At 39.7% G+C, this 72,089-nt stretch overlaps 1 protein-coding gene across 1 annotated transcript; it reads left to right on the top strand.

Moving 5' to 3' along the window:
* The first annotated feature begins 18,825 nt into the window (after window positions 1-18,825).
* Window positions 18,826-68,407, top strand: DSG2 (desmoglein 2). Its single transcript, XM_012447289.2, has 15 exons — window positions 18,826-18,890; window positions 38,308-38,343; window positions 39,867-40,001; window positions 43,092-43,253; window positions 43,395-43,539; window positions 44,664-44,830; window positions 47,343-47,480; window positions 47,594-47,779; window positions 52,040-52,305; window positions 56,475-56,617; window positions 57,135-57,362; window positions 59,713-59,940; window positions 62,147-62,268; window positions 63,483-63,815; window positions 66,660-68,407. Exons 1-15 carry the CDS (start codon window positions 18,846-18,848, stop codon window positions 67,677-67,679), a joined length of 3,354 nt encoding a protein of 1,117 aa, XP_012302712.2. The 5' UTR covers window positions 18,826-18,845; the 3' UTR covers window positions 67,680-68,407.
* Window positions 68,408-72,089: the final 3,682 nt, after the last annotated feature.

Here is a 72,089-nt window from a genome sequence, read left to right as displayed (position 1 = left end):
TCTCAAGATTTGGAGTGACTTCAGGTGGACAGATTGCGGGAGAGAGTGCTGGATGAGGTCAGGGCAGAAAGACTTTACTAACTGGATGCTTTAAGTCATTTACTGTCTATTTTATAAGTTGCAGCTGTCTCTCAAGTAACTGAGAAATAATTGTGACATTCCAAAGTTGTGACATTCTAAGATAACTTGGAGAGAAACGTTGGAGTAAACAGAAGATAATGTTTACAATCTAGCCTGATGAAAAACGTGTACCATGTCACTGGTGGAAGCTATCGGCCCTAGACATGGAACTGTTTCTCTGTAAATGCTGAAGTCCTTATGCCTTCTTTTAAAAGATGCCACAAAATAAGTACCTCCAACCCTTCAGAACTATCTTCTGGCTAAACTTCCTCCTTCTTAAATCTGGACGATGAGGCTTAGAGATGGAGTATGGGAAGAAAAAAACTGGATTAAAGCAAATACTGAGTGAAGACTGGTAGTTGGCTTAACTCAAATGTTTCGAATCAATTCCAGGAAAACGACAGTCATGTAGATAAAACCCCAAAGTTCAAGGAACACAAATGACAAAATTGGTTTAGTTTAACTTGAGGACCTTCATACATGAGGTAAGAGTGTGAAGGGAACACATTCAACTGACTATTTTCAATGCAACTAACAATTCAGAAACGAGTAAAAGTTAAGATTCCTTCTTATTCTTGCATTTCCAGGTTGTCTCATTTCTTTTTCTGGGTCTACAAAGAGGAATACTGGATTAGAGATTAGATGGTTTAGCAGCCTTCAATAACATAGTATGAGATGGTTTTACCTAAAAGGGATAATTGATAAGATGAGAGGACAAACAATCATTTAAATCCCAGGGACCAGAAGCCACACATGTTTTCCATGATGAACATTGAGACTCCTCCTGCTTTGCTGTCCAGAGTGTGCTGAGATTCCCTCCGTGGCCAAATACATCAGCCATTCTCTGGTGATGTCTTTACTTTCTTTTTCTTCCACAATTAGATTCATTTTTGTAAACACACACACACAAAAAAAAAAATAGACCCAATAGAGATCTAGTTAAAACTTGAGGATAATGTCTGAAGAACAAGTACAAATGGATGCAGTTATCAGAAGAAGAAAAGAGACGTTGGTGAGGGTTGCCAGGTGGCCAAGAGAGCTACATACTCTAATTCAATTCTAGAGTAATCCTTAGATTACAGGCATGGAAACAGAGACTCAGAGAAGCAAAGTACTTTCTCAAGGTTGCACAGTGCATGACACAAATGTAAAAGTTTATCTATAGTTACCTGGAAATAATAACTATTACTCTCAGAAAAATCTGTTCACTTGCAGCTCTAAGATTTGAGTAGAACATTAAAAATTAGAAATAATACAAAGAAAATGAAAAATATAAAAAGAATTAGAAGTCTAGATGTAATTTTAAAGATTAAGGAAGTAATATAATGTAGGCGTATGTGTGTGTGGGAGGAAGAGAGAGAGTGACAAAGTAAGAGAGAATGCTAATACATGATTTGCTGCTATTTTGAAGTACATGTGGAGGTTCTTCTTTCAGGGGTCAGTGACCAGGTCTCTTCCATAATCAATAACCAATAAGAATGAGCCAAAAGCCTAAATTGCTGAAACAAGTATTTAGCTGAATTTAAATTACAATTTTTGTATTTTAATACAAAATTAAAACGCAGTTTTGTACAATTACAACTGATGTCATAAATACTAAAGAAAACTACTTGGAATCTCTTTTTCAGTAAACTCCCTAAGAGTTGCTTTGATAAAACACTATTTAGAAGAGGTTGTATGAAATGTATCTAGAGCTAAAATGATTACCTTAAACAAGTCCTTCCAGCTCAGTGTTTCCATGACCTGTGGAAAAGAACATATTTTAACAACTACAAATTGTTTACTCCTTGAAATTAGCTCCATTTCTACTTTTATTCTCTTGAAGAACATGGTACCACTACAATTTCACTTTTATGCCTCAGAACATCTCTGATGTTTTCTGTGTGCAGAATTCATCATTAAGTTAGCAAACAGTGAATTTCACAGAGAATCAAATGGTGATAACATAAGCAAAATGTTGATATTGAAATAATGTGTGTGTCCTCATTTTCCCAGAAGGCAGAAGTATTTATGTTCTTTCTTAATCAAAAGAAGGATTGCAAAGAACTTTCTTGATTATAAAGCAGTAAAGAATCAGGTAATCCTGTACTTATTTAAATGGCATAATGACATGATTTTCAATCCTGCAAGGAGACATTGTTACTAAGTCAAAAATGAGTATTTAAACATAAAATATGAGATTAACTTCAGTCATGTCTTCTCATGTTCAACTGACTTCTATTGGCAATAAGATTTATACGGTTCTAACTTAAACAAAACACACACACCCCCACACTCTTACCTCAGGTAAGCTCATGGCTTGGCATAGCTAAAGCAGAGTCTTTCCATTATCAAATCTATGGACCAGACATTAATGCATAGTGCTCTCGTTGCAGACACAAACTTTCTGCATTTAAAAATTCTGCTATCTAGCTTTATTATTTTAGAAAATAACAATAATAATCACCTAGATTTTTCACCTAAATTTCTTTAGGTAAGGTATAGTGAAAAAACCTTATTTGACCTGACTTTAATTATTTTCAACCAGGCCTGACATCCCCAACGTTTAATTAGTAAAAAGCGTGCAATAAATAAATCCTTAGTCTAGTAACTTCTGACAACAGCCACCTTCATCTTTTTCTCAGCTGTTATAAATTGCTATGAATTTTTCCTCAGAACATATTTTGTGGCTGCTAACTATCTGATATCTAAGTGGATTTTCTAACTTGCCATTCTTTCTACATACATTCTCTTGGATCCTGGAAATGTACTCTTTGAGCTGGTCTTTGAATATTCTTTCAAAGAGGCAAACTTATAATGAAGGCATATGCTACCAAGACAACAGCGGACCTTCTACTTTATGCAACAAAGGCTCACCCAGGGCCTCTCAAACAAGCCAATGCATGCAATTGCCTTGTTTTGCCAGCTCTGGCTAGAAAAGGGTATCTCCACTGAAGGAACAAGTCAGGAAATGTTCATGAATATAGAGAATGAGTTGTCAAGCTAAAAAAACCTATTAAAGATTCCAAAAAATAGAAAAAAAAACACCGCAACTGAAGGAGCTAAGAGAAATTTTTAAAATCTCATTCCATCTATTAATCAATCAAAAATAATTCTATGTTATATTTTAATGATTAACAAAAGTTAAACTTTAAAATGTTTCTGTTTTGTCTTTTTTGTGCATTTAAGTTAATGGTTAAGAGTTCAGGCTTTGGAGATAAACTACATACTTGAGTTCAAATCCCCGTTTCCTGACTTACTAGCTTTATGGTTTGGGGCAAGTTACTTAATCTCTCTGAACCTCTCTGGACTATTATTATGAAGATAATAACAGCTTCTACTTCACAGAGTTTCTGTAAAATTACAAGAATGCACTTTGAACATAGTAAACGCTCGTAAAGATTTGTTTTCATTTTTTTACTGTATTTTAAATCCTCAAAATGAATTCAATCATCTCAAAATTAAGAGTACTAACGTACAAACCACTGAAACCACAGAAGCTCAAAATATCCCTATTGTATGATCCAAAGCCCTCCTTTTCCATAGATGCTTAAACTGAGGCTGAGAAGTAATTCATCGATCAATGGCAGAGTTAAAAATTGGCTAGTCTGGTTCTCTTTCTGCTAGTCTACACTGCCACCATAATATGTCTTTTGTACTAATCTCTTGCCTTAGCCACAAGAATTGACCTAGCTAGTCTTCTTAGCACTGGGAATTCCAATGAATACACAGTCCAATGGAAATGTGCTAGTTCATATCAAATTGTTATCTTGTGTACCCAAACTGATCAGAATCACCTGATGATTGCCATTTTTCAGTTGAGCTTCCTTGGAAAAGTAAATTTAGGCTTCTAAATGAAGACTTGAATTCCCTCACTCAGGTGTATATCAAGCGTGACAGGGACTCATAGGTTGTTTCTATCATGTTGCAAAAGGGTCACGGGCAGGATGAATGGCTTCTTTCTTCCCCAAAGAATACTAACTATGTCATTTCCACCAGCTAGATGGGACAGCCAGATGGCTTTGGGAAAAAAAAAAAAAAAAAACAGTTACTTGAAAATTAGCATGAAAAGAATGACGCTAATTGACCCCACTTCCATTGGAGATATAGTTTAATGTTACTAGAATAGTGACAAATTACGTGAAAAAAGACTACACTTTTATGTTCAGTTTCCATATGATTTATGGTGCCAAGTTGTTGGGCAAGTTAAAATGAGCTTATTTCCAAATGCCAGCTGACCCATCATAAAATGGAAGGAAGCTAAATTTGTCTTTACCTTTGCATGTTTTTTTTATTCCTAGCATATAACACGCCTAATGTCTTCATATTCACTGCTACCTGCTTCCTCTAAAAACTGGCTCTAACTAGTTGATTCGTTTTTTTAATTGTTTAAGGAATTAATTCATAGTAAGGCATAAATCACAAAAAGCACTTTGTTACTCCTCCCTGAAGTGTGTGTGCCTTTAATGCTTACAATATTTGTTTACTGCATAAACAAAGGGAATTTTCATTATCATTGAGCTAGGAGGTAAAGCAACTTGAGAACACATGCCGTCCAGCATTCCTCCAATCACACATTTCACATACGTCCATGTAGACCACCTCTGTGCACATGAACACACCTCAGACTCAGGCCTCACATTCTGACCCATCAAGCATATCCTGTAGACTTAAGATTTAAATAATTGAAAATTCTGAGTCATAGAGTAGACTCATTTTCCCACAGCGTCAAACAATGAAAACTTGCCATGGCAAATTTATGAACTATAGAGCAATTCTTCACATGAGTTTTTACATGGATTTGACTTTATCTAGCTCTGAATCTTTCCTGCAATACTGCTCTGCTTAACTTGTTGTCATCAACTTTACTATTTACTTCAGATTAATGTTCTAATCCCACAGTTAAGAAAGAAGTACACTTTCTTCCTCTCTCATACCCATAAGAGAATTAATCACAAGCAGCCTTTGTTGACTGACTTAACTTTATTGTAGTTGATTCTGCATAAAATGGATGTGACTCTCTCCAAACTATAATGTCATTCACATATTGTTGCAGCTGAAGAGAAGGGCACTGGGAGGAGGAAGATGTTACAGTAAATGATGTGGACAATTGCCTAGCTAAGTAAGAGGTCAGCTTCGAAGACATACAGTAATGTTCATAATGAATACAGTGATTTCAGAAAATTTTTTAAACCGCAATTGTCCTCAGACAAACTGAAAAGGGTCATTGTGAGCATTACACCTAAACTATCCAGAGCAATTTTCTCCCGTTGCCTTCTTTGTATGAAACTTTTTGTTTAATCAGTTTGTTTAATGTTTAAACATATCTGTTTCATAAAACCTCCACTTGGAGTGAGAATCAGAAGAGGTAGTGTAACTCAATCTAGGCTTACTAAAAAAAAAAAAAAAAAACTATATAATTTGAACAAAATAGGTTTAAAAACAAACATTTTTGACTGGGTACGGTGGCTCACGCCTGTAATCTCAGCACTTTGAGAGGCCATGGAAGGGATATCACAAGGTCAGGAGTTTGAGACCAGCCTGATCACATGGTGAAACGCGTCTCTACTAGAAATACAAAAATTAGCTGGGCATGGTGGCGTGCACCTGTAATTCTAGCTACTGAGGAGGTTGAGGTAGGAGAATCACTTGAACCTGAGAGGCGGAGTTTGCAGTGAGCAGAGATTGCGCCATTGCACTTCAGCCTGGGCTACAGAGCAAGACTCTGTCTCAAAAAAAAAAAAAAAAAAAAAAAAAAAAAAAAAAATTCCTGAAATGCTAGACACCAGAGACAATGTTTTGGTTCCCTTCTCTTATAATATCTAAAAGACTGCTTTGATTCTCCAGTTCCCTGGGTGTGCATAGATGACTGAGTTAATTAAATTATTATTTATCATGTTGTGGGGTTTTCAATTACTTTGGCTACAGAGGTAAAGTTACCAAATAGAAATAATTTTCCATTCACAGTGTCTAACCTCGAATTCAAGCATAACAATATTATAATTGTAGTCAGCACAGCTCATGAAGTGTGTCCTCCAAAGTAGGTGACATTCACAAGCTCACGCCCTCAGATGGAGAAGCCCTGAGCTCAAGAGTAAGGCTCCCATCTCCTTCCCTGATGGAACCCATGTTCTTTCTCAACCTGAGGAGAACAGCAGAACACAAGTGGGTAATTTCCTTATTGAATAGCCTTAAATGTGTTCCAATCATTTTAACTAAGTGAATCATTTACAAATTTCAGAATGTTATTATTAACAAATTAGTACACTGACTGAAATTTCCAAGCCACCACCAAAAAGACTAATTTGTAAAGTAAATTAAAATAAATAATTTAATTTCTTTAAATTCTTGTTTTTTCTTTAGAATTAAAATCATGTACTTTTGAAATTCTGCATCTCTCAACCAAAGTACTTACCAGTAATCATTCTAGGTCATTCGGAAATATTTTTAAACCCACTATTTTACTTCCAGGTTTGCTCTCCAAAGCTACTGCATTGCTTCTATTTCACATTTTTGTTGCACATAAAAATGTCATTGTCTGTCTATGAATGAGTGGGATAATTGCCAAAAACCAGTTTTGTTTGTTTTTTCTGTCTTCTGAGGGCTTTTTGTTTTTTTCTGTGTATCTCCCTAAGCTCATTAGCCACAATGAGTCAGTGTAATGGTTTCTGTCTGACACTCAGTAAATACTGCTGTGCCTACCCTAAAACCCTGCAAGCTCTGTCATGCTGGTGATGGATTCCACAGTTGCTAACTGCTATTAGCAATCAAGGACTCCTCTGCTCTCTTCCCTTGCTATTTCCCTTATCTTTCCCAGAACTCCCATAAACAAAACCTAGGGTGAAACCAAAATGGTAGATATTCATCCTGAGTAGATAAAAACAACTTTCCTCTGTGTTGCACTCCTGTAGTGAAGGCCCACTTTGTTCATTTCCAGGGGGAAAGAGGATTTTTCACGTTGTTGATGCTTTCTTTTTTGGTTCCCCCACAAGGAAGGGAGCCATAAAAAAGAACACAGCAATCTTCTCCACTGGCCTCTGAACCTCTCCACTTCACCTGTCCAGGCAGTCTGAGCAATGCCTACCGTTGACAAAATTGAAGGTAGACAATTTTGTCCACAGTAAGCCAGGCCTCTTATCACACTCTCGCCCCAGTTTGGTTGACAGTCACTCATGTCCTTCCAGAAATCCAATGTTCTCTTCCCCTTTTCCCCTTTACCCTCCTTTTACACAAACACACACACACTTCCAAAATAACCTTAAAAATGTCCTCACTTATTCATTCATTTACACATTCCGCTGTGATTTACTGTAGGCCTACATTGGGCCAGGCACTGATTTATTTGCAGGATACATGATAGGTCATAGGAAAAATCCCAACCCTCATAAAGTTTACATCCTAGAGAATGGCAACAGATTAGAAATAAGCAAAAAACACAGTCTTTTAGGTACCAAGAAGAAAAATAAAGAAGAGAAAAAGAGGATGGAGAGCTCTGGGCATGGGCGAGGGCAAGGGGGCGCAGTAATTGCAATTTTAAAATCATTGGTCAGAGAATGTCCTTACTGAGAAGGTAACATTTGAGGGGAAAAAAGTGAAGAGTGATAGAAAAGACCTTGTACATTTCTGCAGCAGAAACTTCCAGGGAAAAGGAACTGCGAATGTAAGGCTCTGAGGTGAGGCATGCCTGGTGAACCGGTGGCATTAGCTAAGATGTAAATAACTGATAATGGATCAACACGCTGTCCTTTCCCAGTAATACGCACTCCATGGAAGCCTTCCGTTGAAGGAATGCCGGCATTGATCAGTGAGAGGGAGAGGCCTTCTGTTGGGGCATCCAGGCCTTGCTGGGGTTTCCCAGGCAGTCATCTGTTTCATAATTGTCTCAACCTGGCATTATTATATTCTGATCATATTTTTAAACCAGTGTGACTTAGTTTAAAAAAGATTACATGAGATGTGTTGAACACCCTACTGATTCCTAAGAAGAGACCATGTTGTTTCCTCTACTACAGAGAATCCTATTTTGCAACTGTCATTGTCTTTCCCTAATTCTCCTCCACCTCATAAACAATGTTAACAATTTCCTTAAAACAGCTTGGCTCAGAGACTGCATCCAAAGCAGTCAGTCCATGTATACTAACTCACAAGGAAGAGCATGTGGGGAAAGCTCAGTGAGACACTGTGACTCACAGCTCTGGGACTTTCTCACTCTTTTGGGATGTTGATGTCTGTGGCTATGATCTCAGGGCTGCCTATTTTTGCTCCCCCAGAATGTGGGGCCTGTTCATTAAGAACGCGCTGGCTTCTTTGTGCTAGACAATGGGGCTTGGAGTCTGCTGGGCTTTATTATCCGGTAAGTTCTAACTGGGCGAGGAAACATACATAACTTTTCCTACTCTCTTATTAGAGGCTGCCTCCACCTCCAAATTGGCCAAGGCTCCTCTCTCACCACCTAAGGCAGAAGCAGCTCTCGGTCCATCTAACTGGAGAGTCCATAAGAATTTCAAGATCCTGACTCCAAATGTTGGTGCTGTCATCCATGCTTTGACTTTCATGAAAGAGGACCATGGGTCTTTCTCCAGGATTGAGGGGAAGGACGATCCTCTCCCATTTCTCCACGGCCAACATAATGAACTGTCTATTCTTAGCTGGCCCCTGAACTCCTCCAGCTTCACCCTGTCCATCCTCCTCCTGACCACACTCAATTCCGGGAGTATCCTGGATATAGGAACATATTTCTCACAGAAATGATTTTTAGGACTTTTACATTCTTTTTCTGATACTGTCACTTTATTCTTTCTTTCTTTTTTTTTTTTTTTTAGACAGAGCTTTCTTGTTGCCCAGGCTGGAATGCAGTGGTGCAATCTTGGCTCACTGCAACCTCTACCTCTGGGGTTCAAGTGATTCTCCTGCCTCAGCCTCCCAAGTAGCTGGGATTACAGGCATGTGCCACCACGCCCAGCTAATTTTTCATACTTAGTAGAGATGGGGTTTCACCCTATTTGTTGGGCTGGTCTTGAACTCCCGACCTCAGATGATCCACCTACCTTGGCCTCCCAAAGTGCTGGGATTACAGGCTTGAGCCACCATGCCTGACCACTTTATTCTTTATTAGGTTAAATATTCCCAGCACCTTCAGCCTTTTGTTATAGATCTTGTTTATCATCTTCGTATGTGTGATATTGTCCTCAGTGCCTAATTTAGTTCTTTTTACAGATGTTTTACATAGATATTTACATATAAGATGTCTTCAATCTGGACCTAGAAAAACATCAAAATAATAGTTGATCTTTCCTGGATACTTACACCTCTTAACTGTCAGCCAGGTCAGTCTACCACCCTGACTTACACCTACAAGCTGCCATCCTTGTTCTGCTCTGGGTTGCAGTGTTGTTAGCAAAAACACACGTACACAAACTAACAGGTGCGTGTGTGTGTGCAAATGTATGAACACACATATATCACAGACCAACATCTTCTTACCAGAATGTCTGCTAATTCACCCACAGTAGATATTCCAAACACGTTTTCTTCAATACTTTTCACTTAAAATTAATCCCTTCCAGTGTGTGGGCTTATTTCACCAAATCTTAATTGATCATCTGATATGTGCTGGAATGCTGAGGGTTGGGCCCACTGTGACTATCTTATGGCCTCTGCTCTCAAGGAAGCAACAGTTTTGAGAAAGAAAAATGGGTGGAGTAGTAGACGTGGATGAAATAACCATAAACTACAATGTGATTGCTGCTGTGCAGGTTGTGTGAGTCATCTGGGATACAGCCACAGAGTACTGAAGGAGCAGTAAGTAACTGGATATGGAGAGTATGGAAAAAGAGGAATTGAGGATGGCACTCAGGTCCTGGCGCGAGTGACCAAGTTTGCAAGGCTTCCATTGACTGAGTTGGGCATATGAAGAAGTAGCAAGCTTGCACTGAAGAAAGAGTAAAGAGAGGGTGTATTAGTCTGTTTGCATGCTGCTAATAAAGACATACCTGAGACTGGATCATTTATAAAGAAAAGAGGTTTAATGGACTCACAGTTCTACATGGCTGGGGAGGCCTCACAATCATGGCAGAAGGCAAAAGAGAAGCAAAGGTACATCTTACATGGAGGGAGACAAGCGAGAATGAGAGCCAAGCAAATGAAGAAACCCCTTATAAAACCATCAGATATGGTGAGACTTTTTCACTACCATGAGAACAGTATGGGGGAAACTGCCCCCATGATTCAGTGATCTCCCACCAGTTTCTTCCCACAAACAGTAGGAATTATGGGAGGTAAAATTCAAGGTGAGATTTGGGTGGGGACACAGTCAAACCATACCAATATACTGAGTTTGATATCCCTGTAAAATTATTATGGAAATGTGAGGTTCCCATGAAATATCCAAATAGTGATGTCCCGTGATTCAAGCTTGGGAAAGAAAGCCAAGTTTACATAATGGAAGTGACCAGAGAATCATATCAGCTACTAAGTAAGAACAAAAGAAGGGAAGTACAGAACTCAGAAGACACACACATTTTACAAGTAGCAGAGGGTAAGAAATGGATTGAAAAGGAACAGCCAGTGAGATAGGAACAAAATAAGGTGACTATTTCTGCTATCTAAATCTATTTGAAATGCAACTGTCCTTTCTCATTTCAAATGACTTGCTAGGCTTTTCTATTTTGATTTTGTTCTAATGTCTCCAATTCAACATGTTTTTACCAAAATAAAAGTTTTTACTTCTGATTTCCCTGTTTGTGTCAACACAATGAAAGGAAAGCTTTTTTCACAGTTAAAGCGGAAGCCCCTGACTCTTCATCAACAGCATCCATGCTTTGAGTTACTCTGCCCTGGCAGGTTCAATACCTGGTTCACAATTACTCATCCTTAAAGAATCACTTCACCAAACTTCCTCCAAGAAGCCTTTTCTAATCCCATAGTCCAAAGTGTGAGTCTGGAAACTTCTTCATTGTTCATATTATACTGCATGTGTAGTTCTACCACAGTGCTTATATTATTTTATTTTATAGGTAATTAATTATTTTATAAGCACCTATTCTTGTTTCTTTGGATACAGGAAAAAAACATTAATTTTGCATATCCAGTAAAATGCAAATTAAATGTTTGTTGAACAGGGACTAACTATTGAGCAAACTAGTAGAACTAAACCAAAAAACAGATTCCTCTTTGTATTTCCCTTCTCAGATTATCTGGGAGTATCTCATACTCTGTCCTGTGTTCATATGCCCTTTACTAATCAACATTCTATGAGTAATCCTCGTGACCATGATAACCTTTTTTTATAACAGCTACACAACTCTGATTTGTTTACAAGGCATTTTAAAAGGATAGCAACCAGATTAACTCTCACCATTGAAACATTAATTCTAATATGCATACTCACCAGGATTTTCACTGGAATTAAGTGGTCAGCCACTTATCATACCTTTAGCCAAGAACTGTTCATTTCAAGAAGTAATATTTAATGCTAGGATGTGTTGGGATTGAGGAGGCGGTGTTAGGAGAAAAGAGATACATTAATTTTCATTGGTCTTTCTGAAAACCTTTAAGATTTTTTTTGTTTTAGATCATATTAAAGAGGTGATTTTAATGAGCTAATTACTTGAAGATTACTCTCACCTGTGTATGTGTGCGAAGCAAAGTATTCTGGAAAACATAAATTCAGGTAGATATTTTGAATGTATCTAGATGTTAAAGGTAATTATTATTTGCACAAAATATGTTTTGAACTAATCCATTCTAAATGTCTTAAGAAAAGTACATTTACCATAATGTTCAACTAATTTGCAGAAGGAAAACCTGAAAGTTAAAATTTTCACATCCTTTAACACTTCAATTTATTTTAAACAAATCTTCAGTCCTTTGTTGGTAATGGCTACATTTATTTTTGTGCACAGAAATGTATGAAACAGATTTACTCTAATCCTAGCATAAAGAAGTTAAGAGCCAGAGAGTTAGCTGTGAATTGTATGCTTTTCAAGAAGTCTCTTCACCTCCCTGAGTCACAAGTTTCAGAATTTTTAAAGTAGAACTGATTCAGGAGTGACATTCTATGGCATTGGATGATATATTGGCACCTTCTCTCAAAGCCCTGGGAAAAATGTCTTACAGAAGGAATACTACCTTGAAACTAACTTTGACAGCCTTCAGGGGAGGTTAAATAATACGACAGAAATAAAGTTTACGTTGGCTATTTCTCATTCTGGAAGCTACGACGATCTTCATTACTGAATAGAAACCAAAGTCTTAATGAGGTATAAATATTTCTCTATAGGACTCAATTGCAAGGGCACAAATTTAAGGCAGGACTGACATATAGTTTCCTGCAATGATCTGTGCAAGTGATTTGGTAAAGCCTTACTTCTTAAATCAGGAGTGCTCCCAGCATGATGGCAAATGAGAAGTATCACCAAGGTGTGCTACCTACATCTAGCTTAAGAGAAAGCAGTGGAAATTAAGACATATTTCCTCCAGATTCAATTATGTAAAAAAGTTTGCTGAGAGTCTTCCATAGTACAGAGCACAGTTTGGGACACTTCTGAGCAGAATGATGAGCTAAGTCCTCAACTAATTCAACCACCATCACTTAAGTAACTACATGAGAAAATCCACTCAGCAGCTAAGCCTCAAACATATGGAGAATTTGCTTCTTTTGGCTCAAATAGACAGTGTTCCTTGGGGACCTGGGAAGAACAAGTGTAATGAGGAATGAGGTGGTGACTATACTGGACCTTGAAGATTGGCACTTGGGAGAAAAAGGTGGGAGATCCTGCCAGAGGGAGAGGGAGCGCTTTGGACCACAGAAGGAACTCTACTATTTAAGCCAAGCCTTTATACTTACATAGGTGTGGGAAAAAAGTTAAATATTAAATTTGGACTCAATTGAACATGGATATAAACAATGGTCACCAAGTCCCGAACAGGTCGTGTGAGCCCCTGGAGGAATTCATCCAGCACTGTTTCGAAGAAACCTCTATTTCAATCTGTTCCTATACATTAGTTATTGAAAAACAACAGACAATCCCCAAAACAAATTGACCTTTTGTGTTACTTGAGCCCAGTCACAAAGGGCCCTTGTGACCGGGCCTCATGCCTAACAACTTTTTACAAAAAGAGCTAGGGTCCCAGACCGCACCAACGCTTCCTGAGACCTCTCCTCGTCTGTGCATGAATGAGTGGCTGACTCTGGAGCCCAGGCTGTGGCTTCTCAGTCTGGTGGTGAATCCTCCATAGTCTGGTGACTGTAAATATATATATACATATGTTTATCTTTTCCCTTCTCCCCTTCCCATTGCAATTTGCTTATTATATCAATTTGCTTATTATATTATTTGCTTATTGTATCTGCATTGCCATTTATGTGGGATAAATGTTGTTTACTCTTAAAAGTATTGTGCGTGCCTTCTCCCCTTGTGGGTCTCCCACACAGAACATTTTTGGCGTCCCGAACAGGATCCGAAAGCGAAAGCATGCCATTTTTTGGCCGCGAGGGCCTCGCTGGGAGCTCCAGGAGTTCCTATATCCCAGGATGGAAACTTCCCCAGCTACCCTTGGTCACTGAGTAGTCCAAGGGAACTGGCCTTTGTGAAAATTCGGAATCTAAATTAGTGCATTTTGAACCATTGGCTGTGTGTGAGGCACTGCAGGGAATCCCAGTTGGTAAAGGAGACACTGAGAAGATTTCCTGGCGTGGATGGTGCTTGCTTACTGCTTATAAGTTAATGTATCAAGATAGGGACTGCTTGCTACAAGAGAGATGTAAGCTGGAAAAAGAAAATGTTAATCTGACTTCCAGACTCGCCTGGGCCCAAAGCCAGGCCTATGTCTTGACTGATCAGGCTCAAAGCTATCAGCCTATTGCTAAAAAAAGCAGCTGACCAAGTGGCCCACTCAGGGTAAAACTGAAGAACTAATCAGCCAGGGATTGAAGCAGGTAAAAACCCAGCTCCTATCTCAAGGATGAGAAATTAATCCTAGTAAATTCAAGGACCTGCACAAACTGTAAAATTCCTTGGCATCCTTTGGAATGCAGGGAAATAGTCCATTTTACCAAAGGCTGAGGCTAAAATACTAGAATTTGCAACCCCTACCACTAAAAAGGGGGCCCAGAAATGTACTGGCTTGTTTGAATTCTGGAGACATCATATTCCCCACTTGGGCAACATTTTACAACGTCTGCATGCAGTCACTAGAAAATGCTAAGGCTTTCACTGCAGAGAGGAAGACCATGGCTTTTGAACAAGCTAACAAGTGGTGCAACTGGTCCTGGATCTGTGGCCCATATAGGATGGGCACATAGAACTGCAAGTAACTGTCCTAGATCAACATGCTAATTGGAGCCTGTAAGGTCAGTTGCCTCGCCAGGAGCTCAGATGCACACCACCCCCCACTTTTCTCTTTTTTCCAAAAGCTCGGACAAGCCCGGACGAGCTTGGGCAAGCTCAGACATGCTCAGGCATGTTCCCTTCTCCCATGCTGGCACAGCCTGGCCTTCCCTTAGCAGTCAAGTCTTATTGACCAATAGCAGTTAAGTCTTAACAGCCAATAGCAGTCGAGTCTTACTGGCCAATAGCAGCCAAGTCCTGTATGCAAACAAAGCCCTGTAACCATACCCAATGGTAGTTCTGCTTTGGCCACACCCTGCTCTCCCAAACCAATCGAGCTATTTCACTCCCTATAAAACCCCATGTCTGAGAGGAGTCCGCACGACTTCTCCGGGCCTTCCTGTCGGACCGCAGAACCTCGTCCGGGAGCCTGAATAAATTCCTTCGCATTGGATCTTCTTGTGCTGGCCTCAGTTTCTTTCTTTTAAACCCGGCGAGAACAAACCTTACAGAGCCTTAGCCAGGAACAAGATGAAAACAGGGTACCTTTGGGGTTTTCAACCCAGAAACTGCCAGAGGCTGGCAAAGGTTATACATCTTTCGAGAAGCAATTGTTAGCTTGCTTTTGGGCTTTTCGGAGCACCTCTGCTTTAACCATGAAGTCTTTATAAGGCCTGAAATTCCTATTATGACTTGGGTCACGAGTTACCCCAAAGCTCACTGGATATGGCATGCCCAAGAAAGTAGCATCATCGAATGGAAATGGTACATACAAGACCAGGTTAAGCCGAAACCAAAGGGGGTATCGCTTTTACATGAGGATGTACAAAACCTGTCCGCTCAGGAAACCACCAAGCAAGTTCTGCAGATAGAGAAGGAAACCTCTTCCACCCAATGGGGCAAATCCTTTAAAGAACTAAGCCCAGAGGATCAGAAACATGCTTGGTTTACTGGTGGATCCGCCAAATATGTTGGTGGGACCCAATGCTAGAGGCCGGGGCTTATAACCCTATTAAAAAACATTTCTGATGAAGGCAAGGGTGGGAGCAGCCAGCTGGCTGAACTAGTAATAGTCCTCTGAGCTATTCAGGAGGAGGGATTTGTCACTTGTATACCGACTCTTGGTCAGTAGCAAATACCTGAATGCCCCACTGGCAGCAAAACAAGCAGTTAATTGGAAATAAAGAGGTTTGGGGAAAACAATACTGGGAAGATATCTGAATCCTGGCGCACACCACCATTATCACTCTTTTCCATGTTGATGCTCATGCGTCTCTGCTTTCTCTTGACAGACTATTTAATCAGTAGGCAGATCAACAGGCCAAAATTTCCACTGTAACTGCAAGCTTGAATGTGGATGAATGGATTACAACATGTTCAAGCCTTGCAATGAGAGGCATTATAATGTATGGTGGTATAATTAATAGTGATTACCAGGGAGAGTTAAAGGTCATGTTATACAATACCACTCTAGATTCTTTTGCTATAAAACCGCAGACGCGGGTAGCTCAATTGTTAGTGGTACCTTGTCAACAATTAACCCCTGAGGAAATCTCTGCCCCAACAGAGGCTACACACAGAACTGGGGGATTCAGATCCACTGGGACAGATAGCTTAAATCCTGGAGCCAAAACATGGATACGGCATCCATCAGATCCCGCCCCTAAGGCTGGTGACCTTGTAGCTGTGGGAACAGAAAATGATATGACAGGGAATAACCTATCGACTAATGGTCAGCATCTGTGTCTTTGTTTCTGAGGCCAAGATTAAATTCATCAACTGAGTAGCCACCGCTGCAGAAGAAACCAACTGTAGTTAATGTTGGCTATGCACTGAATTGCCAAAGGCCACCAGGAATGGGCTACCTTGGAGAATCGTCCCTGCCAACATTTCTGAATGGCTATGTCACTACCAATGGGACCACAACAACACTTGCAATCCCACCTAGACTTCCTTTGACAAAACCAAGTCTTGGTACTCTGGGGTTTCTCCTGCCAGACAATTGTCAACATGTACTCCAAATCAACAACATTAGCCCCAGTGAAACACAATCTCTTTCCTACTTTAATAACACATTGGTACACTACGATTACAGTAACTCTGTTGCTGTCCCCTATGGGGCCCTCTGGGTATGTGGATCCTGTGGATGGTGATACCTGTTCCCACACTGGACAGGGAGATGCACTTGGGGGTGGCCATTAATTCCATTCACCATCCGGATAATATTCCCCTCCCCAGTAATCTAGATGCTTGTAAACATCGCTGGTTACAAATGCACCCGACTCCCTGGGGGTGGTACCCTATCACAGTATTCTTCCCTGCGGCTGGTAGGGTCCTGCTTCAGCAACAAATTAAAATATTAAGCTTACAGGTAGAAAAGCTCTTAATGATAGTAGCCCTGGACTTATGTTGGTATCAAATGGATTTGCTCAGCTTCATACTGTTGTGTTGCAAATGGAATGGCGTTAGATATGCTTATCACAGCTCAAGGAGGGGTTCGCACCTTGCCGCATACTGAATGTTATGTATATATCCCTGACAATTCTCACAGTATTACTCTCCTTGCAAAGCCATGATGGGTGTTGTTTTTATTCGTTGTGCTTTTAATTCTGCTATGCTTACCCTGTATCTGCAATCTATATCAACTATGCCTTCCCCATGTATCTGTAAGGGTATTTTCCTGCAATTGAGTATCAAATTGAAGCCAAATATGGAGGAAAAGTTAAATGTTAAATTTGAACTCAATTGAACATGAACACAAACAATGGTCACCAAGTCCCGGAACAGGTCGTGTGAGCCCCTTGAGGAATTCATCCAGCACTGTTTCAAAGAAATCTCTATTTAATCTATTCCTGTTCGTTAGGTATTGAAAAACAACAATAGCAAAAACAAGTTGACCTTTTTGTGTTCCTGGAGCCCAGCTGCAAAGGACCTTCACAACTGGGCCTCATACCAAACAACTTGTTAAAAACAGCTAGGGTCCCAGACAGAAGCTTCATGAGAATCCTCCGTCATCTGATCAGTGTAAATGTAAAGGTATCTTTTCCCTTCTCCCCTTCCCATTGCAATGTGCTTATTATCGTAATTTGCTTATTATATCTGCATTGCCATTTAATTGGGATAAAGGTTGTTTACCCCTTAAAGGTATTGTGTGTGTGTCTTTTCTTCTCCCCTGGCGGGTTTCCCGCATAGAGTAGGCTCCTCTACTACCTCCAGTAGTTACATTTCTTGGAAGTTTCATAATCCGGTGCTGATTCTAGTGTTTGGATGCCCGTACTTCGTTTCTGCTTTTCAAGAAGATTTCAGTTTAACATCTTATCTCGCAATCACATTGTTCTAATTTTAACAATTATCATTTATTTAACCTTTAAGCTCTAGAAACTGCAGAACGCTTTGCATAAGATTTTCCCATTTCGTACTCAAAACATCCCTATGTGTTGGTCGCTATTAATCCCATTTGACAGATCTGGAAACTGAGGCCCAGAGAGGTTAGTCCAGGCCACTCAGCTAGTTACTCAGCGCGGAGCCTCTGATCGCTAGTGGTGTTAATAGAATTTGTAAATCATATCAAAGAGTATATATATCTTCCGTAGCACTCTAGAGTTTTCTCCTAGCCCAAGAATTGTCCTTTTTGACCTCTAGTGATTGTTTCTCCCCTAGCCAGATAAGCCGCAACCCTGTTGGAAGCAGTGAAGGGCCATAGGGAAAAGCAGTCTTTGCGGAGACAGCCACCTGAAATCCTGCTCCACAACTTCGGCTCCTGGAAAGCGGGCCCAACGCACAGCGATCGCGGCTTCCCTGAGGACGCGGGTCCCCGAGTCACCAGCGCCACCTGCGCTCCGGGCCCAAAGCACAATCACAAAGCGCGGGACCTTTGCGCGGCGCGGGGCGACCTGGCCCCCGTAGCCACCGGGCCTGATCGCGAGACCCCGCAAGGACTCTGCTCCGTGGAGCGTTTGTCCTTGGGCAGGGGCTCTGCGGCCCGCGCAGCCCAGGCCGCGCCCCGCCGGGGGGCTCCCTCCTCCAGGTCATTCTCCAGGGAAGAGGCGATCGGGAAGGAGAGAACGAGGGGGCGGGGCCTGCCACCCACAGTCCCCAACCCGAGGACGTCACGGTCCCAGGTGCGAGTGCGAGGGGGCGGGAGTCCACCCCGCGCCTCCTTCCTCTGCCGAGCTCCCCACCTCTGTAAAAGCGGCGCGTGCTGCCCCCGGCTCCATTTTCTCCAGGCGGCCACACCTGGAGCCGCGCCTTTGGGTTGGGCAGGGCCGGGCCGCGCGGCCGCTGCGGGGAAACAGCCCTCGGGGCGGGGAGGGAAGGAGGGGGAAGCCGGGCCGCCGGGGCGGGCTGGGCCAGAGCCGGGAGGAACCGTGTGTGAGCTCAGGGCCTGCGGCGGCGGCAGGCGGAGGCGAGGGCGCGATGGCGCAGAGCCCGGGAGGCCGGTGTGTCCTGCTGCTTCTCCTGGTAAGTGCCGCGAGCGGGGCAAGGGAGCCACCGCCGGGGAGGGCGTCGGCAGGCGAGGTCTAGAGCTCGCGCCCAGACCTGCCCGCCGCCCCTGTGCGCGTTCCCCGCCCGGCCCTCCCTCCCCCTGCCCTGAGGTGGGAAAGGGCCGGGCAGGCTGCTGCGAGACCCGACCTGGGGCTTCTGAAACCTCTCGGCTGGGGCCAGGAGGGTAGGTTGGGACCTGTCGAAGTTGTGTTTTTCTTCCCGCGACACCCAGGCCCCAGCGCCCTTTTCTGTAGTGTGTGGGTGTAGGAGCCCTGGGGCGGGGAACACTGTTGCTGGGGGGTCAGGGGCTTTGTTTGGCGTCTCTGGGATGGGAAACGTGGGGGCAGTAGGGAGCCACCTCGCGCCTCTTCCACGTTCCTTAAGTTTCCTTAGGATTCCCCAGCTCCTCTAGCCGCCGACACACGCCAGTGAAACTGGGGAAACCAGGAACATATCTGTATTCTTAGAGTGCAAAAAGTAGGCTAAATATAGTTTCTTTTTTTAAAAAGGTGTAATTTACAAAGCTTAACTTTTAAGTGGATCACCCACATAAAGATAGTTTTAACTTAAAGTTTATAAAGTCGATGTTTCAAAAGTTTTCCAGTATTAAAGATAATAAACACATGTAATAGTTTGAAGGCTTATTCATTTAAAAGGTTATGGAAAATCGAAGTGTAGAGCCCCCTCCCCGACCCCCCCGGAGACGACGTTTATTCCTTCGATCTAGCGTTCTAATGCTCAAACTGGATTTTAAACTGTTGGTTGTCTGTTTAAGGGGTTGCACGAATGTATCTCAGTTATAGGGGTTTGTTAAATGGGTTTTAATAAAGTGACAGTTATGCTGTAAATATAGGTGTGGGTTCACCTTCCAGAGAGTTCACAAATATATGTTCACAGAGATTAGATGCAAAATCATACTCAGTTTTCTTATGTAATGATGAAAATGAAATTGAAAATGCAAATACATTAACTGTCTTCAGAGTTCTAACTTCGAAAAGATGAGCCCTTCCAAAAGATGAGCCCTTCTATCCCAGAATTGTGGTGGGATATGGAAGACAATCGTGTGTGTGTGTGTGTGTGTGTGTGTGTGTGTGTGTGTGTGTGTGTGTGTCTCAAAACGGAAAAAGGCTGACTAAATCCAGTGTAGAGATTTCCATGAACTCTCAGGTGGAAGAGCATGATAATTAGGACCTCCAGGCCTACCACACAGTTCATGTTTGTGCTCTACTTATCCATTTCATTTTGCCCATATCTTTGAAGTAACTTTCAGTGCAAGTTCATTTTTTTAATAAAACTTTTCTAAGACATGATTTGGGGCTTCGTTTTTAGCCTCAGGAATGGCAAAGCAACTAATCCCCTCACCTTGATGTTTTCTTGGTTAAGGAGAATTCCAAGCTAATATAGCACCTAGCTCACTTTGAGAGTTACATATTCCTTCCATGTATGAAAAGCAATGACCTTTACTCTTCAAAGAATATAGCAATCAGGCCAATTTGTACACTCACAGAGTAGCAGGTAAACACGTTAGGTATATCTTTCACTTTAGCAATTTGATACTTTTACCTTATTGGGCAGTAATAAACAGCTCCTTTAGAAAGCGACTATAGCCAATGGAACAGGAGCAAAATACTTGGACTGTTCTATGTATTTTCTATAAAACTTTCTGCAGTATAAATTTGAGTATGTCTATTTTTTGTTCAGAGAATAGTGGGCAAGCGTTTTGCCCCCAGTGTGTTTGCAGTTGTAGTCTTTTGGTTAAAAAAAAAAAAAAGGAAAGCAACTCATCTGTCAGAAGTAATTGCCAAGGAAACAGGTTCTTTACTGGAATATAAATTGTAGTCTGTTGGATCAGAGTTCAGTTGCAGATAACAGAATTTACTCTAGCTGTTTAAAGCAAGAATAGGTTTATTTCAGGCACTAAACTGACTACCTAAGTGTAAGAAGGATTGAGAAGACTCCCATTTGAGGTCTCAATAATGACTTCAAAGCCACACAGCAGAACCACACCACTTAGGGAGCTGCTGCCTCACCTGTGACCAGGAGCTGCACTGCCACTCCCACAGTCTAGAAACTGCTGTGATCAGGGCGCCACTTTTGCTACTGGCTGCTTTCCATACATCCACATCTGCTCACCAGCAAACACAGCAAGCACAGAGCTTCTGCTTCACTTCCTTCTTTCAAATTTCATGTAAATACTGATTGAAGCCAAACTACATTCAGAACAAAGCCTGCAATGGCGTCTATGACACATGGCCTTTCGCTTTCCTCAGCAGTACAGGGAGACACACCAGAAGGTACCTGGGTCACCCACACAACTATCACACATTTAGAGCAACTGTATCAAAATGGGGAAAAGAAATAATTTTCTGAACAAATTTAGAGAATGTTTCCTCTTCAAGGGTTCTTCGTCTGCAATCCAACGACTCCCAAATGGTTCACAGATAGAATTCAGGGGGTTCCTAGAGATGGCATGGAATTAATTACATACATATTTTAACTGACTTCTGACTGAAATTTAGTATTTCTTTAAATTATGAGTGTAGGGAAGACACTGCCACAGTAGTGTGAGCAGTACCTGTGACTATCACAATAGAATTCGCCAATCCCTTTACATCATATTATAGTGATCTCAAAATACCATTTATTCTGAACATCACTAATAGACTTTCTACTAGATCTTTAACTTAATATGTTAATAACAAAATACATGATATTGCTGCATCACAAATTGGTATTTTAAAAATGCTAGTAACTATTTCAATATAACTGGGTTCATTGATAATCCCCTGTATTTTATTTTATAAATTTGAAATCATTAATCTGAGAAGGAGTTCATAGTCCTCACCACATTGCCAAGGAGGACTCATGAATGAGAGATTTCCTGATGGTTGCTTCAATTTTGGGTTCGACTAATGAAGCTTGTGCTTTAAAATCAAACTACATTTTAAGGATTCAGTGACAGCAAATCATACTGTGGGCGGATATATTTAGTAGGTATTAGTTTGCTAGGGCTGCTGTAAAAAAATGCTAAAAACTGGATGACTTAAAACAACAAAAATGTATGATCTCACAGTTCTGGAGGCTAGAAATCCAAAATCAAGGTGTGGGCAGGGCCATGCTTCCTCTGAAACCAGTTTCCCTCCTTTCCTCTCCCAAGTGCTTGGTGGTTTGTCAGCAATCTTTGTCATTCCTTCTCTTGCAGGTGCATTCATTACTCCAGTCCTCCATCTGCACATGGCATTCTCTCTTTTGTCTCTTCGTATCCTCTTCCTTCTGTGCACGTGTGTGCCCTTGTCCAAATTTCCCCATTTTATAAGAATATCGGTTGTATGGATTATGGCCCAAAATAATGACCTCAACTTGGTTAAATCTGCAAAGACCCTATTTCCAAATAAGGTCACATTCTGAGGTACTGGTGGTTAGCACTTCAATATATTATCTTGTAGAGGACATAATTTGATCTATAACAAGTGGATTCAACTATCTATAAATTACCAATATCAGAGTTATGCTTAATGTTCTAATATACAACTGAATAACACATAGAGAAGAATACATTTAAGTATAAATTAGAAGGTGAATGTTGAAGCCATAAGAATAATCAATTATATTCAAGGATTTTAGAAACATAGGGATTTCTTACTGGTTTTTGTTTCTAAAAGTTAGTAGGTAATGGGAAAATGGCAGCTCTTAACAGAAATTTTCTTTAATTATAACTTAAGGCAAGTACGTTACAAAAAGACACGAGCATTCATTGGTCTAAATTCTCTCTGATTATTAGAAATCCCTGATGAGCTAAATTGGAATTTCCAAGGCTAATATTCTGTGGTGTGTGGGTGTAGTAAGCCCTGGGTCTGGCTCACTACAATATAAATCTGTATTTATAGAAACTTCCCAATTGATCTAATTGTCAGACGTGTAAGCATGAGAATTACTGATCTAAATTTTGCAAAATAGTTTCTTTATGACATAGAAAAATTTACATGGGAAAAATTACATGTTGAATAGGGATTGGTATTTTTAGAAACTGCCAAATTGTAATAAAAATTAGAAACTTTAGGCTGGGTGCGGTGGCTCACGCCTGTAATCCCAGCACTTTGGGAGGCCAAGGTGGGCAGATCACCTGAGATCAAGAGTTTGAGACCAGCCTGGCCAACATAGTAAAGTTGGCCAGGCTGGTCTCTACTAAAAGTCTCTACTAAAAATACAAAAATTAGTCAGCCGTGGTGCATGCCTGTGTGTGCCTGTAGTCCCAGGTACTCAGGAGGCTGAGGCATGAGAATCGCATGAAGCTGGGAGGTGGAGGTTGCAGTGAGCTGAGATCACACTACTGCACTCCAGCCTGGGTGACAGAGGGAAACTGTCACAAAAAAAAAAGTAGAGGAAGGGGAAGAGGAAGAGGGGAAGGAAGGAAGGTGGGTAGGTTAATTGAAAGCATAAAGGACTTTTAGATCTATTTGAGCACTTTTTATTTGTTTTGTTTTTTTTGTTTTGTTTTTGACATGGAATTTTGCTTTGTTGCCCAGGCTGGAGTGCAATGGCTCAACCTTGGCTCACTGCATCCTCCGCCTCCTGGGTTCAAGTGATTCTCCTGCCTCAACCTCCTGAGTAGCTGGGATTACAGGCATGCACCATCACACCTGGCTAATTTTGTATTTTTAGTAGAGACGAGACTTCTCCATGTGGGTCAGGCTGGTTGAGCAGTTTTTAATCACAGCCTTTTTTCCCCTGTCTTTCACTATGCCACAGATTTCAATAGCTTTGATAACAGTTTATAAACATATAGTCTGTATATGATGAAAAGCTATCTTCTCAGTTTTGTTTTTTATTAATTTTTCATCATATGCAAAGTTTGGTGATTAGGCTGGAACAACAGAATTCATACCATGGTCTGTAGTGAGATGAGAAATGTCCATATGAAAAGAAACCAAACACACATGACCCCTATTTAGTGAATCCCTGCTTGATGCTAGGCAGTGTGCTAAACAATGGGGAATTAAGAAAAAGCCAGAAATGTTCTGCCCTCATGGTGCTTACAGTCTAATGGATGGTGTAACACGTAAATGGCTAACTTCCAAATGGGTAATGATAAGAAGAGTAATAATAGAGAAGCATAGTACTGTGGAGCCTCCAGAAGGAGCAACTATCTCAGTACTGGGTAACCCAGCTGGTATCTGAGAATAATTATACATTACTGAGATGATATGAAGAGAAATAGATTCTAGATAGAGTGAAGAGCATCTACAAAGGCCTGAAAACAACAGTTCATGGTTCTGTGGAGGATCTTAAAAGTTCATTGTTGCTTGAACATAGAACGTGAGGCAGAAGAATGTATAGGAAGATGGGCCTTCAAGAAGCCCAAGAAAGCTACTTGCCAAGGAAGTGTTTTTAGGGAGGTATTCACATCACTAAGTAAATGAAAACATGGGCTTTGGTTGAGATGGTCAGGAAAGCATCAAGAAAGAAGAAATAGGATTTGAGTGATTGAGTACAGTTTTGCCCAGTTAAAAAGAGAGGCAAGAGGTATTGAGAACTTGGTAAGCTGAGATCGAAGCCAGGCAGAAAAGCCCAGAGGCCATGGGGTACCTGGGAGGGAGAAGCAGCCTGGCTGCCATAGGGAGACTGGTTTGGGAGCCAAAGGGATGGGAAGGCATTTTTGTTGTCACAGTACCTGAGGATGCCCCTGGTATTTAGTTCCCAAAGTCCAGGGATACTAAGATTCCTGCATTCTGCATAACCCTCAAGAATTGGCCACGTGTGAGGAATTTTCCTATCCAAAATGCTTATAGCACCCACACTGAGAAACAGTGATAGGCAAATAGTAAGAGGTTCTAAGTAGGGACTTATTTTACTTGTCTGGATCCTCTTTTTAAAAGGCAAATATCTCTTAGGTTGACTACGCCTTGATACATTCATCCACTCAACAAATACTGGGCACCTACTCTCTGTGCCAAGCACTGTTCCAGGTCTCATCTCGAAATCACCCGACTGAATTATTTTCATCAGTCAAGGAGTTGCCAGCTGGCTGACTGGGGAATGTTTTGGATGGAGATGAGAGGAGATGAGACCATTCAGATTTCCCTTGTTCTAACACACCGCCATCCCACCACTCGTTTCAAGTCCTCTACAATGCAAACAAAAACATTCAACTAAATGTTTGATACCCACTGCCTCGTTTTCATGGTCTCCTTAGACCCTAAAAGTGCTAATTGAGAAATGAGGCAAGAGTCCTAGCTCAGTCATCATCTTCTTTTAACACCATTAATCATATCATCTCTCCTTCCAGATATCTCCTTCCTTTGCTTCCTCAGTATTCTGGGGTTCGTTTCACTTAACAAGAACCTGCAGTGCTGCTCATCCCATTTATTTCTGGCCAAGCACAATGGGGCGGAGGAGGGTACACAATACATACATCACTAGGAGACATCAAATAGGAGTGGGAGACACAGCAGTGGCTAAGAGAGTGCTGCCTTTAGGACAACGTGCGTGTGGATGTTGAGAATGTCTCCAGTGGTCAGGCAATCCCTGCCCATCACTGAGCCGCACTGCCCTGCTTCCTGTTGTCCAGCCGTTCTCCTCCCTAATCAGATACTTTCCCCAGGACCTAAGCTTAACATGCCTACAATCTGTCCTCTGGGAATTGCATCTTTCTAGCCACTCAGCCTGAAAACGTTGGCACCCTCTGACTCCTTCCCTGTTCTCCCCACATAGGGCATTGCTAAGGATTTTTGTCCCCATAAAGACTCCTACCTCTACCTGTCTATCTCATTGCCATTCCCCTGATGCTGTTCCTTATTCCATCTCCCTGGCTTAGTACTTTAATCCCTGCACTGTCTCCTGCCTTTCATCTTGCTCAGAGCTGCCAGAAAATCTTTTGGAAGCACTAGCGACAGTCTCCCTAATCATAAGCTGGCAACGACTCTCCACTCCTTATAAGATCAGTGAAGAGCCCCAGCTCAATGCCTTGTCCTTATTTTCTACTTGCCACCATCATATAGTTCTAGGTGCCAAGCTGCACTACTTCTCATTTTTTGTCCTCACATCTCCATGTTCTGGCACATGCAGTCGCTCATCTGTACATTTTCCCTTCCTCCTATGGGCACAGAAGCAGATTATCTTCCATTTCCAAGGCGAAGCCCATTGCTATCTCCCTGCTAAACATCTCCTGGTTTCCCCAGAAGTAATCTTGTCTTCAGAAGGAAGTAATCATGCCTTTTCTGAGTTCCCCAGAACTATTTTTATAGCCGTCAGTTACACAATTAAAGTTTCCTACCTCATAGTACTTTGATCCTCCTACTAAACTGTAAGTTTCTTAAGAGCAAGATTTTTGTGTCTTTTATCTGTAAACTAGCTAAATGCCTTGGACACAGCCATATTCTTTTAAAAATGTGACCTGAAGCATCTTTCTATATTTAGAAAAGCTGGAATAATGATACGAATTTCATGTGTATAAGAGAATTATTTCATGCCAGAGGTTAAGTAGTAAATTTTTTTTTTTTTTTTGAAATGGAGTCTCGTTCTGTCGCCAGGCTGGAGTGCAGTGGTGCAATCTCCGCTCACTGTAACCTGTGCCTCCTGAGTTCAAGTGATTCTCCTCCCTCAGCCTCCTGAGTAGTTGGGACTACAGGCACGCACCACCATGCCCAGCTAATTTTTATATTTTTAGTAGAGACAGGGTTTACCATGTTGGCCAGGATGGTCTCGACCTCTTGACCTTGTGATATGCCTGCCTTGGCCTCCCAAAATGCTGGGATTAAAGGTGTGAGCCACCGCCTGGCCAAGTAGTAAATTTTTATTTAACTTTTATGCATTTAGCAATCACAAGTTGGGCTTCTCCTGTATGACCAACAGTCTTCTAAGGGCATGTGAACTGCCGCTGCAATCTTGGAGCTTACAGTGGAGAAAGAGGAATGTAAGGGCAAGAAGCTGATATTTTTTGAATATCCGCTGTGTGCCAGTCACTGGATTTAGTGAAAGTTAATAATGGGTGAAACTGAATCAAACCCAGGTTCACCTGGCACCAAATGCCTGTACAGCAGTTTGCTACCGTGAGCCATCAACAAAGTCCAAACTTCTGGAACTAGATAATTAATTTCACTGCAAATTAGAATTATTCTAGAAAGGAAAAAAAGAAATGTAAATTAAGATTTACCTCATTTCAGAGATATAGTCCTGCAAAAGTATATATACAACTTTCTAAAGCCGTTGATTTTCACTCTTTTCAATTTTGCCCATCCACTTATTTGAGACCAGTGAAATGCCTGTTTCCCACTTTGGACCTTGGAGTCGCTTGTGGGTCAATTTCTGGTAGTTCCTGCAGTTTACCTTACTGACAGGCCAGTGCCATCTAATAGTAAAAAAGGGCAGCCTGAAGCTCTTGGTTTTCTTAAATTTCTCAGTGAAAAGAAATCATTTTCTTCATTTTATTTTTTAGTGTAGTGTTCAGGAATATATTGCAGCAAAAATCTGGAAACAACCTACCATTTTTGTCTATCAAATTATGTGAGGTCTGTCGTACAGATTTATTTATATTTCACCTAATTCCAAAAGCATTTGTGACCATTATAGTAAATACCTACCAATAGAATGGTAAAATATGTTGTAAGTGACAAATGCTTAGGATCAGTAAAAGTTAAACTAGAAGAAGAGGTATAAACCAGGCGAAAACACTACCTGAAGTATTCCAGTTGTAGTTGGTGAATACATGTAAAGTGAAAAATCTTTTTGTGGTGGGGAGAACTCAGTTACTGAACTGCCAGATTTATTTTATTTTATTATTTTATTTTATCTATTTATTCTTGAGGCAAAGTCTCACTCTGTCGTCCAGGCCAGAGTGCAGTGGCACCATCTTGGCTCACTGCAACCTCTGCCTCCTGGGTTCAAGTGATTCTTGTGCCTCGGCCTCCTGAGTAGCTAGGATTACAGATGTGTACCACTACACCTGGCTAATTTTTGTATTTTTAGTTAGAGATGGGGTTTTACCATGTTGACTAGGTTGGTCTTGAACTCCTGACCACGAGTGATCCACCCATCTTGGCCTCCCAAAGTACTGGGATTATAGGCATGAGCCACAAAGCTCAGCCTGAACTGCCTGATTTAGAATACATCTTTTCACACATTTCTCCATAACTAGGGGCTCCTTACTCAGTTTATGAATTATCCAGGCTCTCATTTTCTTTCTTTTCTCTTGCTACCATGTGGTTTTACACAGTGGTTTTCAAAAGTGTGGTCCCACTTCTGGGACCAAGTAGTATCAGCATCACCAGGAAACTTGTTAGAAATACAAATTCTTGGACCCCATCCAGACCTACTGAGTCAGACACTCTAAGGTGGGGCTCAGTAATCTGTGTTTTATCAAGGTGATTCTGATGCTACTCAAGCTTGAAAACAACTATTAACATCCCAATTAGAAAACAGAAATAACTGGAGTTTAAAAAAAGATTAAATATTAAAAAGCCCTATGCCAAGGGAAAAAAATAGGAACTGTCCCTGAATACACAAAACGTTACTTGAAATAAGAATTCACAATATGAACAAGTCAAGTGTAGCAAAGCATTGCTAAATGCATATTTTAAAATTCTATGAGTTAATAAAAAGTTTACAAAGAAACTCTCTTCCTCTTGGTAGCTAACTTCAATATGACTCACCTAAAATCATATTTGTTACATTCAGATTAGCCCAAACATCTGAAGAACAGGTGAAAGATTTTGATAAGCCATATACTTTATTACTATCAGACTTAAAATATTTATTATTATTTAAAATTCAAATTCAGAGTTCAAAAATTAAAAGTTCAAAATATTGCCCTTGTTTTTTTTTTAAATTAACAATTGTGAAAAATATAATCAGTTGTTGAGTGAGACTGCTGTAGGAGTATATAAATGTCTAGGTCATCTATAACTTGGACTTTTAAGTTGGAATTTTCTAAATAAGTTGTGCCAGTTAGCCTTAAAATAAATTTTATAAAAACTGCCTTTCCTTCCTCCCATCCTCAAAATAAGATTAAGAAGAAAAAAGTGCAATAGGTGAATTCTAACATAAATTCTAACATAAATCTAACATAAATCAGATTTATCAGAGCAGATCACCAAAATCATTGGTTTGCCCTGACTGCACTGAGTCCCTTGAACTCTTCTGAATGTGTACATTTCTACAACTACAGACTACAGAGCTTTCTTTGTGGCTGCAGAGACTACTACAGACCAGACCTCCAGCTCTGCCAAAACAAATAGAAAACTCAGGATGTGTGACCAGAGAAAATAAACAAGTGGCATCCACTGGCTTTATTTTATCTCATTTTATTTCCTTCAGATTATTTTAGCCAAAGTTGAAAACCCTTTAAAAATGGATGGGGGATAAACCAAGGATCCTCAGAGAAGTTTTTGATTTGACCTCCTGTACAATAAAAGGGAGAAACAAAAGAATTACAAAACATTCTGGGGGGGTAAATGGGGGAAGGGAGAGTGGGGGGTGGGGAGTTGGGGAGAGAGAACATGGGGAGAAATGCCAGATATAGGTGATGGGGAGGAAGGCAGCAAATCACACTGCCATGTGTGTACCTATGCAACAATCTTGCATGTTCTTCACATATACCCCAAACCTAAAATGCAATTTAAAAAATAAATAAATAAAATAAATAAATAAATAAAACAGTTTGCCTCATTAGAAGGTTGAGTAACACAAGGAAAGAAAATAACACAGGTGTTAGATGATGGGCCTCAGATGGGCATGAGTGTAAAGAACCACTGGCAAGTGCTATGTCCTCTGTGTTTGAGTTGTAAAGATGGTCCATTGAGCACACTGCTTACCTTGTAGTAATTTCTCGCTGAATGGACATAAGAAGCCATGATAATGACTCAAAGTTGAAATAATATTTTAAACTACTTTGTATTTCTCTACATCCATTTTTTTTTTGTATGAACATTTGATTTTATTCTCTGACATAAGTATGTGGGAGTATAATGATTGAGTCAAATAATAGGTGTATCTTTTAATTTTTTTTATTGCATTTTAGATTTGGGGGTACATGTGGAGAACATGCAAGATTGTTGCATAGGTACACACATGGCAGTGTGGTTTGCTGCCTTCCACCCCATCACCTATATCTGGCATTTCTCCCCATGCTATCTCTCCCCAACTCCCCACCCCCCACTGTCCCTCCCCTATTTCCCCCCGACAGACCCCAGTGTATGATGCTCCCCTCCCTGTGTCCATGTGTTCTCATTGTTCAACACTCACCTATGAGTGAGAACATGCGGTGTTTGATTTTCTGTTCTTGTGTCAGTTTGCTGAGAATGATGGTTTCCAGATTCATCCATGTCCCTACAAAGGACATGAACTCATCGTTTTTTATGGCTGCATAGTATTCCATGGTGTATATGTGCCACATTTTCCCTGTCCAGTCTATCATCGATGGGCATTTGGGTTGGTTCCAGGTCTTTGCTATTGTAAACAGTGCTGCAATGAACATTCGTGTGCATGTGTCCTTATAGTAGAACGATTTATAATCCTTTGGATATCTACATCCATTTTTAATAAGATATCTCTTAGTCTGAGCTGTTAAAGCTTAAGGGATCACCTCACCATAAAACCACTGAATATTTCAAGATCCTCTGCTTGAAAGGAAAGACTTCTGATAGAGAACCTATCAGCCAGGAGGAGCTGTCATCCAGTGACTCATGAGTCCTCTTGGATTCTTGTTTAGACTCATCAAGGTAACTTCAGAACAGGAAGTCTTTTCTAAAAGTGCTGACCTTGAAAACAAAGAGTACATTGATTGATTGTGTCTGGCATTCCCTCATGCCTCTAAAAAAAAAATAATAATAATATTTTGCCAGTTACCAGGAAGTTCAGTTTTTATAAGATGTGCAGGATCCAATGGTAGAAAAAAAATTTTAATGTTTTTCAAAGCAGCAAAACTAGTTAAAATAATTTTTTTAGAGTTTAGCAAATTAGAAAAGGTTTTGTAGGATATTTTGTTCATCTGAAAACACTGCTTTGGATACAGAAACTAGCAGCTTACTTTTCCTCGTCAGTCTTAAAGGCATGTTGCAGGTGACATTTTTCTGTCACCAAGTTCCTAGTGAGAAAAAAAGTCACAAATTTAGTGTTTGTAGGAAGCCATGTCGGCCACCATGTCCAGTCACCCATCTAATGCTCGAAACCCCTTTACAGCATCCCCACAGGAGGTCACTCGAACTTACAAAGTGGACAGGTTTTTTAAAAAGTGCCAGGGAGTGGGAATGGAGGACTAAGGCAGAGAGTGTCTGCTTATTCCATTCGTGTTACTTTGCCTTATATTACCAACTGGAGATGTACAGAATCTCCACAGTCCTCTGCAACTTATATCAATGTCCTGACCCTAGTTATTACAGTAGCTTCCAATCAGAGAATCATGGTCATGGTTTCTTAACCTGGGCACTTTGCCATTTGGAGCCAGAGTACACTTAGTTGTAAGGGCTATCCTGTGCATCGTAGGATATTTGACAGCATCTCTGGTTTCTACCCACTAGATGCCACTGGCACTCATCTCCTCCACCTCGAGCCCAATCCTGGTTTAACAACCAGAAATGTCTCCAGACATTACCAAATATATCCAGCGGCAGGAGGAGCAGGGCAGGGCAAAACCACCCCTAATGGAGAGCCACAGGTCTAAATTAAGGATGTGTTCTGTGAGATACAGGGTCTGAAGGAACCAGATTCAAATTATTTAGGAAGCAGTGGCTGAGATCTTAACTGTTTGCTCAGTCAAATAAACAGTTCTACAATTGACAAAATGTTGGTGCAGTTCTTTTTTCTTTTTGTGCAACGGATGAAGCAAATATTTCAGTCCATCACACCTTACTAAAAACAGGCTACTGCAATAGGTGCTATAACAATGCAAACAGTGGAACCCTATTACCTAAATTCCAAGACAACCTTGACTTTAGGATGCACATCCATTTTTTAACGTTTTAGTGTAACATACAGAAAAGTGCACATATCATAAGTTCACTGAATCTTCACAAACTGAAAACACAATGTCACCAGTAACCAGATGAAGAAACAGATTGCCAGCATCCCAGAAGGCCCCTTGGGCTCCCTTCTGTCCCTGTGAGCACCCTAGATAGCCATTGTCCCGATTCACAGCACAGATTAGCCTTGCCTGTGTTACACTGGCTCCTTAGATGCACATCAATTTAATAATAGCCTTTTGAGAGAAGAAAAGAAACATTACATTAAAGATATACAAAACCTCTAATAATGCATCCCAGTTCCTTAACTAAAACCAACCGATGCCTCCCAAATTTTTATCTCTAAGCGTAACTTCTTTTCTGAGCTACTCTTATATCCAACCAGCCATTCACACAGAACACATAAAAACAGCTCTTACCTCCCATTTCACCACTCCCTCAACACCACCCCCTCTCCTGCCCCACCTTCAACTTATCCCCTCCATCTCCCCATTCTGTCTCATCTCTGGAAATGGTGCCTTCACTCACCCAGGTGTTCAGGCCAAAATTCTAAGGGTCATCTTGACTACTCTCACCCTCATTCATTCCATTCACAGGTCTCTGTTGCCTCTGCCTTCAAAATAGATACTAAAGGTATCTACTTTCTTCTTTACTACAACCCCCAGGGTGCAAGCTAGTGTTATCTACTGTGTGCACTTCTGCAATGATGCAGTGACTACCATCTGGTCTCTATACATTTGTTCTTGCCCCTTTATGACCCGTTCTCCATACGGTAGCACCAACGAGCTTTTTCCAACACAAACTGGTTTGTATCATTTCCAAACATATAAGCTTCCAGTGGCTTCCTCTCACATTCAGGATAAAACTCAAGTCCTCTCCTTGCCTGGGTACTGGCCTATCCCTCTGACATCATCGTCACTGATTCAGCACTGCATGGCCTGGGTGTTCTTCCTGCAGGGCTCTACCTAACTGCCTTCCTCATACCATTCCAGTCTCTGTGCAGATGCAGCCCCTTCTGAGAGTTTTCCCATGCTTCTAAATCGCTCTCTACTATCCTGACCCTGCTTTAATTTTTTTTATATAGCTCTTATCAAAAGCTGATCTGTCTTTGTCTCCCCAGTATGTAAGAATCCAACAGGGTAAGAACACTTTGTTATTTATCATAACCTACAAGCTCAGAAAATTGAGGGTATGAATTAATTCGAACTTGCAGAAATGTTAAGACAAGGACCACGCAAGACTTAGAACTGAGGAAATGTCATCATAAATTCTACTTATTGAATGACAGTCACTGCAATAGTTACATTTTATGTATTTCTTTAATTTGCACATCAGCCCTGGAAAATGGATGTATCCTAGTGAGGCTTTCAGATGCAAGTAACAAAATCCAGCTAAAGCTAGGTTAAAGTAAATAATGTTTAATATCTCATGAGAAGAGGTCTAGAGAGAGCGGCTCTGTATTTGAACAATTCTGTAACTTCAAGACTTGATGGTTTCAGTTTGGCTTCGCTAGCATTTTGTTAGCTTTCCCCTCATGCTCACAACATGGCTGTAACTATTCCAAATGTCACGTCTTCACTCAGCAATCCCCAAAGGCACTTAAAAAGGGAGGTTATGTATGCGCTTCTCTTCTAATCAGTGAGGACAATCTTTTGTAGGGTCTCCTGATTTCCCATTGGCCAAAATTCTCTTACACATATATGCCTAAACCAGCCACTATCAAAGTAAACAGGCATATGTACCATGCTTTGTCATACCAGTCATTCAGCTCCATGAGCTGGGCAGGGTCTACCCGAGAGTATATAATAGAGTCTTAAGAACATTGAAGATGACAGAAAGTGGCAAGAAGCCAGACAATTGAAAATGTGTGTCACAGTATGTATTACTCTCCTGTTACAGATAAGGAAATTCAGACTAAAGCAACTTGTCTGGCAGAATCTCCTCCCCAGTTCCCTCTGACCTGAGGATGGGCTAGACTTAATGACTCACTTCCAAAGAATGGAGTAGGGAAAAATAGTAACTTTACAGTGGAGAAACTGCAATCACTACCTTAGTCCATGGTGTCATGTGGATATTGCATACCAGACAGTATCGTCACATACTTTTTATAACTAAAAAGGGCACTTCAGCTCTGTGATGTTCTTTCCAAAAACGCATAATACTGATCTAATCAGGAGAAAAACAGCAGATAAACCTAAACCCAAATTGGAGGACACTGCGCAGGATACTTAGCCAGTATTCCTCAAAACCATCAAGGTCATGAGAAACAAAGACTGGGAAACTGTCAAAAACCAGAGGATACAAAGGAGATGTGATAACCAAATGTGGAATCTAGATTGGATCCTGGGACAGAAAAAGAACATTAGTGGGGGAAATGGTAAAATCAAAATAAAGTGTGGAATTTAGCTAACAGTGCATTAACTAAATGCACCAATGTTAATCTCTAAATTTTGACAAATGTACAGTAGATATTTAAGATGTTAACATATGGGGAAAGTGGAGACAGAAACTCCTAGTACTATCTTTACAACATTTGTGTAAATCTAAAATTATTCCTAAGTAAAAACATGTTTTTAAAAAAATGTGTGCTAGGTAATTGTTGAAACTGGATGTTAGTTCTATGGGTGTTCATTGTATTATTTACTCTGCTTTTATACATGTTCGTAATTTAAAATTATTTTAATATTAAAAATGCATACATTAATGAAATATATTTTATGAGTTTCTGCCTTCAAGATATTAGCAGTCAAGAGTGACAGAAATTCTTGTGCTGACTACCGAAACAATAATGAATAAGGCAGAATTTGTTGACTTGTTTGTACCTAAACAAACACATGATATTTCATGTTACATTCTACAATCTTTCTACTCAAAATTCGGTGCAAGAAACCACACTGCTATCATCTGAGACCTTGTTAGAAATGCAAAGTGTAAGGCTGACCTCTAGACCTACTGAATTGGAATCTTCATTTTAACAAGGTCCCCAGCGAACAAAATACACATTAAAGTTTAAGAAGCACTGTTTGTTACCATGTGATTTTCTGCATTTCTGAGCAGATCACATCTAGAAAGTAAATTCCAATAAAAATCCAATGAAGATGCTCATATGATGATTTTACTTTTGACTAGAGGACTATAAATTACTTCCATTTTCTCATATCCTAATAAAATACATGACATTTGGTCAGAATAATAATGAGTTAAAATAACATGTAATATTATACCCTCTTGCTAAGACCAGTAAGATTGTAGGGAAGAATAAAAGTAGCAAATACTCAGTCCAGCCAACTCCTTAATATGGCCTGTATCAAAGAGAAGTGTCTGATGGTTAAAAGGATGGGCAAGATTCTTACATTAAATTTTAAGACTGTTCCCTGATGATGTGGACACTGAGACCTCTCCGATCCAGGCACTGATTTTTCCCTTCAAAAATTCCCACCCAGGCAACATGCAGAGAAAAGTGATCTATCCCAGCATCGTTTTCCCTTTCTTTTCATACCATGCCACCTTTGAAAATATGTAAATTTGGGGAGCACCACTTTGGTTAGAGACATCTCTGGTCATTGCTAGCTGGGCAAGTTAATAGTAAACAGAATAAAGAAGAGATCATATATCTGATCATAAAATAGAGAATTGGCCGTCATTGTTCATCTGCCTCAGAGAAGTGCATGCTAGAAGCTGAACATCTGCTCTCCTTGAGTTTCTCTTTGGAATGGAGAGCGAAGAACCTGCAATGACAATGGAAAAGAAAGAAAGAGGCTGAAGGATTCACATGTGGAATGGACCCTACAGGAAGCTTTCAAATAAATGCAAAGGATGTGAAAGAGACTGAAATTTTAGGGAACTCTCTGTTTCCCATGATGTACCAACTAGGGCTTCATGGATTTATGTGACCATGCAGATGGGAAAAGGCAAACAACTGAGACAATCTACACCAAAGACAGAGTCCAGTGAATTAATGCATCAGTGGAAGGTGGAGTCCTGGGGGCAATGCATATAGACAATAATTTCAGTTTGGAATTATAAGTAAGAGAGGGATATAGAGCAATAGGTCGTTAACAGAAACAAGAGAGGGGTCTGGTTTTTTCAGGATAAGGAAAACCTAAATATATTTGGTTTGCCAATCCGAAGAAAATGAATGTGTTGATTAGCCAATAGAGAAGGAAGATAAAAGGTCAGTGGAAGGATCAGGTTCTTTGAAGATAAATGTGAGAGAACAGTAGAATTGCAAATAAAGGACGCAAATGGTGGTTCGCCTTAGAAAGGAGTCAGGACACCTCTTCCCTGGGGAAAGAAGGGAAGGAGAGGATGCCTGAAGATAGCCTCAGTCAATATGTGGGGTCATCTCGTAAGACTGAGTAGGTACAGAAGTGTGACTAGTCATCTCCTGAAGTTTGGAATGCCTATTGTAGAAATACAATAAGGATAAGGCAACAACAAGGCGGCGATATAATTTATAGTGTGAGCACACTTTTGAGGATGAAAGAGTGGCTAACAGATGGAATGCCTCACAGCAGTTGTCAACCTGGACTCGTCTGGGCAAATGCAAACATATGGTCACACTAGAAAGGAACCACCACCCCGTGGAAGGAGCAGCTATTTGAAAGCATGAATGTGTAAGGGATCCATTCAGCCACTGTGGCCTCCTCTAGCGATGTTCCCAGTACGTGGTCAGAATTAAAGAGAATGCTGGTTTGTAGAGTTGAGAGGAAAAGTGAGGCAGAAATAGCAGAGTCATAAAAATCATGAAAATGAAGGCTCCCTGGTGATCGCTGACATCTTTGGAGTGGCAGGCAGTCTGCTAGCACTCTCCAATAGAATTGTGTGCAGGGATGGAAATGTTTTCTGTCTGCCCTGTCCAAATGGTAGCCCTTAGCACACGTGGCTGTTGAGCAACTGAATTATTCATTTCAAATAATTGCAGTTAAAATTCAAATAGCCACAGGTAGCTACCATATTAGAAAGTGCTGGTTCAGACTGAGCCAAGCAAAGAGTGAAGCCAGCAGGGAGATTAATGGACTGTCAGCACAACAACATGACTGGAACTGGAGGTCATTATGTTAACTGAAATAAGCCAGGCACAGAAAGGCAAATACAACATGTTCTCACTCATATCTGGGAGCTAAAAATTTTGATCTTATGGGCATAGAGAATAGAATGATAGAAGCCAGAAACTGGGAAAGGTAGTGGGGAGGTGGGGGAAGAAAAGAAATTGATTAATGGGTACAAATATATGGTTTGATAGAAGAAATAAGACCTAGTGTTTGATACATCAGCAGGGCGACTATAGTTTACAATAACCTATTATACATCTCCAAGCAGCTAGAAGAGAATTATTTGAATGTTTCTAGCATGATGAAAAGACAAGTATTTAAGCTGATTGACATCCCAAGTACACTAATTTGATCTTTACAAATTACGTGAGTGTATTATCACATGTATTCCAAAATTATGCACTTCTTTAATGCATCAATTTTTAAAATAATTTTTTAAGTGCAAAATATTCAAAAAGCTAGATGGGAATTTATTGGGCAAATTTAAGAATAAGCATAACTGCATTTAGAACAGTATTATGTCATGATGAAGTCCTAAGTATGACAGTGCCAGTGAAGAACCAAAGAAAAGAGTTGATGGGACTGAGGATACTGAGGAACCAAGAAGTCAGAAGATGGGCTGTCCGTGTGTGTGTGTGTGTGTGTGTGTGTGTGTGTGTGTGTGTGTATGCTCACACACCCACAGGGAGTTAGCTGGGTGTGGGGTACATTACATACTGGTGGCCTTGAGGAAAGGTAAGCAGGTCCTGGAGAACACAAGATAAAAACCATAGGATGGGCCGGGCATAGTGGCTCAGGCCTGTAATTGCAGCACTTTGGGAGGCTGAGGCAGGTGGATCACGAGGTCAGGAGTTCAAGACCAGCCTGGCCAACATGGTGAACCCCCATCTCTACTAAAAATACAAAAATGAGCGGGGCATGGTGGCAGCCACCAGTAATCCAGCTGCTTACAAAGCTGAGGCAGGAGAAATGCTTGAACCCAGGAGGCAGAGGTTGCAGTGAGCCAGGATTGTGCCACTGCACTCCAGCTTGGGCAACAGAGCAAGACTCCATCTCAAAAAAAAAAAAAAAATAGGATGAGGAGAAAAGATGAGAGAATGACTAAGATTTCATAAAGCAGATTCTTTTGTTTGTTTTTTAAGATACAATTTTCTGGAGGAGTCAGTATGGATCAAGGAGAATATAGATTTATCTTCTGGCATTGGTCATTAGGGAAGGCAAAGGGAAAAATTAAATTTGTTTCCTCTTGACAAAGGATAGTAGTAGTGGTTACATTTTTTTTTATGTCTATAATATTCAATGTGGTAGGTTATTTATGAACAATGTTTTCACACTGAATTGAGCAGTAAATTGGCTAAGTATCAATTAAATAATTTTATTTTACAGATCTGCTTTAACGTTGGAAGTGGACTTCACTTACAGGTGAGGAAACAAGGGATTGTTTTCTGCCCTTTGACTCAGGAACCTTAATTCCATGGCAAACAGGTTGGCTGGGCTTTACTAGGTTGAAAACACACATTGTATTAGACCCAGCCATTTCCATTCAAACAAGTGCAGAGGAGCTTATCCAGGGGTGATCAGTGCAGCAGCTTTTGACAATGTAAATATCCACCAATAGGTGAATATTAAAACCGTTTATGGTACATGGAAGAATGTTCATGATGAGGTGCTGAATGAAAATCAGTGGGCAAAATAAGATATATAGTATAAGTCTATTTTATAGCAAAAAGACCTTTATACATCTATGTATACATGCATAACTGTATAGTTATGAAAAATCATAAAAGATATTAATCAAGCTGTTAACAATGAATACCTTTTGAAGTATAAGTGAAAAAGTCATTTCAATTTTTTGTCATAGAAAATTTTGTACAAGAAAAAAAATCAATGACCTAGTGATAACCAGTGTAAATATTTTGAAGTAAAATACCTATTACACAGACAACAAAATGAGTAAAATGACAAAACAAACCTAATATAAGGATTATTTCTGATCTTAAGATTTCAGGTCAGCTATATTGAAATTTTTCCTGAATAAAATATATATTTACCTATAAAACTCAACTGAAAATTTACAAAACAGTTTTCTGCCTAAGGTTCAGAAAATGAAATGGGAAATTTAATTCTTCATTCAATCCTGAAAACAATAAATTTATTAAATGACAGTTTCCCTAGTTTTAGTCAAATTTATATCAATAGATTACTAAGATTTAGTCTTTAAAAAATTTAGTAATTTATTTTTAAACCACTAACCACCACAGAAAAATGAGACTTTATTTTCAGTTAATAAGAAAAAACGTTTTTGACATGATCTGTTATTTCTTACTTTGCCAATTTGTAAGGCTACCAAATGATTCTTTAAACTTTTCAAACTCTTACGCTGGGAAATCATTTCTTACAGTTAAAAACAAAATTCTACTGGCTAGGAACAGTGGCTCAGACTTGTAATCCCAACACTTTGGGAGACTGAGGCAGGTAGATCGGTTGAGGCTTGAGTGTAAGTTCAAGACCAGCCTAGGCAACATGCTGAAACCCCGTCTCTACTAAAAATACAAAAATTAGCCAGGTGTGGTGGTGCACACGTGTAATACCAGCTTCTTGGGAGGTTGAGGCAGGAGGCTGCCTTAAGCTGTGGAAGTCAAGGCTATCATGAGACAAGATCGTGCCACTGCACTCTAGCCTAGGTAACAAAGCAAGACCCTGTCTCAAAATAAAAAATAAAAATAAACCCTACTGCTTTACCTGCTTAGAGACAATCTCTTGGGGGCCTATGTAGTTTGCTGGAATATATATATATTTCCTTTTAGAAAATGAACCCTCATAGGAAATATGAAGCATACCTTAAAATTTGCACGATTTAAAAGTTTAATATGTTATAAGACACCATACTACTGTTTTAAGTTTATGACACATAATACATTGTTGGCAATATTCTATTGTTGTAGGTCTTAAACACCAGAAATGGAAATAATCTGCTTCCTAAACATCCTCATTTAGTGAGACAAAAGCGCGCCTGGATCACCGCCCCTGTGGCTCTTCGGGAGGGAGACGACCTGTCCAAAAAGAATCCAATTGCCAAGGTACCTCCTAAAGAGGAACGTGAAATACATACATATGACTAAAATGCGGTACGAAAGGACTTTTATGGCTGCTTTAAGGAAAGTTACATAATGTGCTTACTGAATTTTTAAATATTCAGGATACATCTGAAAATTAGCAGAGCTTACTTTTCAGCATAAAGTATCAACTTTAAGATTTTCTTTCCCATTCCGGAAGATGCAAAATCTTGCATTGGCAAAAATATAAATAACTTTGAGTTTTGATTTAACCAAGAGTAAAGGGATCTGGCACTGGTAACATGGAGTGTTCAGTGCTCAAAAGATGTTATAAAATGTCATTTTCAAGATGAACTGGTGTCTCTACGAGGTAGGGTGACCATCTTCATTTGCCTGAGACAGTCATGCTTTATGCCTGTTGTCCTGGCTTATAATATCTATGTTTTCACTCTCAAGGGGTCCAATTTTTTGATAAATTATGTGATAATGTTGCTACTCTGTATTTCAATGACATGCACAAACATGAACCCTTCATTTTTTTTTTTTTTGTTCCCAGGGGGTCTTATTTTTTTTTTTTTTTGAAAGAAAGAAAGAAAGAAAGAAAAAAAATGAAGAAGAGGAAGAAAAAGGAAGAGAAAGAGAGGGAGAGAATGGGAGTATTGCTTTCTTGCCCAGGCTAGAATGCAGTTTAGTAATGGGTATTGAAAACCTCTTTTATACCAATAATTATACTTGATGTAGACAGGAAGGAATAAGGGAAGAAAATAACAAACAAGCAGCCAACCAATATTTCATTTAAACCTATGAAATGCTATACGATTACTGAGGAGTGATTTACTTCCAATTATGTAGTCACTTTTGGAATAGGTGTGAGGTGGTAATGTATGTTTTGTGTATTTGAAGTGGAGAGTTCTGTAAATGTTTATTAAGTTTACTTGTTCCGGGTCTGAGTTCAAGTCCTGAATGTCCTTGTTAATTTTCTGTCTCGTTGATCTATAAAATCGTTAGCTCTTCTTGTTACATTGATCCATTTGCCATTATGTAATGTCCTTCTTTGCCTCTTTTGCTCTTTGTTGCTTTAAAGTCTACTTTATCAGAGGCGAGAATTGCATCTCCTGCTTTTTGTTTATTTGTTTATTTTTACTCTCTGATTCGTTGATAAATCCTCCTCCTTCTCTTTGTTTTGAGTCTTTGTGTATTGTTGCATGTGAGATGGGTCTGGATGCAGCATACCGATGGGTTTTGGCTTTTTATCCAATTAGAATATATATATAGGTTTAATACTGGCATTTGATGCTAGCTGGCTGTTTTGCCCATTAGTTAGTGTAAATTTTTCATTGTGTTAATGCTCTTTGCTTATTGATATATTTTTGGAAAGGCTGATATTGGTTGTTCCTTTATATGTATAGTGCTTCTTTCAGAAGCTCTTGTAAAGCAGGTCTGGTGGTGGTGAAGTCTCTAAGTACTTGTTTGTTCTCAAAAGATTTAATTTTTCCTTCGATTATAAAGCTTAGTTTGGCTAGATAGGAAATTCTGGGTTGAAAGTCCTTTTCTTTAAGGATGTTAAATATTGGTCCCCACTCTTTTCTGGCTTGTAGGGTTTCTGCTGAGAGATCTGCTGTAAGTCTGATAGGTTTCCCTTTATGGGTAACCTGACCTTTCTCTCTGGCTGCCCTTAGTATTTTCTCCTTCATTTCAACCCTAATAAATCTGGCGATTATGTGCCTTGGGGTTGGTCTTCTTGAAAAATATCTTTGTGGTGTTCTCTGTATTACCTGGAGTTGAGTATTACCCTGCCTTGCCAGGTTGGGAAAGTTTTCCTGAATGATATCCTGAAGAGTATTTTCCAACTTGGATTCATTCTCTTCGTCACATTCAGGTACGCCTATCAAACGTAAATTAGGTCTTTTCACATAGTCCCATATTTCCTGGAGACTTTGCTCATTCCTTTTCATCCTTTTTTCTCCATTCTTGTCTTCTCGTTTCATTTCACTGAGCTGGTCCTCTTCATTGATCCTTTCTTCTGCTTGATCAATTCGACTGTTTAAACTTGTGCATGCTTCGCGAAGTTCTCGTGTTGTGTTTTTCAGCTCCATCAATTCACTTATATTCTTCTCTAAATTGTCCATTCTCGTTAACATTTCATCAAACCTTTTTTCAAGGTTCTTAGTTTCTTTGCATTGGGTTAGAACGAGTTCTTTTAATTCACAGAAGTTTCTTATCACCCACGTTTTGAAACCTGCTTCTGTTATTGGAACACACTCGTAATCTATTAAGCCTTGTTCCGTTACTGATGAGGAATTGCGATCCCCTGTAGAGGGAGAGGCATTCTGATTTTGAGTATTCTCTGCCTTTTTACGCTGGTTTCTTCCCTTCATTATATATTTATCCATCTGTCGTCTTTGTAATTACCGACTTTCTAACTAGGTCTCTGAGCTGACGTCCAACTTGTTGATTCCCAGCGCCGGAATCTGAGCAATCCACTGTGCCAGCCAAAATAGCGGTGTTAAGATTGATGGTGCTTTTCTGCCCGGGAATCTCCGGACTCTGCACCAAGAACTGGCGCGCTGAGGTGCCAGCAAAACCGCCACGCCGGCCACAAGAGTCGCCCTGGCGACCCATGGGGCTCCTCTGCTGGGAATCTCCTAGTCCGTGAGCAACAAATATTCGTCTGAAAGTGTGGCGTCCTCTCGTTCTCTGTGCTTTCACTGGGAATTACGAGCCTGAGCTGCTAGTGATCAGCCATCTTGGATCTCTCTCCACCCATTTTTTTTTACCCCTAGAGCTTTCCTTTATAAATTCTACCCATTTTGGTAAGTGATGCTATAATTCTATCCAATTTTTCAAGCCAAAAATGTAGCACATTCTATCAGTGCAATTCCAGAAATGTATTTCAAATCTTCTCTTCAACTTCTCTTCAACTCCACTGCCATTCCCCTAGTCCAAGTCATAGCATCTCTGGCCTATATTACCAAAGAACTTCAGAAGGAAAATTGTCCATAAAAATATTTACCTGTAAATTATAGAGAATCACTTATCAGGCTTTTGACTAAGATCAAATCTAGTAAATTACAGAGAGTTCAACCTGAAACATTCCTGTTATTTTTCTGTTAGATACACTCTGATCTTGAAGAAGAAAAAGGACTAAAAATTACTTACAAATACACCGGAAAAGGGATTACAGAGCCACCATTTGGTATATTTGTCTTTAATAAAGACACTGGAGAACTGAATGTTACCAGCATTCTTGATCGAGAAGAAACACCATTTTTTCTGGTAAGAAGAATAATTTTACATTTATTAGTTTGTAGCTTTTCTTTTGTAATAAGTAGCATATGTTTTTTTTTTTCATAGTATGGTAATTCCATTTTCTTAGCTTGACTCTAATCTTATTTATTATTTATGTCATGATTTCAGCTAACAGGTTATGCTTTAAATGAAAGAGGAGTCAATATAGAGAAACCCTTAGAGCTACGCATTAAGGTTCTTGATATCAATGACAACGAACCAGTGTTCACACAGGATGTCTTCTTTGGGTCTGTTGAAGAGTTAAGTGTGGCAAGTAAGTGGTTTTTTTTTTTTTTAATGAGTAAATACCTAAGATTACTTTATCCCCACTGTAAATAAACACTAAATTTCATATCTTAATGAAACTTGAGTATTACCTCCAGAACAAATTGTAAGAAACCTTTCACTCTAGATTCAGAACTGCTTTCTTTATAAGTTTAAAGGACTTTACATGCCATTGTTTTTACCCTCAGTACAGATATGGTATATTAATGTGACAGATAAGGTCGCTGTAGCAACTACTCAGCTCTGCTCTCTGCAGGAAAGCACCATAGACAATATGTAAACAAAAGAGCCTAGCGGTGCTCCGATAAAACTTTATTTACAAAAACAGGTGGCTGGTGAGCTTTGGCCCTACAGTTTTGGCTATAGTTTGCTGACCTGTAACTTATGTTATTTTTACTCTAAGGTTTATTCACATTGTTCACACAGTGCTCTTCATGAGGACTCGAATGAGAGATTTCTTTTTGATTATGGTATCAAGACTAGTTGGCCGGGTGTGGTGGCTCACATCTGTAATCCTAGCACTTTGGGACATCAGGAGTTCAAGACCATCCTGACCAACATGGTGAAACCCCGTCTCTATTAAAAATACAGAAATTAGCCGGATGGGGTGGCAGGTGCCTGTAATCCCAGCTACTCAGGAGGCTGAGGCAGGAGAATCTCTAGAACCCAGGAGGCGGAGGTTGCCGTAAGCTGAGATCGCACCATTGCACTCCAGCGTGGGTGACAGAGCAAGACTCCACCTCAAAAAAAGAAAAAAAAATAGTTATGCTTCTGATTTGTTTGTGTCTTAATAAATATCAGGATCATGTACCTGCTCATGTTACTTTCTTTGTATTGGCTACTAATACTATTATAAACAAATCTGTCATCTTACATAGCAATTTTTCAGGACTCCACTCTCAGCCTTGCCTTCATCCTGTTTTTCCTACTGTTAGATTCCATTCATGCTTATGTCCTTATCCAGTTGAACCTTATATTGTGGTCATCTGTATGTGATTTTTAATAAGCACCTGAAATCTTTTTTGGAACAAGGTAAAATTATAAATAAAATAACGACAGGTAAGTGTGCTTAAAGTTGAGTTTCATCTTGGACATCTTTATTTCTAATGCCAGATACACTTGTGATGAAAATCAACGCAACAGATGCAGATGAGCCCAATACCCTGAATTCTAAAATTTCCTATAGAATTGTATTTCTGGAGCCTGCTTATCCTCCAGTGTTCTACCTAAATAAAGATACAGGAGAGATTTATACAACCAGTGTCACCTTGGACAGAGAGGTAAATTAATATTTTATGTTACCCATCTTTAAACACCCTTTCCTTTCCAGTTTCTCCTCTCTTTTTCTTTTCTAATTTTCTTATTTTGTTCTATATTCCTTATCCATAGAATAACTCTTGGAATTACTCTCTTTTAGGGATATGCTGTCCAATATGGGCCATTAGCCATATGTGACTATTGCACGCTTAAAATGTGACTGGCCCAAATTGTAATGTGCCACATGCATATTGACTTTGTAATATATGCACCAGATTTGAAAAACTTAGTATTAAAAAAAAATGCAAAATATGACCTTAATTTTTTTGTGATCATTGCATGTTAAAATAATGTTTGGATATCATGGATTAAATAAAATATACTTGTTTAAAATTGTTATCACATATTTCTTTTTAAAATGTGACTACTTGAAGATTTAAAATTACATAAAGACAGCAGCATTCTAGGACCTATCCTATCAGGATACTGTTTACTAAAGATTCCTAAAACAACATTTCTCAGTTTGCAGTTCTCTAGTGAAACATTAGGAGTCTCCTCCACTGCTAGTACATAAGAGGCGGTGAGGGAAGGGGTGAAAACAGGAATCCTAGTTAGAGAATAAAAGTATTTGTAATGGAGAGAATTACTCTAAATCCCAAATTAAAGGAAAATTTGAATAGGTTTTCTAGGAGGCATTTCTTGAACACTTCACTTTATTATTTCTAACTTAAAGGGAATTTCTTTTTTTTTTTTTTTTTGAGACAGAGTCTCACTCTGTCTCCCAGGCTGGAATGCAGTGGTAAGATCTTGGCTCATTGCAACCTCCACCTCCTGGGTTCAAAAAATTCTCTACCTCAGCCTCCTAAGTATCTGGGATTACAAGGCGCATGCCACCACGCCTGGCTAATTTTTATATTTTTCATAGAGACAGGGTTTCACCATCGTGGCCAGGCTGGTCTTGAACTCCTGACCTCATGATCTACCCTTCTCAGCCTCCCAAAGTGCTGGGATTATAGGCATGAGCCACTGTGCCCAGCCTCAAAGGGAAATTTTTAAATAAAAAGGGGTTATAGAAGATTTTTTCAATGCTATATACGTAAAGGTTTTAACAGCGTACAAGAGTAAAATGATATTGATCCTAAAGTACACTCTTTGTCATCAAATAGAAATCATCCAGGTGCACTATGTTCAGTATTTCTTAGAAAAATGATTTAATTCTGCCCAAATTGTGCCCAACATGCTTAATGGGATGTTTATAAAATTAAAGAATATGATTACACCTAAAATTCTACTCTACACCTTTTCACATAGAATTAGAATGGAAAGGTGCTACTTTGCATCAGTAGTGTGATATTTAACAAACTGCTGTTTCTAAAGGACAGAAACTTTCGCCAATAATAATGGCTGTTAACTTACTGGGCATTTACCCTCTGCCAGGTGTTATTCTGAGCCTTTTTATGGATTTACCCATTTAATCCACATAGAAACCCTATGAGGCAGATTCACTTGTTACCCTGTCTTACTCAGAAAGAACCTGAAGGTCAAAGGGATTAAGTGCATGCCCAACACAGCCGGTAAGTGACGAGACCAGAATTCGAACCCAGGCAGCTGGCTCCAGGGTCCCGGTGTCCTGTGCACTGAGTGGTTCTGCCCTATGCAGGACCCCAAGCACTGACACTACCTGCCCTCCTCAAGCTCCAGCCACACTGAACAGAAGCATAGTAAGGGGACCTCATGAAAGAGAAGAAGCGACATCTGAGAAGCTGTTCTCTAGGACACATACTATAAGAACCAAGTCTTGGCCAGGCACAGTGGCTCACACCTGTGATCCCAGCACTTTGGGAGACCAAGGCAGGAGAATCACGAGGTCAGGAGTTTGAGTCCAGCCTGACCAAAGTGGGAAACCCCATCTCTATGAAAAATACAAAAATTAGCTGGGCGTGATGGTGTGAACCTATAATCCCAGCTATTCAGGAGGCTGAGGCATGAGAATTGCTTGAACCCAGTAGGCAGAGGTTACAGTGAGCTGAGATCGAGCCACTGCACCCCAGCCTGGGCAAGAGAGCCAGACTCTGTCTCAAAAAATAAATAAATAAATAGAATCAAATCTCTGGGGAATTCTGGACAAAGTTCATTCAATTTTGCCTTTACTAGCTTAAGTTTATTTAAGAGCAGGTTTTCCTAGCTGAGGATGAAGTGCAGGACAGAAAGACCCAATTCCGACAGTTCCACCTCGCTTTCAGCAGAGAATAAACTACATTTTGAACAGTGGCTCCTTTGTGCAGACTATCTCCTCATAATATGACCAATGACATATTTAAGAATTTGACTATCTACAACTCCTGAGACTTTTCCGTTCTTCTACAGAAGCTCTGACTGCAAGTAAATAGTATCTTCACACAAATAATAACAGATTGTAAACCCAATTTGTAAATAAAATATACTGTGGTCCATGATAAACTGGACTAAAACCAGAAAGCCAGATTTGAGAGTGACTCTTTTTACCCCAGCTGGACATATTTCATTGCTCTGCAGGAACACAGCAGCTATACCTTGACGGTAGAAGCAAGAGATGGCAATGGAGAAGTCACAGACAAACCTGTGAAACAAGCTCAAGTTCAGATTCGTATTTTGGATGTCAATGATAATATACCTGTAGTGGAAAATAAAATGGTAACTATTATTCTTACAGTAACTATACCTATTCATATTTTAGTCCTAACTAAAAATATTTCACTTATATTTGTGTTTCATTGAAATAAAAATCATGTGTTCATGTTTTGCAGCTTGAAGGGATGGTTGAAGAAAATCAAGTCAATGTAGAAGTTATACGCATAAAAGTGTTTGATGCAGATGAAGTAGGTTCTGATAATTGGTTAGCAAATTTTACATTTGCATCAGGAAATGAAGGAGGTTATTTCCACATAGAAACAGATGCTCAAACTAATGAAGGAATTGTGACCCTTATTAAGGTAAGTACTAAGTATTCAAAACTGGCATGGGCCAAGTTGGTGCTGGAGAGGAATCTGTTATATTTTGAGCCCTGAACACTTACAAGTGCTTTACATGCTCAATTAACTAGCACTGCAGTTGTTTGAGAAAGGGGCCATCCCTATTTGCCCAAGTTCTGCAGTTAGGAAGTGGTCACACTATGGTTCAAATTCAGATCAGGGGACTCTAATCCTAGCCAGACAGCATGGTACTAGCATCATTACTGCTCAGCACATTTCCAGACTTTCTTGGAGCTCATGCCTGGCAATCATACTCTCATATTATGACCTCTTGCCTCTATTGAGTGTCCCCTCACTCTACCTCTTATTTTATCTACTTAACAGTAAAGAAAGGCCCATACTTTGAGAAGCCAAGGCAGGCAGATCGCTTGAGTCCAGGAGTTCAAGACCAGCCTGGGCAACATGGAAAATCCCCACTTCTACCAAAAAAAAAAAAAAAAAAACAAAAATTATCTGGGTGTGGTGGCACATGCCTGTAGTCTCAGCTGCTCAGGAAGCTTATTAAGTGGGAGGATAGCTTGACCCCAGGAGGCGAAGGCTGCAGTGAGCCATGATCACACCGCTGCACTCCAGCCTGGGCAACAGAATGAGACCCTGTCTCAAAAAAAAAAAAAAACAAGGACTGAAACAAAACCAGTAAATCCAGACCTCACTAATAACATCTAAAAGTAAAAGCTATGATAACTTGATAGTTAAGTGTGCCTAAGAATCACCTCATAAAACTATATGCCAAAAATGCAAGTTCCTAGTCTCATATTCAAAAAGTTTCACTGGGCAGCTCTCAGGAACTTGTCTTTTTAACAAAAATCCACTTGTGATTCTAATATAAGTAGTATGAGGCTCACATTTAGAAATATACTAAGTTCTTGTGCTTAATTGAATCAGTGAAGGAAAAATTGAACTAAATAGGGATATTAAGCAGTTATATCATACACATTTGGAGCTCGTAACTCTCACAGAACTTTTTAAACAAAAATTACAGGATGGATTTGTATGTAACAAAATTGGTAAGGAATAATATCAATGTATTTTAAGTGTCTTATGTTAGAATTGCCTTAGGAGGTTTTAAAATAAAATGCAAAGCTATAGCTTTCAAAATACTATTTCATTAAATTACACACAGGCAAAAATTGATTCCAGAAGTTTCAAAATTCTTAAAAAACATGATATATAGCAGACTGGGTAAAACACTGACAGTGGAAAGAGGAATAATGTAGATATAAATGTACAACAGAATACAGAAGAATTAACTTGAAGTTTCATGATAATAATTATGAGCACCATTTATTGAGAGCTAACATACGCATTTCAGCTACCTTTTTCAAAGCAGAGGAAAATTGAATAACGTTACTTCATGTTTAAAGGGAAGACGTCTTGTGATTATTGAAGAAATGGATCATATCATTCAAGACAAAATCAGTTTATCTGCTTGTGTAGAAATATAATTTTTAGTCATCAATTACAGGTACAGCCATGCCAGATACCCAAGATGGGAAAGCCAATTAATTGCACATGTAAGGAGAAACAGTCAGATATTGATGAATGACAGAGGTGCTCGCATAGAATTGTCATGTGCCACATAAGAACAGTCAGTGACAGACTACATACATGACGATGGCCCCGTAAAATTATAATGGAGCTGAAAAATCCACAGAGTAAGGATGTAAAGAAAGAAAATATTTTTGTATAGCTGTGCAGTGTGTTTGTGTTTTAAGCTAAGAATCATTACAAAAGAGTCAAAAAGTTTAAAAATATTAAAAAGTTATATAAAGAAATTACAGTAAGCTAAGGCAAATTTATTATTAGGGAAAGAAATTTTTTTTTTTAATTTAGTGTAGCCTAGGTGCAGTATTACAAAGTCTACAGTAGTGTACGGTAATGTCCTGGGCCTTCGTATCCATTCACCACTCACTCACTCAGAGTAACTTTTAGTCTTGTAAGCACCACTTGTGGTGAGTGCCTATAGAGCTGTACCATTTTTTAAATCTTTACTATCATATTTTTACTATACCTGTTCTAAATTTAAGCATGTTTAAATATACAAATATTTACTATTGTGTTATAATTACCTACAATATTCAGTACAGTAAGATGTGATACAGGTTTGTAGCATAGGAGCAATAGGTTCTACCATATAGTGTGGGTGTGTAGTAGGCTTTACCATCGAGGTATGTGTAAGTTCACTCTGTGATGTTTGCACCTCAACAAAATTGCCTGACAATGCATTTCTCGTTTCTCAAATCATTAAGCGATGCATGACTGTATTTTTAGTGTACCATGATAGCACAAAAAAGGTGATATAGTTACGTCTATCAAGAGGGATGTGGATTAAAAAAATACTGAAATGAGTATTAAAATGAAAGCAACCGAGTGAAAAAATTACAAAGTCACTGTCTCAATTACATAATGAATTGCTTCCAAATTATAAGGGCAGTAATCAGATTCCACTGAAAGGAATTTAGACAAAAAAGATATACAAGTAGCAAATACCCACATGAAAAGGTGCCCAACATCATTAGTCATAAGGGAAAATCAAATTAAAACTATAAGAGATACCACTATACCTTCTAGAATGGCAGAAATCGATGTCTTAGTCCGTTTGAGCTGCTATAACAAAATGCCATAATGTGGGTAGCTTCTTAGCAAGGAAATTTATTTCTCACAGTTCTGGAGGCTGGAAAGCCCAAGATCAAAGCAGACTGAGTATCTGGGCAGGTCCCACTATCTGGCTCACACACACAGCACCTTCTTGTATCGTCATGTAGTGGAACATCCAACAAGCTCCAACAGGCGTCTTTAAAAGAGCATTGATCTCAAGGTCTCCCAAAATCCCCACTCTTAATATCATCACTTTGAGAGTCAGGATTTCAGCATATGAATTTTAGGGGGACACGAACATTCAGACAATAGCAATCAAAAAGATTGACAACACCATTGTTTTTCTGTATATTGGCAAAAATATAGAAAAAATGGATTGCTAGTGGAATTGTAAAATGATACAGACAGTTTGGCACTTTCTTTTAAAAGTTACACAGGAGTAGTTACCCTATGATCCAGTGATTTGATTCCTAGGTTTCCACCCAAAAGAAATAAAAACATGTCTATACAAAGACGTGTCTGCAAATGTTCATAACAGCATTATTCATAATAATAAAAAAAAACTAATAGCAGTCCAAATGTCCATCAGCTGGTTGAGTAGATAAATAGAATGTGGTATATTCACCTGATGGAATACTAATGAGCAATAAAAAGGAATGAAGTACTGATACAAGTTACAACATGGATGAACCTCAAAAACATTATGCTATGGGCAGGGCATGGTGGTTCACACCTATAATCCCAGCACTTTGGGAGGCCAAGGTGGGTGGATCAGCTGACCTCAGGAGTTTGAGACCAACATGGGCAACATGGTGAAACCCTGTCTCTACTAAAAATATAAAAATTAGCTAGGTGGGGTGGTACTTGCCTGTAATTTTAGCTGCTTGGGAGGCTGAAGCAGGAGAATTGCTTGAACCTGGGAGGCGGAGGTTGCTGTGAGCCAACATCAATCACATCACTGCATCCCAGCCTGGGAGGCAGTGAGACTCCGTCAAAAAAAAAAATTGTTCATTATGCTATGTATAAGGAGCCAGACACAAAATACTACATATCGTATGATTCCATTTACTTGAAATTTTTAGAAAAGGCAAAACAATGGGGATAGAAAGCAGATTGGGATTGTTTGGAGTGGGGAGTGTGAGTGGGAACTGACTACAAACACATGTAAAGGAACTTTTGGGGGTGATGGGAGTGTTCTAAAACTGGACCATAGTGATGATTGTATTTTTTGTAGAGATGAGAACTCCCTATGTTGCCCAGACTGGTCTCAAATTTGTGGGCTCAAGTGATCCACCTGCCTTGGCTTCCCAAAGTGCTGGGATTACAGGCATGAATCACCACACCTGAACAAAATATATCTATTTTTACAATGATTTCAACAGTTAGAAAAATAAATTGGTAATACTTCCTAAACATCCTTAACATTTGTGAATATCCAGATTGACAGAGAATTCTTACTTGCTTGGTGTCAAGATAAGAGTTGGACTCTTCAGTGCTGCTCTATTTCTCATGTGTTAAATTATTATATCTAACATTAAAACTACACGTGTGTGTGTGTGTGTGTGTGTATGTGTGTCTTCTGTTTTCCCTTTGAAAAGAATTCCCTTTGGTTTTCCCTTTTAGGAAGTAGATTATGAAGAAATGAAGAATCTTGACTTCAGTATTATTGTCACTAATAAAGCAGCTTTTCACAAGTCAATTAGGAGTAAATACAAGCCTACATCCATTCCCATCAAGGTCAAAGTGAAAAATGTGAAAGAAGGCATTCATTTTAAAAGCAACGACATCACAGTTTACGTTAGTGAGAGCATGGAAAGGTCAAGCAAAGGCCAAATAATTGGAAAATTTCAAGCTTTTGATGAGGACACTGGACTACTAGCCCATGCAAGGTAAGAGAGAGACATGTGTATTTCTTTCTTTTAAATTATTTTCAGTGCCTATTTTCAAAAATCATAATGAAATATGAATAATTCATTCCTTCAAATCCAGCATTATAGTTCCCCCAAAGATCTATAAATTAAATTTTCCAAAGATATGTCTATACCTGAGAGATGAGGGGAAATTTTCACCAGAATCCACTTTCCTCAACCACCTGTGTGTAAGGAGGAAGCTGCTTTACTCATCTCTGAAACAGTTCTGGCTAGAGACAGCTAAAAGGCAACAAAGGAAAAGTTCAAGAAAAAACTTTTTAAAATCTGTCTTATTTCCAAAAAGATTATTATTGGAGAGTAAGCAGCTAACATCCACAAGATTTACTTTACACAAGTTACATAACGTATTTTAATATAGGTAAGCCAGCTTTACTTATGCATAAATCTTGAGGATGAATCTTCGTTTAAACCTACGTATTTCAGAGATTAATGAGCTTTTTACACTTTATGTTTGTCTTGATCATAGTGACCTTTACTCAGAATATATTTACTGAGAACCTACAAGATGCTCACTGTATTGGAAGAGACTGCTTGTGTCCAGTCTGTAGTGGCACCTTATTGTGTGATACTTTTACATTTTCAAAGTAAATTTACATCTTAGATCTCAGTGCCATGCCGTGGAAAGACCGTTCTCTACAGAGCTGTCATTTATGGAACTCTAGTTACTGTTACTGCAGTTGAATTTAAAGAATCCCCACCTGATATCCCAGACACAACTTTGGTGACCTCCTGCTCAGTGCCAGAGCTGCCTGGTTGCTTGAGTGTCCTTACACACCTGTGTCCCTGTCTTAGTCCATTTGAGCTGCCGTAGCAAAAATACATTAGACTGAGTCATTTATAAAATTTGTTGCTCACAGTTCTGAAGGCTGGGAAGTCCATTAAGGCACCAGCCAACAGATTTGGTGTCTGCTGAGTCTCGCTGTCTGCTTCCAAGATGGTACCATCTTGCTGCATCCTCACATGGCCAAAGGAGCAAGAAAACTCATTGGAGTCTCTTTTTGTTTTTTTGGTTTTTTAAATTATACTTTAAGTTCTGGGGTACATGTGAAGAACATGCAGGTTTGTTACATAGGTATATACATGCCATAGTGGTTTGTTTGCTGCACCCATCAGCTCATCATCTGCATTAGGTATTTCTCCCAATGCTCTCTCCCCTAGCCCTCCAGCCCCCTACAGGCCCCAGTGTGGGATGTTCCCCTCCCTGTGTCCGTGTGTTCTCATTGTTCAGCTCCCACTTATGAGTGAGAACATGTGGTGTTTGCTTTTCTGTTATTGTGTTAGTTTGCTGAGAATGATGGCTTCCAGCTTCATCCATGTCCCTGCAAAAGACATGAACTCATCCTTTTTTTTTTTTTTTTTTTTTTTTTTGAGATGGAGTTTCGCTCTTGTTACCCAGGCTGGAGTGCAATGGCGCGATCTCGGCTCACTGCAACCTCCGCCTCCTGGGTTCAGGCAATTCTCCTGCCTCAGCCTCCTGAGTAGCTGGGATTACAGGCACGCGCCACCATGCCCAGCTAATTTTTTGTATTAGTAGAGACGGGGTTTCACCATGTTGACCAGAATGGTCTCGATCTCTTGACCTCGTGATCCACCCGCCTCGGCCTCCCAAAGTGGAACTCATCCTTTTTTACAGCTGCATAGTATTCCACAGTGTATATGCACCACATCTTCTTTATCCAATCTATCATTGATGGGCATTTGGGTTGGTTCCAAGTCTTCGCTATTGTGAACAGTGCCGCAATAAACATACGTGTTCATGTGTCTTTATAGTAGAATGATTTATTCCTTTGGGTATATACCTAGTAATGGGATTGCTGGGTCAAATAGTATTTCTAGCTCTGGATCCTTGAGGAATCACCACACTATCTTCCACAATGGTTGAACTAATTCACACTACCACCAGCAACATAAAAGCATTCCTATTTCTCCACATCCTCTCCAGCATCTGTTGTCTCCTGACTTTTTAATGATCACCATTCTAACTGGCGTGAGATGGTATCTCAGTGTGGTTTTGATTTGCATTTCTCCAATGACCAGTGATAAAGAGCTTTTTTTCATATGTTTGTTGGCTGCATAGATGTCTTCTTTTGAGAAGTGTCTGTTCATATCCTTCACCTACTTTTTGATGGAGTGTCTTTTTTAAGAGCACTGATTCCATTCATGAGGGTGTAACCCTCATGACTTAATCGCTTACCAAAGGTCCCTCTCAATATTGTCATATTGGGTATTAGGCTCCAACATAAGAATTTCAGAGGGTTACAGACATTAAAACTGTAGCAGTCCCTGTGTGCCAGTGCTTTGTAAAACATTGTATTTAAGTGCATTGCCAAGTGTAGCAAGAATGAAAATGTGGAAGAAACTCTTCACCAACCCTTTTCCTTTTAGTGAATCTCCTTTTAATTCAATTCAATTTTAAATAACTTTTTTTTTCCCCAAAACAATGTTAACAAACAGCTTCCACCATGTTTTCTGCAGTGCCTTGCTGACATTCTTTGGCCCGCCCTGCTTCTCTTGAGTTATGTGGTCTAGTTTTAATTTTCTCAGCTCTGTATCTCACAAGACTATATGCCCTAACTGAATTCCCAAAATTGAGGATGAATTTTCTATATGATCATTTCTCACTGTTGTCTACAGAGAAGCTCATATGTTCAAACTAATTATATACCAATAATATGTGGCCACCTATTGAAGCTTCTGTTTCCCACCAGATTATTTACTTCTGGCTGCTGTTTGTTTCCAAGAGCCATGAATATATCAAAAGGTTGTGTGTTCTGCTTGGAAGAATAATGAACCATGCCTCTTTTATTTCTTAGTGTTTTATTATATTCTTTAGCACACGATTACAGCATTTTAGAAAGAAAAGATCTTAAAGACCAGTTCGAACCTATTATTTTACAGATAAGGAATAGACGCACAGCCAAGTTAAATTATTTTCCACACGTTCACCTAACTAATTAGTGGCTGTTATTTTGAAACATTAATAAGGGACTGGGCATGTTAGGCTTATGCCTGGAATCTCAGCACTCAAGAATCCGAGGGAGAAGGATCACTTGAGGCCAGGAGTTCAAGACCAACCTAGACAATACAACAAGACCTTGTGTCTCTACTAAAATATATATATATATATATAAATTAGCCAGGTGTGGGGGCACATGCTTGTAGTCCCCACTACTGGGGAGGCTCAGGCAGGGGAATTGCTTAAGCCAAGGAGTTCAAGGTTCTGGTGAGTTGTGATCACACCACTGCACTCCAGCCTCTTTGTCATAATTTACTGTTTTATTGATTATTCATGTGTATCACCTGTTGATAGATATTTGACATAGCATGTAAGCAGCTATGCTACTTGAATGATGTCTAGTTTTGTTTTTTAGGGGGTTTTGTTTGTTTTTTTGAGACAGAGTCTTGCTCTGGCACCCAGGCTGGAATGCAGTAGCACAATCTCAGCTCACTGCAACCTCCACCTCCCGGGTTCAAGCAATTCTCCTGCTTCAGCCCCCCAAGTAGCTGTGATTACAGGTGCCCACCACCACGCCCAGATAATTTTTGTATTTTTAGTAGAGATGGGGTTTCACCAATTTGGTCAGGCTGGTCTTGAACTCCTGACCTCAGGTGATCCACCCGCCTCAGCCTCCCAAAGTGCTGGGATTACAGGTATGAGCCACCATTCCCAGCCCCTGCGATCATTTATTTTTAAAGTTGATGTTTGTAAATGTTGCTAACACCCCCAATAAACAATACAACATAAGACTGCTCTTCTCCACCAGTCCTTATTGTGTCACTAAGTTATTCCCCAAAAGTTTAACCCAAATTCAGGGGAGACTAAATCGAATGCCATAGGACAGACTGCAGAGCAACTTAAAAACTTGGGTTAGGCAGCCCAAGAGAATCACCCTTAGTTTTATGACTTGCGTATGTTACAAGAATAAGGAAGGTCCAATTTAAGTGTGGCATGCTGTAAAAGAGAGCGGCTTTTAGGATGGTTTTATGAAATTAAAAATATTCAAAACAAATGCCTGTAATAAGAACATATTTAATGAGAAGAAAAGTAAGCCTGCAAGAGCTGTAGACGTTAGAGGTTGCCAATTCATGCAGAATTCAAAATTAATTTTTTGTTTGTTTTATGACAGATACGTAAAATTGGAAGATAGAGATAATTGGATTTCTCTGGATTCTGTAACATCTGAAATTAAACTTGCAAAAATTCCTGATTTTGAATCTAGATATGTCCAAAATGGCACATACACTGTGAAGATTTTGGCTATATCAGAAGGTAAGTTATTAAATAGATGTTTTTCTTGGTTATATGTATTTAAATTTTTATTTACCAACATCAGAAACCTTGGTTTTGATCGTGTATAAAAATCTAGTCTCAGCCAAGCAAGCACAGTGGCTTGTGTCTGTAATCCCAGCTACTCAGGCATCTGAGGTGGTAGGATCACTTGAACCCAGCAGTTTGAGACCAGCCTGGGCAACATAGCAAGACACCATCTTTGATTAAAAAAAAAAAAAAAAAGGAGGAGTAGGTAAAATTAAAAAATAGATGTTTAAAAAAAAATTTTAACAAGATGAAAAAAAGCACCTAATTTCTCCAGTAGATAAACCTGACATTTCTACTTGGTAAGTAGATTGGAAGATATGACTTGATCCAAGTTTGAAACGTATCTAGGATAGAAAATGTCCTAATTGGTTAGTACCAACTCCACTCCAAACTGGCAAGGGAATTCAAACTATGTCTGTTGTCAGCAATAGGAACAGAATGTACGTACTTTTTCTCTCCTATTTTTAAGATGATCTTAGGAAAACCATCACTGGCACCATCCGTATCGCCGTTGAAGACACCAACGACAACTGTCCCACACTGACAGAACCCATGCAGACAGTCTGTAACGACGCACAGTATGTGAACGTCACTGCAGAGGACCTGGATGGATACCCAAACAGTGGCCCTTTCAGGTTCTCTGTTGTTGACAAACCACCTGGAATGGCAGAAAAATGGAAAATAGTACACCAAGAAAGTAAGCTAAATCACTGGACTACCCTGAAATCCAAATATTAAGCATGCTAGATATCGAAAATATTTGTAAGTTGTATTTCTTCTCATAAATTATGTTTCCAATATAGTTTTTTAAAGGAGTTTTGAAATGAGGTCCTGAACCTACAGGCTTATAGTATCTTTTATATGCTTATGGAGAGAAGAAAAATCATGTAAAATGTCTTAAAGGTAACTGGTATTCTCTAAATAGCTCTTGAAGTAGTTTTGTCTGGTGAGGTGAGGAGTACCAAGCCTTTCTCAGTACCACAATCATAGTAGGTGTCTTCTAAAACTCTTGAAGTGTAGTAACAATAATTCCATTTAAAGCAGCATTTATTGAACGCTTGCTATGTGCCAGGCAAATCTGCTAGCTCATCCTATATATTACCATATTTAATCCTTACTTCTAACATTATTCCCTGATTAAAGCTGAGGATACCTTGATTTCACTGGAGGTAAGTAAAGCTCAAAGCTAGAACATGATAGAAACAACATGACAACGGGGTTGTCTGATTCCCCCCACTTCTCCATGCCAGTGGACACATATGTCCGTATGTCCATATCCGGGACATCTAGACACTGGGACCATATGATGTGTTGATACGAGTTTTCAGATGTCCTTCAGGGTGGTTTTGAATGCAGAAAAGTCTACCCAGAAAACTATTTTGTTTTAAACAATTAGGGTTCATTTCAGAAAAAATTCAAAGACAATGATCAGGTTTTTTTCTTTAAATTTACAGCTTTATTGTGTTAAGTCTAGCAAATGTTCGAAATCATTTTAAGAGGTTTTGAATAATGTTTAGTCCAATTAACAAATTAAACACCATCAATATTTTAAACTGTATTTACAGATTTAATACATTTAGTTTCCTTTCTTATGTATTTCAATGATCTGAATTAACAAAGCTTCCTTATGATCCTTATACTCTAAAATTCTAATGAATTTAATTTATAAGTATATCGAGTTGTGTATTAGAGAGTATTATCAATAATAAGTTGAAGTCGGGTGTGGTGGTCCATGTCTGTAGTCCCAGCACTTTGGGAGGCCGAGGCAGGTGGATCACTTGAGGTCAGGAGTTCAAAACCAGCCTGCAACATGATGAAACCCCATCTCTACTAAAAATACGGAAGTTTAAAATTAGCCAACATGGTGACAGGTACCTGTAATCACTTGAACCTAGGAGGCAGAGGTTGCAGTGAGCCAAGATGGCACCACTGCATTCCAGCCTGGGCAACAGAATGAGACTCCATCTCAGAAGTAATAATAATAAGTTTAAGAGTGTTAGTGTTCCTTGATCTTAGAAGCTGTATGCTGAAGAATGTCATGCCATCTCTAACTTACCTTGAAATCGTTGAAAAACTTCAAAAAAAAAAAAGAAAGAAAAAGTGAGTATATAGAGGGCAAGAAAGTATTGTTGCAAAAATGTGAACAATTACTGAAGGGTTTGTTAATATTCACTAAAATATTCTTTCAACTTTTCCGTAGGTTTGAATTTTTTTCTATTTTGGGTATATATAGTGTTGAGAACAAAAAAAGAAGGGACTAGAGAAAACAAGATCAGCCCATTGTTGAAAACGATTAAAGCTGAGGATGGATAGTGGGGGTTATGCTCTTCTATTACTATGTTTGAAAATTGCCTTAATAAAAATTTTTTTTTAAGAAATGGTAAAATAGGCCAGGCACGGTGGCTCACGCCTGTAATCCCAATGCTTTGGGAGGCCAAGGCGGGCAGATCACCTGAGGTCAGGAGTTTGAGAGCAGCCTGACTAACATGGAGACACCCCATCTCTACTAAAAATACAAAAATTAGCCCAGTGTGGTGGCACATGCCTGTAATCCCAGCTACTCGGGAGGCTGAGGCAGGAGAATCACTTGAACCTGGGAAGCGGAGTTTGCGGTGAGCCAAGATCACGCCATTGCAATCCAGCCTGGGCAACAAGAGTGAAACTTTGTCTAAAACCAACAAACAGAAAAAGAAGAAATGGTAAAATAAAGGTCATTCAGTAGAAATGTTGTTTAACTCACCACTTGTTTGTCACTGCATTCCCAGTATATAGAACAGTTCCTAGCATTTCCTAGACCCACATACGTTGGTTACAGTTAATCATCACGAAAGTAAGGTGTCCAAGTTTGACCCTTTGCTATTTAAACTGCATGTTCAGGGCCTATGGACAAATTTTAAGGAGCACACTTCAATGAGAAGTGAAGGAAGAAGAAAGTATCTAATTGGAGCTAAATATAATCAGCAATGAAAGAATATTTCTGGAATTTAATGTTGTCTCATCCTTGGTAATCATTCCTTTATATTTCCTTCTGCCTCCCAACCTTATAGGTACCAGTGTGTTGCTGCAGCAAAGCGAGAAAAAGCTTGGGAGAAGTGAAATTCAGTTCCTGATTTCAGACAATCAGAGTTTCAGTTGCCCTGAAAAGCAGATCCTTACACTCACGGTTTGTGAGTGTCTGCATGGCAGCGGCTGCGTGGGAGCACACCGTGACTCCTATGTGGGCCTGGGACCTGCAGCAATTGCACTCATGATTTTGGCCTTTCTGCTTCTGCTGTGTAAGTCTTCACAAGCCACTCTGTAGTGCTTTTAGGAATTTGAGTGCACTACTAGAGATGTGTTACTATGATAGTCATTGATTTCTTCACGGTTATTCTTCAACCACACTAGAATGCTTTGAGGGTGAACAGGGAAACAATTGATGATTGACAGATCACCAAAGCATAATATAGGACTCTTCAGAATTTTGTTTTATAAATGTATATCATTTTCTGATTTCAGTAACTTAGGAACTACTTTTTGGCATAAACTTCGCAGGTATTCCCATTTCAGTGTGCTCTGTGAGGGCAACATGCTGTCTGTGCTCTTCACTGCTGTATTCCCAGTGCCTGGAACAGAGAGCCTTCCATGTAGTAAGCGCTCAGAAAAGATTTGTTGCATGACTTGGGGTTATGAATACAAGGTTTTTTGCAAACCCAGCTTATTCCAGTTGATCCTGCTTTGTATTTCAGAGCTCTGCCTCCCTGAATCCCCCACTTGGCTTGTTTCTTCACCAGCACCAAAAGTAGGCAGACCCTCTGAGCACATCCTGTGCTTCCTGACCCTAAGATGTTCTCAGCCAGTCCTGCCTGCCCTACCCACCCTCCAAAGACCTCAGGTTTCCTTTTATAAAAGAACAAGGGACTGCATCCTGGGGTCACATGAAATACCACTCTACCTGACCACTGAGCATGGGGAGAGGGCCACCTCCAAGGCGGCTGAGGCTGGTGCAGTGACAGAGGAGAGGCCTGTTAGACAAGGGGTCCCCAACCCCCAGGCCACAGACCAGCACCAGATCATGTCCTGTTAGGAACCAAGACACACAGCAGGAGGTGAGCGGTGGATGAGTGAGTGAAACTTCGTCTGTATTTACAGCCGCTCCCCATTGCTTGTGTTACCACTTGAGCTCTGCCCCCTGTCAGATCAGTGGCAGCATTCGATTCTTACAGGAGCCCAAATTCTACTGGGAACTACACTTGCAAGGGATCTAGGTTGCGTGTTCCTTATGAGAATCTAATGCCCGATGATCTGTCACTGTCTCCCATTACCCAGAGATGGGACCATCTAGTTGCAGGAAAATAAGCTCAGGGCTCCCACCAATTCTACATTATGATGATTTGTATAATTATTTCATTATATATTACAATGTAATAATAGTAGAAATAAAGTGTACCATAAATGTAATGCACTTGAATCATCCCGAAACCATCCCAGCATACCCCCAACCTCCCTGTGGAAAATCTGTCTTTCATGAAACCAGTTGCCGGTGCGAAAAAGGTTGGGGACTGCTGTGTTAGAGCCATTGGTAGATGTTCAGTTGAATGCACAGCACTCAACAGTTTGCAGTGTACTTTTATACAATTATCTCCATGTTATGGCTGCATATACAGATACATAATGGTAAATGACTTGCCTCAGCTTACCAAGTGTGTAGGTAGGTACTGAAGCAGGGACTCTTATCTTTTGCTCATGGATTCCTTGCACGGCTTTCTCATCTCAGATTCCCTGGAGCCTAATATACTTGGCACATAATAGACACTTGATGAATGTTTGTTAAAATTGTTAAATTGCCACTGGCTGATTTCAATCTTCTTCTTGATCATAGCAGCTACAGTTAATGTGCTGTTGACTGTTTTACATAAAAACGAAATCTAGGCACTAGTCAGTTCATCATTGGAAGCTGCCAAATTGGAGTGGCAGATGGGTGTGCAGATGTGTTTAATTCTTTGCTGCATTGATCAAGGGGTCAGCCTTGGTCTTTGCTTTCTCCTAGGCGTAAAATAAAATCTAAGGAGAGAGCTCTGAAATTGTTACACATTTCACTTTATTATTTCTAATCACTATTATTATTAGCACTTAAATTTTGGGGACAGTGATTTTTTTTTAATTGGACCATAGTTTTAAAAAATTTAATCTTTAAGCTGGTTTTGATGGTTTGGATTCCATCTGACCCAGTTTTGGTGTTCCACTCAACAACCACAGACAGCCTCTTTTTGATGAACAAGGCCTTGAATCTGTACGACTCCCTTATTCTGCCTTCGGGCTTTGGAGTAACTCACCCAAAACAGCTTGGTAAGGTTGGATCAGGGTTAAGAAAAGAAAAATAGGGCTACAAATAAGTGAAGACAACTCCAGAAAGGGACATGCAAATTCCAAAATTACATAATATACATTTAGAAATTGTCAGGATTAACCTTATCTGTGTTCCATTTTGTGTCTATACAGTGGTACCACTTTTACTGCTGATGTGCCATTGCGGAAAGGGCGCCAAAGGCTTTACCCCCATACCTGGCACCATAGAGATGCTGCATCCTTGGAATAATGAAGGAGCGCCACCTGAAGACAAGGTCAGTGGATCAGATGTCAATATGACTTGTCTTCTTTTTGGGTTTTAAAGGGGCCTAGGGAAGTGTTTCTTACATTTTTGGTAGAGTGAGTAAAGTGATCACTATGGATTTCACTCACATGCCTTTGTTAAGCAAAGGGTTCAAATGACAGCATATTTTGTGTTTGTTGCTGGGGCAGAACTGAGATGGTTTTACTCTGTTGTGACACTTCCCATGCTGTAGAGAATGTAGGGCAAGGTTCAGGAAGAGCAAGTGTGTGTAGGGATCTAAGTCATTTGTCCCAGCATTAAATGGGCAGTTTTCACAACCAGGAACTGCTTCATTTCCATTCCCCTCAATACACAGGGTTTGCAGAGGTAACCCACAACCCCCATGACAGTTGTAAAATGTTGCAAAGCCCACTTTCCCAACAACTTCATAGCCATATCCCTTTGTCTATTGCATCCTCACCCTGTACCTGTCATCATTGTCTGTTATGAGCACCATTTCTAATAGGATAGAATTTAGCATCAAGTGGCAGAGAACTCAGAATAACAGTGGCTTAAACATAAAATGGGCAGTCCAAGGTCAATATATTGCTGATTCCTCCACAGTCCGGTCCCTGGCTCCCTCTTCCTTGTTTTTCCTCCATGGTTGAGTTCCATTCCCATGCTGTCCTCATGTGTCAGTGCTAGCTACGTAGCTGCTGTCCCCACATTCTAACCAGCAAATGGGAGAAAAGTGAAGAATCCTCTTTAAGCACACTTCCCAGAACTTGCGTACACCATTTCTGCTTAATTCACGTTGATCACAGCTTAGTCAGGTGGCTATATCTAGTGGCATCAGAGGCTTGGAAATAGTCTTTATTTTGGGTGGCCATGGATCCAGGTAAAAACAAAATTAAAAATTCTGTAACTATAGGAGAAGGTATCAAACTGCAGAGGAAGGTTGGAATGCCATTGGTGCACATAGAGTAAAGGAGCTGAGACCCTATGTGACTGTTTGGGCCTTGTTTCCTCTTTGGGTTATATCCAGCTATAAAACAAGAAGATAGAAGAAAGAAGATCTTCATAAGACTTATGTAAGTTAATCAACCCAAAAGATTTTTTCTAATTGGCCTCAGTGGAAATAGCTTATACCTTCCTATGCCTACTTGGCTCAGATCCTTCTACCAAGGGTGAAGGAGTCCCCCTCCATCTTCCTGACTCAGTTCTCAGCTGTGTTTCCTCTCACAGGTGGTGCCATCATTTCTGCCAGTGGATCAAAGGGACAGTCTAGCAGGAAGAAATGAAGTAGGAGGTATGGCCAAGGAAGCCACCGTGAAAGAAAGTAGCTCTGGTTCCTTTGCCAAAGGGCAGCGTGAGATGTCTGAGCTGGATGGAAGGTGGGAAGAACACAGAAGCCTGCTTTCTGTTAGAGCTACCCAGGTTACAGGGGCCACAGGGGCTATCATAAGCAAGGAAACCACGAAGAACACAAGAGCCACAGGGGCTTCCAGAGACGTGGCCGGAGCTCTGACAGCTGCTGTTGCACTGAACGAAGAATTCTTAAGAAATTATTTCACTGATGTAAGGATTGGTTTTATGTATGGGGGGGAACATTTATATATAAATGTAATATTATTAGGGTAATCATTGCCTTGGATCCAAATGAGACTTTGGGGTTTTTTTTTTTTTTTTTTTCAGGGAATACTTATAGGCAATAAGGAAAGAGAAATGGGACCCACTAAATCAGCTGGTGTTAGCTAAATTATGCTACGATAACAAGTGAGCCCACGATCTTAGTTCTCACGTAGGCATATTTCTCACTTACAGTTGTGTTTTTGCCAGTCAGCTCAGCTCTGCCCTGTTTCATGATGTCTTCATTCCAAGATGCTCTGAGAGAGCAGATCAGACCTGGGAAGCTGCTGTCCTTGTGGCCCAGAGAAAAGAGCAAGGCAGAACCAGGCAATGGCTCTTAAAGCCTCCAGCTTTTTACACTCACATTTCATTGACCAAAGCAAGTTACGTGACCAAGACAGATGTGAGTGGGTCAGAAAGTTCTATCCCTGCAGTAGCAGACTTGGTAGGGATGAGCCCTGCAGGAGAGACAGAGAATATATAACCTAAAAAATACAATCTATTAAGTCCATTTAAATTTTACCTTCTGTATGAGAGTACTTGGCTTTGCTATTCTGAGGGTTTACCAAAAAATGATGAGAAAAGTTGCAGGAAGATGATCAGATGCAGTAAGGAAGCTCATGCTAGAATTAGGAATTAGAAGCAGGACTGAAAATAAAAGTATGATGTAGAGGTCAGGCACAGTGGCTCATGCCTATGATCCCAGCACTACGGGAGGCCAAGGCAGGCTGATCGCTTGAGCCCAGAAGTTCAAGACCAGTTTGGGCAATATGGTGAAACCCTCACTCTCCAAAAATACAAAAAATTAGCCGGGCATCCTGGCACACATCTATAGTCACAGCTATCAGGAGGCTGAGGCAGGAGGATCACTTGAGCCTGAGAAGCCAAGGATGCAGTGAGCTGTGATCATATACTGCACTCCAGCCTGGGCAACAGAAACTCTGTCTAAAAATAATAATAATAATAACATAGAGATAAGTATACTTCAGAACAAGGATTATTACCAGGAATAATGAGGGATAGTTCATAATGAAAAATGGGCTAATTCATCAGGAGGTCTGAAACTCCTAAATATGTCAGAATCTAATAACAAATTATTAAAACTTAAAGCAAAAGCAGAACTGATAGAGAAATAGACAAATTCATAATTATAGTTGGAGAGTTCAACCTGTTCTATCAGTAGACGAAAGAACAAGTAGACAGAATCAGTAAGCATATAGAAAACTTAGTATTATCAACCAAATGGATCTCGTTGACATTGACAGAACACTCTATGCAACAGAAGCAGAATACACATGCTTTTTGATATAGACTATATTCTAGAACATAAAATAAATGTAAATAACTTTTAAAGAGCTGCAGTCATACAATGTACTTCGATGACAAAAAAAATAAAACCAGAGATCAGTAACAAAGTAATATATAAAATATACTCAAATATTTATAAATACACATGACTGCAAATTAAATTACACTTTATGAAAATTTGTGGGGCACTACTAAAGTGGTGCTTGAAGGGAAATTGTAGCAAAAATGGTTATATTAGAAGATGGGTCTCATATCAGTGACCTAAGCTTCTACCCTCAAAAGTTGGAAGAGCAAATTAAACTCAAAACAAGCAGAAGTAAGGTGATAATGAATTTTAGAGCAGAAATGAAATACTTAGCAAAAAGTAATAGAAAAAAAAAAAACATTGAAACCACAAACTGATTATTTAAAGAAGTCAATAAAATTGATAAACCTTTTACTAGACTAGGATATTAAAAGAATAAGCACAAACTATGGATATCAGAAATGAAATAAAAAAAATTACTACAGATCCTACAGACATAGTCAGAATAATTAAAAAAAAAAAAAAAAAGCAGGACTGGGTGGTTTTCTTGAGAACAAGGCCTTGTGCTCCCATGAGAATGGGCAGAGTTGGAATATACGGCATCTGAAGGGCCCTAGAGAGTAGTAAGGGGAGGGACTTCCACTGAGGAAAGCAAGTTGCTCCTGTCCCCTGTCTTGTAAATTTGCAAATTATTAGTGTGCTTTCCCACTTTCTGCTCCTTTCCACCCTCCCTTCTTTCATACCGTCCTTCACCCACCTCCAAGTATAGCTTAACAGGGATGTGGTTGGTGTCAAGGAAAACCACATCTTGGCCTTTCCTGTCTCACTGCTAAGCTCAATTCTAGCGTCCTATTTGTTTTATTTTGATAGGTTTTCCCTCTCTACTCAAATCCTGCTCTAGTCATTTTTGGTTATGTATGTATGTACTAACTTTTGATTTAGAAGTAATTTCAAAGTTAATAGAAAATTTGCAAGAATGGTAGAAATTCTGAACCCAATTATTAACATTTTGCCACATTTGCTATTTGCTTTTCCATTCTCTCTCTCTCTCTCTCACTGACACACATTCACACTCATTCTCTTACATCACTATAGTACAGTTAGCAAATGTAGAACTTTACCATTGACACAGTCCACATTTCAGTGTAGCCAACTATCACACTGTCTTTTATAGCAATTTTGTTTTTTCAGGATCTTGCATTCCATGAAGTTGTCCTGACACTTTAGTCTTTAATCTGAAACAGTCCTCTCTGCCTTTCTGTTTTTTCCCTGATATTAATATTTTTTAAGAATACGGGTCAGTTGTGTCACAGGATCTCTCTCAATTTGTGTTTCCCTGATAGTTCTTTGTAATCCACTTCACATTACTGCATTTTCAACAGGAATATCGTCTTGTTTCTAAATGCATTTGCATTGCTAATTATTTGTTTTGTGTTTGTTTCATTTTGTTTTCATTTTAGAAAGCGGCCTCTTACACTGAGGAAGATGAAAACCACATAGCCAAAGATTGCCTTCTGGTTTATTCTCAGGAAGAAACCGAATCTCTGAATGCTTCTATTGGCTGTTGCAGTTTTATTGAAGGAGAGCTAGATGACCGCTTCTTAGATGACTTGGGACTTAAATTCAAGACTCTAGCTGAAGTTTGCCTGGGTCAAAAAATAGATATAGATATGGAAATTGAGCAGAGGCAAAAACCTGCCACAGAAACAAGTATGAACACAGCTTCACGTTCACTCTATGAGCAAACTATGGTTAATTCAGAGAATACCTCCTCTGGCAGTAGCTTCCCGGTTCCAAAATCTTTGCAGGAAGCAAATGCAGAGAAAGTAACTCAGGAAATAGTCACTGAAAGATCTGTGTCTTCTAGGCAGGCTCAAAAGGTAGCTACACCTCTTCCTAACCCAGTGGCTTCTGGTAATATGATGGCAACAGAAGCTTCCTATGCCACAGGTTCCACTATGCCACCAAGCACTGTGATCCTGGGTCCTAGACAGCCACAGAGCCTTATTGTGACAGAGAGGGTGTATGCTCCAGCTTCTACCTTGGTAGATCAGCCTTATGCTAATGAAGGTACAGTTGTGGTCACTGAAAGAGTAATACAGCCTCATGGGGGTGGATCGAATCCTCTGGAAGGCACTCAGCATCTGCAAGATGCACACTATGTCATGGTGAGGGAAAGAGAGAGCTTCCTTGCCCCCAGCTCAGGTGTGCAGCCCACTTTGGCCATGCCTAATTTAGCAGTGGGACAGAATGTGACAATGACAGAAAGAGTTCTAGCACCTGCTTCCACTCTGCAATCCAGTTATCTGATTCCCACTGAAAACTCTGTGAAGGCTAGGAACACCATGGTGTCTGGAGCTGCAGTCCCTGGCCCACTGCCAGATTTTGGTTTAGAGGAATCTGGTCATTCTAATTCTACCATAACCACATCTTCCACCAGAGTCACCAAACATAGCACTGTACAGCATTCTTACTCCTAAACAGCAGTCAGCCACAAACTGACCCAGAGCTTAATTAGCAATGACTAATTTCATGTTTCCAATGTACCTGATTTTTCATGAGCTTTACAGACACAGAGACACATACACATTGAGCTTTAGATTTTTCTCAATCACTGAGATACAAAGGACCACACTGCCTCTACTTCCAGGAGTGTATTTTAGAAATGTTCCATGATTTACTGAGGACATAGAGATGATGCTGCTTCTTAGGTGCCTTTAGTGAGCTATGCAAACAATCCTGACAAAGCAAGATACAGTCAATCTGGCTTCTGAGAACTTACCAAATTAACAGAGTATCCAGTTCGTCCTCCGTCCAGTAAAGCAACCCAGGAAACTGATTGGGTCTCTTTGCCTACCATATTAACATTTAACATTGATGTTCTGTATTCTGTACTTTATTGCATGTAGCAGATTTTCAACACCTCATTGATCCAAAGATATATGCACAGTCTGGGCACCAGTTTTGGTTTTCCTTAAGACTTGAACCCTTTTCATCTGTGTGTGATTCATTAGATTTTAGAACACTGATGATAAGAATACACATTGTTATGTTTCTGTGCACATGACCGTGTGTGTGTGTGCAGGTACATACTGTATAGTCTTAAAAGCAGCATTATACGTCTTGTCTCAACTGCCATGAAAATGTTGAACACTCCAAATTCAGTTGAATAATCCAAAGCAAAATTTTTAAATATAAAGTAATTTTACTTTTTTTTTTTTTTTTTTTTTTTTTGAGACGGAGTCTCGCTCTTGTTACCCAGGCTGGAGTGCAATGGCGCGATCTCGGCTCACCGCAACCTCCGCCTCCTGGGTTCAGGCAATTCTCCTGCCTCAGCCTCCTGAGTAGCTGGGATTACAGGCACGCGCCACCATGCCCAGCTAATTTTTTTGTATTAGTAGAGACGGGGTTTCACAATGTTGACCAGGATGGTCTCGATCTCTCGACCTCGTGATCCACCCGCCTCGGCCTCCCAAAGTGCTGGGATTACAGGCTTGAGCCACCGCGCCCGGCCAATTTTACTTTTTATAGTAATCGTATACTTTTAAAAAACCACCTCAGGATAGATTATCTTCTAAACAGCTGCAATTTAGTGCAGCTGCATTAACCAGCCATGTTTTCTAGTTGTGGTAGGAACCGTTCACTGCTGTGTATCCTCAGTGCCTAACGTGGGTGCCAAATAATTGTGGAATTACACTGAATTGTACAAACCATTCTTTTTTGTTTACAATTGCCAAAAATCTCAAAAGGTCCTATATTTCTGTAATTCTGTCTTTGAAATTATGATTTTATTTTGATCTCTCAGTTGTTGACTGACCTGGTATGACTTAGTACATAAGTACTCAATATTATATTATAAAAACCTCAAATAATTGACTTGATTTTGCACAGCATCCTTGCCTTTCTTTTCCATAAGTTAATTTTTTTACAAATTATTTGGGTTGCTTAGCTCCTAAATAGGTGATATTTTATTGCTCCTAGAAATAATAATATTTCAAGATATATGTGCATTATCAGTAATAATTTATATAAATATTTCCCACTACACAATAATTTTCAAAGACTAATTTCTTGACTGAAGATATTTTGCTAGGGAATTGACTTTAAAATTTTGCAGACTTTAAAAAAATTGTTGAATGGTGTTATGCAAAGGATTTATACAGTGTGCTCCCGCTAACTATGTATAGATCAGGGCACATATTTTTAGAGATCTGCGTCTGTAGCTTAAATGGAGGTTACTCTTCCATGATCTAGAATTGTTTACTCTCTACCTAGTAATTGTTGTTTCTTTTATTGGTATTATTGTAGACTTATTAACAGTTTGATTTTGCCAAGTATGCAACAGAAATATCACTAGTATGTGAAAATGTAAATATCACCTATGTACTCAAAACAAAAAAGTTGGTCTTAAGCTTCCTCCTTGAACAGCCTCGGAAACCTAACCTGCCCTTTGTAGCATAATCACATTTTCTAAATGATTTTGTTTGTTCCTGAAAAAAGTGATTTGTATTAGTTTTACATTTGTTTTTTGGGGAGAGATTATATTTGTATGTGTGTCATCATAAAATATTTAAATAAAAAGTACCTTTAGAGTGACCCTTTCCCTATGTGTTTTTATTTCTCTATTATATTTTACAAGGGATAAAGCTCAGTTGTCAGGGAGAGTGCCCTAAAGGCAGGTATTTCTTGGACTTTGTTATTTAATTAGATCTGCCTGAAATAAAAAAAGTTATCGGTTATCTAAAATTCAGATTTATCTGGGTACTCGGCATTCTCGTTTTCCAACTCCGGCAACCTTGCTCCTAAGGAATTAAAGATTGCATTCTGCCCAGAGCAACACCGGAGAAATCTGTTGGGTTTGGCTGGAAGCTAGTATATCTAACCCAAAGAGAATCAATCTACCAATGTTTGAGAGGCTTAATTGATTGTCACAGGTTACAAGGGAAAAGATCAGAGTTGCTGCTGTCAGAGAAAGAAAATCTTTTTCTTCTAGGTCCCCGGCTGGGGCTCTGTAACAAACACAGATTAACAAGAGAAAAACAGACAGTAGTCTATTAACGTGTATCTCATGCATGCTTTGGAGTAACTGGGATGAGTAGCTCAAAGGGGTGGTTAGAACTTGGGTGTAAAATGTTAAAAGAAGAGCTTTAAACAAATTAAATCTAACAGTTTAATCAGGCAAAGGATGATTCACAGAATTGGGCTGCCCTGGAAGTAGAAACGGTTCAGAGAACTCTGTTCTGCAACGTGGGCAGGCAGTAATTTATAGACAGAAAATGGAAGTGAGGTCGGGAAGCCGCTTGATTGGTTACAGCTGAGCCTTCGCCTTATTTGGAGGTGGGCTGATCAGTTGGCAGCCAGTGACTGGCTGAACTCAGTTGCTGTGATTGATTGACACTCAGCTATGTGTTACAAAAGTACACTCCTAAGTTAGGCTGTCAGTTCATTTATGTACCAGGCTAGGTTGCAGTTCGTCATGTGGGGACTCAAGGTATGGAGGCAGCCTCAGGCCAAAATTTAGTTTAATTTAACAATATACCAACTTGGGCTAAAACAAAAGAAAGGGGATTGGGGGCTTCTGGGCAGTGGAAACAAATGAATGGAAGGTGACCAGGGAAAGTCTGGTAAGCTTGGGTAAGGTTTGTTATACAGATTTAAGTCAATGTCCTTGTCATTTATGGTTATCCCTGTGTCTGGTACAGAGGGAGACAACCTTACAAATGGACATTTCCTTTATAAATGTAAATTCCTTTACAAATGGTAAACTTATCTTCTGTCTTCAGAGCTTCTCCTGCATCTGCTGTTTCTCAAAATAATCCTTATACTAAAAAAATATTTTGTGGGGTGTAGCATATTCTAGTCTACACTGCTGGTAAACTGGATGTCTCATAAATGAAGATTTCACAACACTGGCACATCAGGACATCCTAAAACATGAAGACTGTTTTATTCCTGTGACTTCAGTTCCCGTTCCAATCAGCTAATTCTGGCTGATCTCTACAGAACATATTCCAATCACCACCACATCAAAAAGTCTATAATAGGATGTTGCTAACCAAACATCACCTAAAAATGAGACATTTCAGGTCATTAAATCTGACTTTCTTAAACCAAAATTTCTTAGTTTCATTATATGTTTCATTTTAATCTTCTATATCATGCCCAATTACTTTGTCTACTTTTTCTATTAATGACTAAGAGAACGATGTTGAAGTCTCCCAAGTGTGGCTTTGCCTATTTCCCCCTTTAATTTTTTGTGTTTTGAAACTTTTTGAAACTTTTTTGTTTTGTGTTTTGAAAACTTTTTGCCTGTGTTTTGAAACTTTTTGCCTGTGTTATTAGGTACAAACACATTTAAGATTACTGTGTTCCTGAAGAACTGATCTTTTTATCATTATGAAATACCTCTTCATCTGTGTTTATAACTGCTAATTACTTATAGCCTAAAGCTGCCTGCTTACATTCTTTTTTTTTTTTTTTTTTTTTGAGACGGAATTTTGCTCTTGTTGCCCAGGCTGGAGTGCAATGGCACAATCTCGGCTCACCGCAACCTTTGCCTCCTGGGTTCCAGCGAGTCTCCTGCCTCAGCCTCCTGAGTAGCTGGGATTATAGGCATGTGCCACTATGCCCGGCTAATTTCTTATTTTTAGTCGAGATGGGGGTTTCTCTATGTTGGCCAAACTGGTCTCAAACTCCCTACCTCAGGTGATCGTCCACCTCAGCCTCCCAAAGCGCTGGAATCACAGGTATGTACCACCACACCCAGCCCTCCTTACGAATTTTAAGTTTGACCTGAAGGTTTCCCCATACTTAGTGAACTGTAACCTAACTGGATGTGTAAACATATTATTACCTACTCTTGTCTCAGGCAATCACAGCCACAATACTTC

Source organism: Aotus nancymaae, unplaced genomic scaffold, assembly GCF_030222135.1.
Source record: "Aotus nancymaae isolate 86718 unplaced genomic scaffold, 86718_ANA_hifiasm-v0.15.2.pri h1tg000020l, whole genome shotgun sequence".
In the NCBI taxonomy this organism is placed as follows: Eukaryota; Metazoa; Chordata; class Mammalia; order Primates; family Aotidae; genus Aotus; species Aotus nancymaae.
Note: the sequence above shows the minus strand (reverse complement) of the source record. Positions and strands in the feature narration are given on the sequence as shown.

What these genes read in the sequence shown, in the direction of transcription:
- DSG2 (XM_012447289.2), top strand. Translation starts at nt 18,846, where the DNA reads ATGGCGCAGAGCCCGGGAGGCCGGTGTGTCCTGCTGCTTCTCCTG. An exon ending in GTGTCCTGCTGCTTCTCCTG is followed by an intron (nt 18,891 to 38,307) that starts GTAAGTGCCGCG and finishes TTTATTTTACAG; the next exon opens with ATCTGCTTTAACGTTGGAAG. An exon ending in AAAAGAATCCAATTGCCAAG is followed by an intron (nt 40,002 to 43,091) that starts GTACCTCCTAAA and finishes TTTTTCTGTTAG; the next exon opens with ATACACTCTGATCTTGAAGA.